General features: G+C 44.6%; 1 protein-coding gene across 4 annotated transcripts; it reads right to left on the bottom strand.

The window, feature by feature from the left end:
• Nucleotides 1–24,274: 24,274 nt before the first annotated feature.
• On the bottom strand, nucleotides 24,275–67,423 carry LOC142913371 (cordon-bleu protein-like 1). Of its 4 annotated transcripts, XM_076060903.1 has the most exons (14): nucleotides 67,025–67,423; nucleotides 64,714–64,754; nucleotides 58,828–59,002; nucleotides 53,512–53,728; nucleotides 48,197–48,428; nucleotides 43,703–43,791; nucleotides 42,880–42,945; nucleotides 36,802–37,137; nucleotides 34,112–34,162; nucleotides 30,650–30,800; nucleotides 30,355–30,476; nucleotides 27,257–29,790; nucleotides 26,642–26,755; nucleotides 24,275–25,774 (listed from the first exon to the last, which is right to left on the bottom strand). In XM_076060903.1, exons 3-9 carry the CDS (start codon nucleotides 58,989–58,991, stop codon nucleotides 34,130–34,132), a joined length of 1,137 nt encoding a protein of 378 aa, XP_075917018.1. In that variant the 5' UTR covers nucleotides 58,992–59,002; nucleotides 64,714–64,754; nucleotides 67,025–67,423; the 3' UTR covers nucleotides 24,275–25,774; nucleotides 26,642–26,755; nucleotides 27,257–29,790; nucleotides 30,355–30,476; nucleotides 30,650–30,800; nucleotides 34,112–34,129. The 4 variants fall into 4 exon arrangements, with proteins under 4 accessions (XP_075917018.1, XP_075917015.1, XP_075917016.1 ...); XM_076060901.1 differs by lacking the exons at nucleotides 24,275–25,774; nucleotides 26,642–26,755; nucleotides 27,257–29,790; ... (1 more) ...; nucleotides 30,650–30,800; nucleotides 34,112–34,162 and having other exon boundaries at nucleotides 36,315–37,137; XM_076060902.1 differs by lacking the exons at nucleotides 24,275–25,774; nucleotides 26,642–26,755; nucleotides 27,257–29,790; ... (2 more) ...; nucleotides 34,112–34,162; nucleotides 64,714–64,754 and having other exon boundaries at nucleotides 36,315–37,137.
• Nucleotides 67,424–72,089: the final 4,666 nt, after the last annotated feature.

Genomic DNA, 72,089 nt, shown 5'->3' with positions numbered 1-72,089 from the left:
GGAAGTAGTATGACGTCACTTCCCCCCCACGAGCGGCTCTCTAACTGAATAAATTATATGCTTAGTTTTTTCGGTAAAGTCACGTTGAAGAGAAACAACAAAATAATAATATATATATTTTATATTTATATTATAAGAATATGAATTACTGCAGTCACGCAAGCTTTAAATCAAAATTTGGTTAAATTATGTTAATGAAGCCGGCCCAAATGTCGATGGATGGGGGCGTGGGCGCTGAACCCGTCGCAATAAACTCGCGACGGCTTTAACGGACACATTATGTTAATGAGCTACCAGTCACTGGGCGTAGCTTTGCCCAAATAAGGATTGCAACTGGAACGATATCGGCAGTGACCCAAGCGGAGGTGACGTCACGCTCAAGAGCGCGGTGGACGGGGGTGGGGTGAATACCTTGGTGACGTGAATTCACTAGCGAGGCTCACATGAAATTGACTTTTCCAAGACAGAGGTTCTTTGTAAGCCATCTGGCTACCATGAGAGATTCGTTCATGAGGCTATCCACATATACAAGCACAGAGACAATTTCAACCGAGAAGATGGATTCTGGCTTAGCAATCATTGGAACGATTTGATAAACCATTTCAGGTCTTAATTGATTATTCACGCTTACAGTGGCTTTCAGACAGCATACATTAATTTTTCGTCTCCCCCCTTCTCTTTTCAGAACATAGATGGACTAGTCCTTCTAAATAAACTGCCAAATCGCTGCGCGTGGCGCTAACGTTTTAAAAATAAATAAATAAATACACCGTTTAAAAATAAATACATTTATGCAAACCGACACACCTGATGACGACCGTTTGTGTTATGGTCAAAACGTCATGAGAATTTTTATTGTTTTATATATATTTTATTATTTTATTGTTTCCCTTCAACGTGACTTTACCGAAAGAGCTAAGATTACGGAATATCATTTGGGTCGTTTTTTTTGTTACTCAAGATGAGATTTCTGATATTACTGCGTTTTTTAAATATTTACATAACCAATAAAAATTTGTGTTTTTTTTTATTCAGACCGCGCCAATGCCAACGCGAGTGTTTATTGTTGATGGTGAGTTTTGTAAATCCGTCGTACGGTTAAAAAGAATAAAGTTTTCCCGTAAAAAAAATAAAAATCTCTCCGCCTTGGAGCCAATCAGGTTTCAGTTTCTCCCCTCCCACGTGACGCGGAGTTTTCTGGCTCCTCCCCCTCCTCGCTCGCCGCCATTTTGAGAGTCGTGAGGGAGGTGAAGCCTGCGGCCTTGACAACGACGAAGATTCACCAGGGTCAGTGACAACCTCACACTCACACTGTGACAACCTCACACTCACACACTGTGACAACCTCACACTCACACACACTGTGACAACCTCACACTCACACACACTGTGACAACCTCACACACACACTGTGACAACCTCACACACACACACTGACAACCTCACACACACACTGACAACCTCACACTCACACACACACTGACAACCTCACACTCACACTGACAACCTCACACTCACACACACACTGACAACCTCACACTCACACACACACTGACAACCTCACACTCACACAAACACTGACAACCTCACACTCACACTGACAACCTCACACACACACACTGACAACCTCACACTCTCACACACACTGACAACCTCACACTCACACACACTGACAACCTCACACTTACACACTGACAACCTCACACTCACACACTGACAACCTCACACTCACACACTGACAACCTCACACTCACACACACTGACAACCTCACACACACACACACTGACAACCAACAACAACAACAACAACCGCCATTCGCCACTAAGTGGCGGTGACGTCACCACGACGCTTGTGCCAGGCTATGTGCACCCTGAGGCCACGTGAAGTGTCGAACGCCCGCTGGCAGGAGGTCACGGGGCAGACCCAGGTGCCACGGGTCGACTGACTGAGATGACTGGCTGATACACCACCTGTGCCCCCTACTGTGCCAACCTGCTGTGCTTTAGCCACCCGGCGCTCCGCTCGCTGTTGTGAGCGTCGCTCCTCCGCCCTCCGTTGTTGTTGGAGGGCGACTGCCTCCAACTGCCCACTAGCATCCTTCACGAGCCTCCTCCACAGAGGCCGATCTTGACACCGCTGGTACCAGTCATCGGCAAGTCCACTCAGCTCCACGTCCTCCTGTACCACATCACTCCATCTCTTCTCTAGCCCGTGCCGCGCCCGCTTAGCCCCATCAATCCGGCCAAACAAAAGCTGTTTCGGCATGCGGTGGCTGGGCATGCGGGCTACATGACCCAGCCATCGCAGCCTTGCCTGCCGGAGGAGCTCACCGATGGGACCCTGCCCAGATCTTTCAAGGATTTGTGAGCTCCTCACACAATCCAGTCTGGTTAAACCCAGGATGGATCGTAGGCAGGCCAGCCTAAATGTTTCTAACCGGCGAAGATGTTCCATTAGGGGGGTCCACATTTCGCAAGCGTAGAGAAGGGAGGGAATGACCGTGGCCGAGAAGACCTTAAGCTTAGTGCGGAGCGACAGACCAGGTAGCTTCCACACAGCGTTACGCAACCGATGAAAAGATATTGCCGCTCGACTGATTCGGAGTGAGACCTCTGCTGTTAAACTGGAGCCAGTCATAAGCACACTGCCCAGGTATGGGAAACTCTCCACTCTCTCCACAACTGCCCCATCACCGATTGGGAGTTGTGGGGGTGGAGTGTCCGATGGTACAAAATACCCAGGCAGGTGCTTAGTTTTGGTGGGGCTGATGGTAAGGCCCCACCTCTTAGTGGCACGCTCCAGTCTCAGCAGCAGCGTCTCCAACTCCTCCTCTGACTGAGCAGCTATTAGCAAATCATCAGCATACATAACGTGGTTGAGCAATAGGGAGCCATCCCTTGACCGCACCCGGGCATCGATTAGCCTCCCATTATATCTGTACCATATGGAGATTCCTCCGGTACAGCTATTGAAGGCTTCACGAACTACGTGGTCAAAATAGATGTTAAATAATGTGGGAGCCAGAGGACATCCCTGTCACACCCCAAGGTGTACAGGGAATGGCTCTGACTCCCGGCCACGTAGTTTTACCCGGGCCCGCTCACCATCATGAAGGTCCTTAATGATCGTGAGCAGAGGGTCAGGTACTCCAAAAGCACGAAGAACGACCCAGAGCCCAGGCCTACTGATGGTATCATAGGCCTTGACCAGGTCAATAAAGCAGAGATGTAGGTCTTGTTGGAATTCCCTACACCTCTGCTGTAGCAGACGGACAGAAAATATAGCATCCGTGCAGGACCGCCCTTTCCTGAAACCGCATTGTGGCTCCGCAAGTCTCTCCTCAGCGTGCCTGGCAAGACGATGCTGAATAATCCTTGCCAGGACCTTTCCCGGCACACTGAGGAGTGAGATGCCCCTGTAGTTGTTACAGTCTGTGCGGTCCCCCTTCTTAAAAAGGGGAACCACCAGGGCATCCTTCCAATCCTGCGAAACCCGTCCAGTGGTCCAGACTGTTGTTATGATGTCATATAGGGCAGTCTGTGCACAAACGCCACCCTCCCTCAGCATTTCGCTTGGGAGATCATCTCTGCCCGCTGCCTTTCCTGGTCTCAGACTCCGGATCGCCTTCAATACTTCCTCAGCAGATGGCACCTCAGCCAGCCACTCACAGGGGGTGATTTCATCCAATATTTGAGGCACCGCAGCCTCAGCAGGGTCATCCTCACTTTGTGCCACGATGTTTTCCTGGCTGAGGGATTTTCCCTCCCCCAGGACCTCACAGAAATGCTCAGCAAATCTGCGAACCTGTTCCTGGGGGTCGGAAATTGGATCACCGTTTTTTCCCCTAATGATGGTAATAGGTGTGGCGCTGCAGGTTATTTTTTTGATGGAGTTAAATAGAGATTTGTGATCACGGGCCACTGAGGCAGACTCCATCTCCTCAGCAACCCGCGACCACCACCCATCCTTGCAGCGCCTCACGGCTCTCCGAACCTCCGAGCGAAGGCTGCGGTAAGCCTCCTCATTCTCTGACGTGGGATTCTGTAGCCGATGACAGTGGGCCTGTCGCTTTTTCTCAACCATCCTGAACAACTCCTCTGTCATCCAGGGTGTCTGGGGAGGTCTGGACCGCGTACCCAAAGCAGCCATTGCAGCTGCATGAGTCACAGTCCTAAACCTCGCCCATTTACCCTCGACATCAGGAGGAGTCGGGGACGATGCCAATCCCAGCCGCAAGCGATGATGAAATTCTCGCTTGCAACTTTCATCAGATAACTGAGACCAGGCCACTTTAGGTTGGAATGGGGTCCTGGGTGTACACCCACCACCGGAGTGGAAGAATGGCAGGCGCATCTTACAGATGACTAGTCGATGGTCAGAGGGCAGATCAGCTCCACGGTAGGTCCTGGTGTCAAGGACATGGGCTCGCATTCGCTGGTCCGTCACTATGTAGTCCAGCAGATGTTCTTGCTTGGACCCGGCATGCATCCATGATGTTGTGTGGATGCGCCGATGCCGGAACAGCGTGTTGGTAATTACAAGCCCATGGGCGGCACAAAAATCTAGCAGCCTCCTACCGTTGTTATTGAGCTGATCTGGCCCATGCCCTCCAATCACTCTAGACCAGGTGCCAGTATCATGACCAACTCGGGCATTGAAGTCACCCAACATGATGACTCTATCCCGAGGGGCCACTTTAGCCAGCACCTGTGACAGGAGGTCATAGAAGGCATCTGACTCATCGGCTTTGCCTGCATCCCTCCACGGATGTTCGTCTTCGGTGGGGGCATAAGTAACCACGACCACCATTCCTCGCCTCCGGTTGATGGGAAGGCGAGCCCAAAGTAGCCTGGGGCTTACAGCTTCCCACACCTCACCGCCACGCTCCCACGCCCCCTTCATTCTTTTGTTCAAAAGAGCCACACCCTGTTGTTTGGCAGTCTGCTGCCCCGAGTAGAGGACTGTCCACCCCTCATGGTGGCAGGAGCCAGAGCCGGTCCACCGGACCTCCTGAATGCCGCATAGATCCAGGCGGTACCGGTCCAGCTCCCGACAGAGGAGTGGCAGCCTCTCCTCTGCAGTGAGCGTTCGAACATTCCACGTGGCCACCCGTATTAGCTTTTCGTTGTTTCTGGAGTAGCCCCGAGGGTAGGTATTCAATCTCCTGGCTCCGCCAATTGGGGTTTGGCCAGGAGACGTCATAGACGCCTGCCCCCCCGGGGCCTCCGGCACAAGCTTAGTTGTTACATATTTCAGTTTAATTCGTGGTTTCGTGGTAATTAATTGAAGGTGGAGGGGTTACCAGCCCCTCGCACCCGTCCAGAGCCCCCGTTTAGCCCCTGTGGTGGACACATATGCCATGAGGGGAGGAGCCAATCAAAATTGGATCTCCCCCCACAGCGCTGTCCACGACAGAGTTGCCCGTCCGGCACCGCGAGGAGGTAGGGGGTTGTTTTGCCGGACACTGACAACCTCACACTCACACACACACACTGACAACCTCACACTCACACACACTGACAACCTCACACTCACACACACTGACAACCTCACACTCACACACTGACAACCTCACACACACACTGACAACCTCACACACACACACACTGACAACCTCACACTCACACACACTGACAACCTCACACACACACACTGACAACCTCACACTCACACACACACACTGACAACCTCACACACACACACACACTGACAACCTCACACTCACACACTGACAACCTCACACACACTGACAACCTCACACTCACACACACTGACAACCTCACACACACTGTGACAACCTCACACACACACACTGACAACCTCACACACACACACACTGACAATCTCACACTCACACACACTGACAACCTCACACTCACACAGGCTGACAATCTCACACTCACACAGACTGACAATCTCACACTCACACAGGCTGACAATCTCACACTCACACAGGCTGACAATCTTACACACACACACTGACAATCTCACACTCACACAGGCTGACAATCTCACACACACACACTGACAATCTCACACTCACACAGGCTGACAATCTCACACACACACACTGACAATCTCACACACACAGGCTGACAATCTCACACTCACACAGGCTGACAATCTCACACTCACACAGGCTGACAATCTCACACTCACACACACAGGCTGACAACCTCACACTCACACACACACACTGAAAATCTCTCACACACACACACTGACAATCTCACACTCACACAGACTGACAATCTCACACACACACAGGCTGACAACCTCACACACACACTGACAACCTCACACTCACACACACTGACAACCTCACACTCACACACTGACAACCTCACACTCACACACACTGACAACCTCACACTCACACACTGACAACCTCACACTCACACACACTGACAACCTCACACTCACACACACTGACAACCTCACACTCACACACACTGTGACAACCTCACACACACACACTGACAACCTCACACACACACACACACTGACAATCTCACACTCACACACACTGACAACCTCACACTCACACAGGCTGACAATCTCACACTCACACACACAGGCTGACAACCTCACACTCACACACACTGAAAATCTCTCACACACACACTGACAATCTCACACTCACACAGACTGACAATCTCACACTCACACAGGCTGACAATCTTACACACACACACTGACAATCTCACACTCACACAGGCTGACAATCTCACACACACACACTGACAATCTCACACTCACACAGGCTGACAATCTCACACACACACACTGACAATCTCACACACACAGGCTGACAATCTCACACTCACACACACTGACATCTCTCAGGGACATGATCTAACCCACGCCCTCCTGTAGACCAGGCGAGGTAGTTAACATCTCTCAGGGACATGATCTAACCCACGACCTCCTGTATACCAGGCGAGGTAGTCGACATCTCTCAGGGACATGATCTAACCCACGACCTCCTGTAGACCAGGCGAGGTAGTCGACATCTCTCAGGGACATGATCTAACCCACGACCTCCTGTATACCAGGTGAGGTAGTTAACATCTCTCAGGGACATGATCTAACCCACGACCCCCTGTAGACCACGCGAGGTAGTTAACATCTCTCAGGGACATGATCTAACCCACGACTTCCTGTAGACCAGGCGAGGTAGTTAACATCTCTCAGGGACATGATCTAACCCACGACCTCCTGTACACCAGGCGAGGTAGTTAACATCTCTCAGGGACATGATCTAACCCACGACCTCCTGTACACCAGGCGAGGTAGTTAACATCTCTCAGGGACATGATCTAACCCATGGCCTCCTGTAGACCAGGCGAGGTAGTTAACATCTCTCAGGGACATGATCTAACCCATGACCTCCTGTAGACCAGGCGAGGTAGTTAACATCTCTCAGGGACATGATCTAACCCACGACCTCCTGTACACCAGGCGAGGTAGTTAACATCTCTCAGGGACATGATCTAACCCACGACCTCTTGTATACCAGGTGAGGTAGTTAACATCTCTCAGGGACATGATCTAACCCACGACCTCCTGTACACCAGGCGAAGTAGTTAACATCTCTCAGGGACATGATCTAACCCACGACCTCCTGTAGACCAGGCGAGGTAGTTAACATCTCTCAGGGACATGATCTAACCCACGACCTCCTGTACACCAGGCGAAGTAGTTAACATCTCTCAGGGACATGATCTAACCCACGACCTCCTGTAGACCAGGCGAGGTAGTTAACATCTCTCAGGGACATGATCTAACCCACGACCTCCTGTACACCAGGCGAGGTAGTTAACATCTCTCAGGGACATGATCTAACCCACGACCTCCTGAAGGCCACCGCGAGGTTGTTTTGTTAACAAAGTAAAACATTTCCTCATCGTGTAAATGTACACACGCGCGTGTGTGTAGAGAGTGAGTCACGAGTGATAGATAATTAATAATTAAGCTGAAGTTAGTCGTCCAAGTGGGAACGTGAAGAGTTTGCGGTGTTGGTTTTGGTGACGGTTTGTTTTTGGCGGGAAAAGTGGAAACGGCTGCGCTGAGGGCTCGCGTGAGGTAAACTTTTAATTAAACACAACTCTTAAATTACTCGCCTAATGTTTATTTTATCATCGTAATATACACGGCCTTTAATGTTTGCGCAGGTTGAGCACGTTTAGGGCGACGGGGGGAGCGGTGGCACAATGGTTAGCACGCATTGACCAGCGTGGTGAAGTATGGTCAGGTCACATTGACCAGAGTGGTGAAGTATGGTCAGTACACATTGACCAGGGTGGTGAAGTATGGTCAGGTCACATTGACCAGGGTGGTGAAGTATGGTCAGTACACATTGACCAGGGTGGTGAAGTATGGTCAGGTCACATTGACCAGGGTGATGAAGTATGGTCAGGTCACATTGACCAGAGTGGTGAAGTATGGTCAGGTCACATTGACCAGAGTGGTGCAGTATGGTCAGTCCACATTGACCAGCGTGGTGAAGTATGGTCAGTACACATTGACCAGGGTGGTGAAGTATGGTCAGGTCACATTGACCAGAGTGGTGAAGTATGGTCAGGTCACATTGACCAGAGTGGTGCAGTATGGTCAGTCCACATTGACCAGCGTGGTGAAGTATGGTCAGTACACATTGACCAGGGTGGTGAAGTATGGTCAGGTCACATTGACCAGCGTGGTGAAGTATGGTCAGTACACATTGACCAGGGTGGTGAAGTATGGTCAGGTCACATTGACCAGCGTGGTGAAGTATGGTCAGTACACATTGACCAGGGTGGTGAAGTATGGTCAGGTCACATTGACCAGCATGGTGAAGTATGGTCAGTCCACATTGACCAGAGTGGTGAAGTATGGTCAGTACACATTGACCAGGGTGGTGAAGTATGGTCAGGTCACATTGACCAGCGTGGTGAAGTATGGTCACTACACATTGACCAGCGTGGTGAAGTATGGTCAGTACACATTGACCAGGGTGGTGAAGTATGGTCAGGTCACATTGACCAGCGTGGTGAAGTATGGTCAGTACACATTGACCAGGGTGGTGAAGTATGGTCAGGTCACATTGACCAGCGTGGTGAAGTATGGTCAGTACACATTGACCAGGGTGGTGAAGTATGGTCAGTACACATTGACCAGGGTGGTGAAGTATGGTCAGGTCACATTGACCAGCGTGGTGAAGTATGGTCAGTACACATTGACCAGGGTGGTGAAGTATGGTCAGTACACATTGACCAGCGTGGTGAAGTATGGTCAGTACACATTGACCAGGGTGGTGAAGTATGGTCAGTACACATTGACCAGCGTGGTGAAGTATGGTCAGTACACATTGACCAGGGTGGTGAAGTATGGTCAGGTCACATTGACCAGCGTGGTGAAGTATGGTCAGTACACATTGACCAGGGTGGTGAAGTATGGTCAGTACACATTGACCAGAGTGGTGAAGTATGGTCAGTCCACATTGACCAGGGTGGTGAAGTATGGTCAGTACACATTGACCAGCGTGGTGAAGTATGGTCAGGTCACATTGACCAGGGTGGTGAAGTATGGTCAGTACACATTGACCAGCGTGGTGAAGTATGGTAAGGTCACATTGACCAGCGTGGTGAAGTATGGTCAGTACACATTGACCAGCGTGGTGAAGTATGGTCAGTCCACATTGACCAGCGTGGTGAAGTATGGTCAGTACACATTGACCAGGGTGGTGAAGTATGGTCAGTACACATTGACCAGCGTGGTGAAGTATGGTCAGTACACATTGACCAGCGTGGTGAAGTATGGTCAGCACACATTGACCAGCGTGGTGAAGTATGGTCAGTACACATTGACCAGCGTGGTGAAGTATGGTCAGTACACATTGACCAGGGTGGTGAAGTATGGTCAGGTCACATTGACCAGGGTGGTGAAGTATGGTCAGGTCACATTGACCAGCGTTGTGAAGTATGGTCAGTACACATTGACCAGCGTGGTGAAGTATGGTCAGTACACATTGACCAGGGTGGTGAAGTATGGTCAGGTCACATTGACCAGGGTGGTGAAGTATGGTCAGGTCACATTGACCAGAGTGGTGAAGTATGGTCAGTCCACATTGACCAGCGTGGTGAAGTATGGTCAGTACACATTGACCAGCGTGGTGAAGTATGGTCAGTACACATTGACCAGCGTGGTGAAGTATGGTCAGTACACATTGACCAGCGTGGTGAAGTATGGTCAGTACACATTGACCAGAGTGGTGAAGTATGGTCAGTACACATTGACCAGCGTGGTGAAGTATGGTCAGTTCACATTGACCAGTGTGGTGAAGTATGGTGAGTACACATTGACCAGGGTGGTGAAGTATGGTCAGGTCACATTGACCAGGGTGGTGAAGTATGGTCAGTACACATTGACCAGGGTGGTGAAGTATGGTCAGTACACATTGACCAGAGTGGTGAAGTATGGTCAGTACACATTGACCAGCGTGGTGAAGTATGGTCAGTACACATTGACCAGCGTGGTGAAGTATGGTCAGTACACATTGACCAGCGTGGTGAAGTATGGTCAGTACACATTGACCAGAGTGGTGAAGTATGGTCAGTACACATTGACCAGAGTGGTGAAGTATGGTCAGTACACATTGACCAGAGTGGTGAAGTATGGTCAAGCAAATCGCTCCTCAACCTCTCACCGGGAGACTAGCATGATGTTTTGTGTTTCTCACTCGTGATGGGACTTTGTAGTATCAACGCTGAGATGTATAAGGGGCACCGAGGGGTGATCAATAAGTTCTGAATTACTCATTGGTTTTGTCGGTAAAGTCACGTATGTAGAAATATAAAATTATATTAAAACAAAAAAACACAATCACGACGTTTCGATCACAACGCAAGCGATCTTCATCAGGTGTCAAGAACAAATCGCGGAGGTAAATACAGCAAAAAGATGAGAGACGAGAATTCAACAAACCTGAAAAACCATTATGTGAAGCACATCGAGTCAGGCCAACGACACAGTTAGACACTTCCTGGCGGACCACGAATTTCAGAAGAGTGTTACATTTCGTGTTCAACCTTTGGATTGCACATACCACCTGATGAAGATCGCTTGCGTTGTGATCGAAACGTCGTGATTGTTTTAATATATTTTTATTGTATTTCTACATACGTGACTTTACCGAAGAAACCAATGAGTAATTTCATGCAGTCACGAAAGCTTTAATACTTTATTAAGTTCTGAATTGGCCCGTAGTAAGGTAGGGGCAACTGATGAGCGGTTGACAGCTGCGCCATCGAGAGGGAATCTTGATGGTGACGGTGTTTGTCTTTGTGGGTGAAGGACGCCAGTGGGAGAGCCTCGCCATGGACACGTCAGGTGGCGAACTTGGCCGTGGTGGCAGCAGCAGCAGCAAGGCCGCTTCTGACAGCCGGTGATGGCTCTGTGGTGATCGTGATGGGGTTGGTGGTGGTGATTGTGAGGGTGGTAGTGATGGGTGGTGATCGTAATGATTGTGGTAATGGTGGTGATCGTGAGGGTGGTTATCGTGATGGGGTTGGTGGTGATCATGATGATGGTAGTGATGGTTGGGGATCGTTATGGTGAATGTGAGGATGGTAGTAATGTTCATAATAAAGGTTTTTGGGTTAGATCGCGTTTATTTATGAATGTGTCGTAACCCTCCACCACCCGACATGGCCAATCAGCAAAAAAAAAGTGTGACGTTGACAAAAGACAAATAGTTCACTACTTTAGCCCACCGGTGTGTTGAAGAGTGAATCCACATTTACAGTTTGAGTACGACGTTTCGCTGGTAAATACATCCAGCATCATCAGGCAATTCGCCAGAATGGTAAAGCCCTCGCTTGCTCACGGTTTTATATAGAGCAGCAGGATGACGTCATCACTTAACTCATATCAGGTGCAGTGATTAGAGGCGGGGGGGGGGGTATTGTAATTATATAATCGATTAGTAATCAGTCATTGGTTATGATTAGTAATGAGTTGTAGATTAGTAATTCTTTAAATCAAAATGTAATGTGTATTATTTAATAATACGCTTCCAGGCCGCACTAAGCCGGTAGCTGTCAGAGCGATTAAAGTTATTCTTGTTCCTCTCAATTTCAATGGATTCTCTAATTAGTCTTTGCCAGTAATAATTAGTTTTACACACCACTGCAACATTGTCAAAATCAATTGAGTGTCCTTGTTGACAAGCATGTTCTGCCACTGCCGACAGTTGTGTTTGAGATAATTTAATATTTCTCTGATGTTCTTTTAGTCTTACGCTATGTTACGTCCCGTCTGCCCAATGTAGCAGCTGCCACATGAACAATTAATCCGATATACACCTTCTGTTGATAGTTTAGGTAATGCGTCTTTAGTGCAAGATACTAGTTTTTGAATTTTGTGTACTGTACCAAATCTTACTGTAATGTTTTGCTTTTGCAAAACACGGGCTAATTTGTCAGTTACTCCTGAGATGTATGGAATTTTTATTGTTTTAACAATCAGGTCGCTTTCAGCAGTATTGCTTTGCGATCGTGATTTGGCATTCAGTGCTCTGTTAATTTGAGCATTATTGTAGCCATTCTGTCGTAGTGCGTCTTTAACGTGTTTAATCTCTCTCACTAGACTCTCACCATCTGACACTGTTTTAGCCCGATGTCAGATGGTGAGAGTCTAGTGAGAGAGATTAAACACGTTAAAGACGCACTACGACAGAATGGCTACAATAATGCTCAAATTAACAGAGCACTGAATGCCAAATCACGATCGCAAAGCAATACTGCTGAAAGCGACCAGATTGTTAAAACAATAAAAATTCCATACATCTCAGGAGTAACTGACAAATTAGCCCGTGTTTTGCAAAAGCAAAACATTACAGTAAGATTTGGTACAGTACACAAAATTCAAAAAACTAGTATCTTGCACTAAAGACGCATTACCTAAACTATCAACAGAAGGTGTATATCGGATTAATTGTTCATGTGGCAGCTGCTACATTGGGCAGACGGGACGTAACATCAGCGTAAGACTAAAAGAACATCAGAGAAATATTAAATTATCTCAAACACAACTGTCGGCAGTGGCAGAACATGCTTGTCAACAAGGACACTCAATTGATTTTGACAATGTTGCAGTGGTGTGTAAAACTAATTATTACTGGCAAAGACTAATTAGAGAATCCATTGAAATTGAGAGGAACAAGAATAACTTTAATCGCTCTGACAGCTACCGGCTTAGTGCGGCCTGGAAGCGTATTATTAAATAATACACATTACATTTTGATTTAAAGAATTACTAATCTACAACTCATTACTAATCATAACCAATGACTGATTACTAATCGATTATATAATTACAATACCCCCCCCCCCGCCTCTAATCACTGCACCTGATATGAGTTAAGTGATGACGTCACCCTGCTGCTATATATAAAACCGTGAGCAAGCGAGGGCTTTACCATTCTGGCGAATTGCCCGATGATGCTGGATGTATTTACCAGCGAAACGTCGTACTCAAACTGTAAATGTGGATTCACTCTTCAACACACCGGTGGGCTAAAGTAGTGAATTATTTGTCTTTTATATTCTTAGTTTTTTCGGTAAAGTCACGTTGAAGAGAAACAAAAAATATATATAAAACAATAAAAAATTCTCACGACGTTTCGACCATAACTCAAACGGTCGTCTTCAGGTGTGTTGGTTCGCATAAATTTATTTTTAAACGGCGCATTTATTTATTTATAAAAAAACGTTAGCGCCACACGCAACGATTTGGCAGTTTACCCAGGACTAGTCCATCTATATTCTGAAAAGAGGAGGGGGGAGACGAAAATTTTTATAATGTATGCTGTCTGAAAGCCACTGTAAGCATGAACAATCAATTATAAATAAATAAATGCGCCGTTTAAAAATACATTTATGCGAACCAACACACCTGAAGACGACCGTTTGAGTTATGGTCGAAACGTCGTGAGAATTTTTTATTGTTTTATATATATATTTTTTGTTTCTCTTCAACGTGACTTTACCGAAAAAACTAAGAATATGAATTACTGCAGTCACGAAAGCTTTAAATCAAAATTTATTTGTCTTTTGTCAACGTGACACTTTTTTTTTGCTGATTGGCCATGTCGGGTGGTGGAGGGTTACGACACATTTATAAATAAACGCGATCTAACCCAAAAACCTTTATTATGAATAATATTGGTCGCGAAAGCCTACGTGTTAAACTGATGGTAGTAATGGTGGTGATCGTGAGGGTGGTTATTGTGAGGGTGGTTATCGTGATGGGGTTGGTGGTGATCATGATGATGGTAGTGATGGTTGGAGGTCTTTATGGTGATTGTGAGGGTGGTAGTGATGGTGGTGATCGTGAGGGTGGTTATTCTGAGGGTGGTTATTGTGAGGGTGGTTATCGTGATGGGGTTGGTGGTGATCATGATGATGGTAGTGATGGTTGGAGATCTTTATGGTGATTGTGAGGGTGGTAGTGATGGTGGTGATCGTGAGGGTCGTGGTGATGGTGGTGATTGTGAGGGTGATGGTGGTGATCGTGATGATGGTGGTGATCGTGATGGCGATGATGTTCATGACGATGGTGCACGTGATGGGGATGGTTATGATCCCGATCGTGGTCATCAGGGCCATAGAAAGTCATAGACGACAGTTAGGCAATACAAAAAAAGATGTATTCCTGACCAGGGAGTATACATTTTGTGAAGTATAATTACCTTCTCAGGGAGTATAATTTCCAACAGTTTTGCACTATTGGACATTGTGCTCCCTAGTTGGATCGTATTCTCCCCGTACAGAAATTCACGATCACATTGTGTCTCGTACATTTTCTCTCCCACCTGTCACAATCCCAACACCAGGTACGATTCCAACACCAACTATGACCCTTCCACCCAATTATCTTCAGCCGCCGAGGAAGCCTCGACCCTGCTCTCAACCCCCTTGGGCAGGCCCACCTCTGACGATCTGACAAACGAGCTGGAAGCACTGGTGCAGGAGATTAACGATAAACGTGCCAGGGACTTGGAGATGTTGAACGAGTTCCAGAATTCACTATTATTCGAGGTGAGAGGATGTTACTACGACCCAGGGTCGCCTTAATCTGGCTCTCTTGAGCCTCTGGGGCTTAACACCTGGGTCCTTAGGCGCCCTCATTCTGGCTTTGAAACTGTGCGAAGGATTTATGAAACAAGCCTCAGAGTTGTAACACTGAACCTGACGGGGAGCCTTCAGACCAAATTGAACGAGGGCCATTTTCAGGAAACGGTTGGCAAAAATCATCAATGATGATTGCATGTGAAAGAAATGCTGTATCTTTTAAAAAAACGGACTCAAATCTGATGACTTGATCTCCCTTTTGTACATTTGGGTAAGCAACTTCCGTTGAGATCTTAGAAGTCACCGTTCTTGAGGTGCGCTCTTCAGATACCCAGTGGTCGCTCATGGAACCCAAGTAGCAACAAACTCGTTTTTTTTTACCAGCTAGACCAGGGGTGGGCAAATTTGTTGACTCGCGGGCCACAGTGGGTTCTAAAATTTGACAGAGAGGCCGGGCCAGGAACAGATGGAGTGTTTGTGTGAACTAAATATAAATGACGTTAAAAATCATTACGTGAAAGGATTTGGCCTTTAACAGGTAGCAAAGCATTCGTTTGCAAGGCAATTTAACAAGTTGCACGAATATAAACAATACAAAAACATAAATTTTGATTTAAAGCTTTCGTGACTGCAGTAATTCATATTCTTAGCTCTTTCGGTAAAGTCACGTTGAAGGGAAACAATAAAATAATAAAATATATATAAAACAATAAAAATTCTCACGACGTTTCGACCATAACACAAACGGTCGTCATCAGGTGTGTCGGTTTGCAGTAATTTACTTATTTTGAAATATATTTCATTATTTTATTGTTTCCCTTCAACGTGACTTTACCGAAAGAGCTAAGATTATGAAATACAAAAACGTGTCGTAACTCGCGGTCAAAGTGCGCCATCTAGTGGGAAAATGGGGGCATTACAGGAGAAGGAAAATTTAATATAATAATATTTGGACAAGTTCGGCGGGCCGGATTAAAACGCCTGTTGGGCTGTACACGGCCCACGTCTGAGCTAGACACAACTCTTTCACCATACGGCAGGATTCCTCACGTTGGCTATTAGGCCACGTGACATCACGCACGTTATCTCTGTCTTGGGGGAGCTTGGCTGCAATCTCGCTTTATCTCTTATCTCCAGCTATTTAACAACAACAAAAACACTCAGTGGGACACTCCAAGAGCATTTGACTTACAGCCCACCGGTTGCGCATTTACTTACCGTAACAATGTGTGTTTCCCTCAAGTTTAGTTCAAATAAATGTTTAACGAGGTGAGAACTCAAGGGACCAGGATAGTCTCATTATTCAAAATCGATCCCCCGAGTCCAAGGTTGACAAAAGAGTAAGCAACAAAGAAAGTACAGAAATTATCAAATAAAAAATCGGAAGAAAAAATACAACAGCCGCCATTCACCGCTCCGCCACTAACTGGTGGTAATGTCACCAAATAGCTTGCGCCTTTGAATCCATGGTGCCCGTTTCGAAGGCAAGAGGTCATTGGACAGGCCCAGATCATTGTGGGTTAACTGACAGAGGTAAATGGCAGATGCACGGCCTGTGAGCCCCACTGTGCCAACTTGTGTGTTTTAGCCACCCACTGCTCCACTCTTGAGCGTCGCTCCTCCACCCTATGTTGATGCTTGCAGAGCGACTGCCTCCAACTGCCCAGTAGCATCCTTCATGAGCCTCCTCCACAGAGGCCGATCTTGACAACGCTGGTACCAATCCTTGGCAAGTCCAATCAGCTTTATATTCTCCTGTACCACAGCAACCCCTGTGTTCTGTAGCTTGTACCATGACCATTCAGTCCCTTCTATCTGGCTAGACAGAAACTGATTGGGCATGCGGTGGCTGGGCATGTGGGCTATGTGACCCAGCTAACACACAGTCTAGCCTCATTGAGGAAGTCACTGGTGTGACTTTGTCCAGATCTTTCAAGAACATGTGAGTTCCTCACAACACAGCAGGGTGGATTGGAGGCAGGCCAGCCTGAATGTTTCAAACCGATGCAAAATGTTCCTTTAAATGTGTTCAGTTCCACGAAAACAAAACACGATCATATGAGGAATTGAAAACATTTCCCTCCATTATTGCTTGTAAAATTGCCCTTTCGCCCCCCCCTCCCCCCACTGTAGGTGTCTCAGGTGTGCGATGCTATCCGCTCCTCCATCATGTCACGTCACGAAGGCTACAATATCCGCTTGACCATGCAGTTTGGGGAAATGGTGACGGTGCTGCAACAAGCTCGACAACAAGAGGTAGCCCTCGCCACCTCGTGGCAAGCCCTGGACTCAATCATGCAGTTACAACAGAGGCCCTAGAGGGCATCAGTAATGGTCGTGTCAGACATGAGCCCTGGGGTGTTTATTTACAGAGAGAAAAAGCAACGTTGGAAGTTCACAACGCCCATGGCGGATTAACAACGGATTTGTTGGTTAAGTCACGTAAAATAGAAATAATAATAATAAAAGGAAATGAATAAAAATAAAACCTACGACGTTTCAATCGTAGCACAAGCGGCGATCGTCATCAGGGTTCATATTGGCCATGCCATGTTCTGACTGAGTTCGTACCAGATTGAGGCTTCACTTGAGCCTAATGAGGTGCAGAGTAATGGGAGAAAACTGGCAGAGGAAAAAAACCCTATAGAGGAATCGAGCCGGAGGACTCCACCATTTGTGGAGGTGCAGATGTGCGTGTTTGGCAGGGGGATTACACGAGGCCAGTACTTAAAAACATTCATATGCCAGGTTCCAAAACTTAAATACAAATTGTTGGCTAATCCTTCACGCACAACGCTCCTCCACACATGGAATTATATCACATTTGTATAACATCTAAACATGATCCTGGCCCACTTATTTTTTTAAATTATCAAGTCAAAGTTGATTTCCTGCTCAAATGTGCAATGGTGTTGTGTTTACAGCCCTTAGCCAGTGTTAGAAATGTCACATTTCAATGATGGGTGTGAGTCGACCCATAGGACAACCACTGTTTACTTCCGTACTTAGTGGTACTAATTGTATTGGCCCTTGAGGGCTCATAGGCTGAGTCAACCCCCAACCTTAGGATTTTATTGGTTTTTAATAAGCTATTAATTCCATAATTGGATGTTATAAATTTGAGCGCTTTTCAGATTTGTTGCATAGATAGTATGAGTTTTCAGATTTTAGTTAGACCTTTTCGGCAATGTTAATTGTAAAATGTTGTGAAATGTATTCTAATATATTCTTAGCTGTTACTGCAACCGCTTTTAAAATTGCTTTGTACTTGCTGTGCTTTCGTGATGTTTCATGAGTGTTGACCCAGGGCTCACTGAAATAAAATACATCGAGACTCTGGGCTTACACTTGGTTATAAAGTTAATACTGGTAGGAACCTCCTGGTTATTACACCACCAGCCCACAGGGGATTATTGTTGTGTCAGTCCGTCGTGCATCCAAAAATGGGAGGGGTGTGGCTGGGTGGAGATGGGAGGGTGGGGAGGGGCTGGGTGGGGAGGGGAGGGTGGGGAGGGGAGGGTGGGGCTGGGTGGGGTGGGTAGTGGAGGGGCTGAGTGGGGTGGGTGTGGCGGGGTGGGGAGGGGAGGGAGGGGAGGGTGGGGCTGAGTGGGGATGGGTGGGGCTGGGTGGGGAGGGGCTGGTCACCCCGTGGTGCCCTTATAAAACTCAACGTGTAACCTACTCACGCCGGCTCATGCCCGCCCTCACAGAATCAGGCCAGCAGCAGATGGGAAGAAACTGTTTTTATGGCGTGAGGTTTTGGTCCTGATGGACCGAAGCCTTCTGCCGGAGGGGAGTAGCTGAAACAGAGAGTGTCCAGGGTGGGAGGAATCGGCCATAATCTTCCTCGCTCGCCTCATGGTCCTTGTCGTGTGCAGGTCCTCGAGGGTTGGTAGATTGCAGGCAATTACCTTCTCAGCAGTGTGGATGATACGCTGCAGTCTGCTCTTGTCCTTGGCAGTGGCAGCAGCGTACCAGACGGTTATGGAGGAGGTGAGGATGGATTCAATGATCGCTGTATAGAATTGCACCATCATTGTCTTTGGCAGGTTGAATTTCTTCAGCTGCCGTAGAAAGTACATCCTCTGTTGAGCTCTCTTGGTGAGGGAGCTGATGTTCAGTTCCCACTTGAGGTCCCGGGAGAGAATAGTGCCCAGGAAGCGGAAGGACTCTACAATTTTGACTGGGGAGTCTAACTGGGTGATGGGGGGGGGGGCTGTATTCTTCCTGAAGTCCACAACCATCTCAACTGTCTTTAGAGCATTTAGCTCTAAGTTGTTCTGGCTACACCAGGTCACCAGGTTTTCAGCTTCCCACCTATATTCAGACTCATCCCCACCAGAGATCAGCCCAATGAGGGTGGTGTCGTCCGCAAACTTAAAGAGTTTGACGGACAGATGATTGGAGGTGCAGCTGTTGGTATACAGGGAGAAAAGCAGTGGGGAAAGGACGCAGCCCTGAGGAGTTCCGGTGCTGATGGACCTGGAGTCAGAGATTTGTGTTCCCAGCTTAACGCACTGCTTCCTGTCAGACAGGAAGTCTGTGATCCATTTACAGGTGGTGTAGGGCAAGTTCAGCTGGAAGAGCTTGTCCTGAAGCAGGGCAGGGATGATGGTGTTGAAGGCAGAGCTGAAGTCCACAAACAGGATCCTGGCGTAGGATGCTGGGGCGTCCAGATGCTGTAGGGTGAAGTGGAGGGCCATGTTAACTGCGTCGTCCACAGACCTGTTGGCTCTGTAGGCGAACTGAAGGGGGTCCAAGAGAGGCTCTGTGATGGCTTTGAGGTGTGCCAGGACCAGGCGCTCAAAAGACTTCATTACCACAGATGTAAGGGCGACCGGTCTGTAATCATTTAGTCCTGTTGGCCTTAGCTTTTTGGGCACAGGGATGATGGTGGAGGACTTGAGACAGGCTGGTACATGGCATGTCTCCAGGGAGGTGTTAAAGATGTTGGTGAACACCGGAGACAGCTGGTCAGCGCAGTGTCTAAGGGTCGCTGGAGAGACAGAGTCCGACCCGGCTGCTTTGCGTGGATTCTGCCTCTTGAAAAGTCTATTAACTTCTCCCTCCTGAAAGGAGAGAATCGTCTCTGTAGTATGGGTGGGGGGTGGGGCCTCTCGGGTGGGAAGGGGTGGTTCAGGATAGTCCAATTGTCTTTCAAATCTACAGTAGAACTCGTTCAGGTCGTTGGCTAGGCGGGAGTCGTTAGTGGTGTGGGGGGCTCTGGGTTTGTAGTTGGTGATCTGCCTGAGCCCTCTCCAGACAGAAGCAGCGTCGTTAGTAGAGAACTGGTGTTTTAGTCTGAGTACAGTCGTTTAGCCTCTCTCACCGCTTTGCTAAACCTGTTCTTCGACTCCTTGAATCTGTCTCTATCCCCACTCCTAAACGCTTCCTCCTTCTCCAACCTCAACCTTCTGAGCTTTGCTGAGAACCAGGGCTTATTGTTGTTAAAGTTCACCCTGGTACGTGTTGGGATACAGCAGTCCTCACAGAAGCTGATGTCGAGCATATTTACGGAATACACCACGTGGTGGTGCCGCCGTTGACCCTGGCCATTGACCGAGCAGCCCAACGTTCCTACTACCAGCTCCCTCCGCAGGAGAATGTGTTATGTTATCTTATCTCACACCACGGTTAATGGTATGGTTTACAAAATGGAGTATAATAGCGCCTCGCAGCTGTCTCTCACCCCTCCTCTGTTCCGACCATGGATGAACTCGTCCGTCTGAACGGGGCCCGTAGCTATCCGTGGTGCTAAAGTTGAGGGTAAGAATCCACCCATTTTTTCGCCATATAGCATTGTGATATATAACGACTTATTGTTGGTAGCTTAGCTGATTGGAGAATATAGAGTTTATTGATAACATTAAGGTAATTTATATTTTAGTTTTTTATTGGTTCACTATATAGTACTGTGAATAGCTCGGATGTGTAGGCCTTGACTTCAACATAGTCATTTCTGTGACCAGTCACTAGCTAATCACTCAGTTATTTCAATGCTAAATTCGCCTAGTTATTTCAATGCTAAATTCTCCTGTTTGATTTGTACTAAGTGCCTCGGTGAATGTGTATGCTCTGACTTTAACGTAGCTATTTCTGTGACCAGTTACAAGCTAATCACTCAGCTATTTCAATGCTAAATTCTATGCTAATTCCTTTGTCAAGAGGTGCCTCTGCGGATGTGTATGCTTTAACTTAGATATTTCAATGCTAAATTCTATGCTAATTCCTTTATCAAGGGGTGCCTCTGCGGATGTGTATGCTTTAACTTTTAACATAGCTATTTCTGTGACCAGTCACAAGCTAATCATTCAGCCATTTCAATGCTAAATTCTATGCTAATTCCTTTGTCAAGGCGCTTTGTTTCCTCTCACACAGCTTAAAGGTCGTGATCTGAACGTGGCTCTTTCACTCCAGCGCTGTCCTACCAGACAGTCTCGTCCCTTCACCTGATGAAGGCCGCTTGTGTTGTGGCCGAAACGTCGTGAGAATATTATTGTTATTTTATTTTATCAATTTATTATTTTATTCTCATTCTACGTGACTTTACCGAAAGAACCAAAGAAGAAGTATGTGTTAGCTAGAGTAGGTCGGTGGTCACCACCTTATGTGCAGTGTTATATTACTTACCGTTCTAATAAATCAGCGTTGCCTCCCAAGGAGTCGTGTGTGCACCTAATTCGCACCCACTACAAATGCAATACTACTGTAGAATTCAGTGGTAAATGCAATACTACTGTAGAATTCAGTGGTAAATGCAATACTACTGTAGAATTCAGTGGTAAATGCAATACTACTGTAGAATTCAGTGGTAAATGCAATGCAACTGTAGAATTCAGTGGTAAATGCAATAATACTGTAGAATTCAGTGGTAAATGTAATACTATTGTAGAATTAAGTGGTAAATGCAATAATACTGTAGAATTCAGTGGTAAATGCAATAAAACTGTAGAATTCAGTGGTAAATGCAATACTACTGTAGAATTCAGTGGTAAATGCAATACTACTGTAGAATTCAGTGGTAAATGCAATACTACTGTAGAATTCAGTGGTAAATGCAATACTACTGTAGAATTCAGTGGTAAATGCAATACTAATGTAGATTTCAGTGGTAAATGCAATACAACTGTAGAATTCAGTGGTAAATACAATAAAACTGTAGAATTCAGTGGTAAATACAATACTACTGTAGAATTCAGTGGTAAATACAATAAAACTGTAGAATTCAGCGGTAAATGTAATAAAACTGTAGAATTCAGTGGTAAATGTAATACTACTGTAGAATTCAGTGGTAAATACAATAAAACTGTAGAATTCAGTTGTAAATACAATACTACTGTAGAATTCAGTGGTAAATACAATAAAACTGTAGAATTCAGTGGTAAATGCAATAAAACTGTAGAATTCAGTGGTAAATGTAATACTACTGTAGAATTCAGTGGTAAATGCAATACCACTGTAGAATTCAGTGGTAAATGTAATACTACTGTAGAATTCAGTGGTAAATGCAATAAAACTGTAGAATTCAGTGGTAAATGCAATACTATTGTAGATTTCAGTGGTAAATGCAATACTACTGTAGAATTCAGTGGTAAATGCAATACTATTGTAGAATTCAGTGGTAAATGCAATAAAACTGTAGAATTCAGTGGTAAATGCAATACTACTGTAGAATTCAGTGGTAAATACAATACTAATGTAGAATTCAGTGGTAAATACAATACTATTGTAGAATTCAGTGGTAAATGCAATACTACTGTAGAATTCAGTGGTAAATGCAATACTGTAGAATTCAGTGGTAAATGCAATACTATAGAATTCAGTGGTAAATGCAATACTACTGTAGAATTCAGTGGTAAATGCAATAATACTGTAGACTTCAGTGGTAAATGCAATACTATTGTAGAATTCAGTGGTAAATGCAATACTATTGTAGAATTCAGTGGTAAATGCAATACTGTAGAATTCAGTGGTAAATGCAATACTACTGTAGAATTCAGTGGTAAATGCAACACTACTGTAGAATTCAGTGGTAAATGCAATACTGTAGAATTCAGTGGTAAATGCAATACTACTGTAGAATTCAGTGGTAAATGCAATACTATTGTAGAATTCAGTGGTAAATGCAATAATACTGTAGAATTCAGTGGTAAATGCAATACTACTGTAGAATTCAGTGGTAAATGCAATACTACTGTAGAATTCAGTGGTAAATGCAACACTACTGTAGAATTCAGTGGTAAATGCAATACTGTAGAATTCAGTGGTAAATGCAATACTACTGTAGAATTCAGTGGTAAATGTAATACTACTGTAGAATTCAGTGGTAAATGCAATACAACTGTAGAATTCAATGGTAAATACAATAAAACTGTAGAATTCAGTGGTAAATGCAATACTACTGTAGAATTCAGTGGTAAATGCAATGCTACTGTAGAATTCAGTGGTAAATGCAATAATACTGTATAATTCAGTGGTAAATGCAATAATACTGTATAATTCAGTGGTAAATGCAATAATACTGTAGAATTCAGTGGTAAATGCAATACTACTATAGAATTCAGTGGTAAATGCAATAATACTGTATCATTCAGTGGTAAATGCAATAATACTGTATAATTCAGTGGTAAATGCAATAATACTGTATAATTCAGTGGTAAATGCAATAATACTGTAGAATTCAGTGGTAAATGCAATACTACTGTAGAATTCAGTGGTAAATGCAATAATACTGTATAATTCAGTGGTAAATGCAATAATACTGTATAATTCAGTGGTAAATGCAATAATACTGTATAATTCAGTGGTAAATGCAATAATACTGTAGAATTCAGTGGTAAATGCAATACTACTGTAGAATTCAGTGGTAAATGCAATAAAACTGTATAATTCAGTGGTAAATACAATACTACTGTAGAATTCAGTGGTAAATACAATAAACCTGTAGAACTGCACACGCTCTTGTGTGCCGGTTACCTAACATTTACAAACGGAAGCACAGTTAAATAAACATCCCCAATATCTGCATTACCGTATATGTTCAACAGTATGAACATGCAACTCTTTGTCGCTTAATGCAGATACTCTGCAATGGGTATACGGCACAGCGCTCGTACGTGCTGGTTTCTGTATGCACCGACACACAGGGCATAAAACGAAACAGGCTGCATCAAGTGTTTATTCGTATATCAACACGAAACGCATCATTAAACCTCCAAAATGTAAAAAGGGACAAACGCTCCCAACATTTTCTATTGAACACATGAGTACAGTATAACGTAATGGACACATCTTCCATTTTCTTTGGTTCTTTCGGTAAAGTCACCACCACGTACAATGAGAATAATAAAATAATAAAATAACACGATAAAATTCTCACGACGTTTCAGCCACAACGCAAGCGGCCGTCTTCAGGTGAAAGGAACAGACCCGTCGGGACGACAGAGCTTCAATGAACGTTGTTAAGATTCGAAGCGACTTTTTAGCTGGTTGGGGGAAGTGAGGCACCTTGACAAAGGGGTTTACATATCAAACAGGAGAATTTAGCATTGATATGTAAACCCCTTTGTCAAGGTGCCTCTCTTCTCTAAACCAGCTTAAAAGACGCCTCGAATCTTAACAACGTTCGTTGAAGCTCTGTCGTCCCGACAGGTCTGTTCCTTTCACCTGAAGAAGGCCACTTGTGTTGTGGCCGAAACGTCGTGAGAATTTGTTATTTTATTTTGTTAATTTATTATTTTATTCTCATTCTACGTGGTGGTGACTTTACCGAAAGAACCAAAGAAGATGAATCCTTGCAGTCACGAAAGCTTTAAATAGAAACATCTTCCATTCTTTCTTAGCTTTCTTCTTTTATATACGCGAGGGATTTGCCTCTCGAACGGTGGGGTTCACGTCGAAAAATATTTGACGCCTGGCACGCCCTAAGCCCCGCGGTGGGAATAGGCTATTCCTTTTTCACGTCCGTCACATTAAACTTTGGTTTTTGCACCACAGGTTTTGACTTCAGCATCGGTCCAAACGGACAGCTGTCTTCACCTGATGGTTTCCTCTGCTCGTGAATGAGACTGGGACTTCCCGGTGCAGTTCCAGTGGTATTTGAAACTGTGGGAGGCTGATGGAAAGGACTTGCGACCGCGGATTTTGGAGAACTGAGAACGGACTGAATTTGAGACGAGTTAGACGCTGATTTTACATTAAAAGGGTTTCCACTACTTGGTTTAGGACTCCCCGGAGGTGGTGACTTGACAGGAAAAACGGCGTTCTTAGTCTCTGAATGACTCGACGCCACACTCACGCTAGATGGCTCGTCATCTTTGAACAAGACGCTTGGGAAACTGACTGGTCTGAATGGTTTCGGCTTCCACTGGTGAACTCGTGGTGGCTCAGTTACAATCACCTTCTTAGGCATGCCAGCACAACTGCCGGATCGGATGGCATCAAGCATGGCCAGACGTGCATCCTTGGGCCTACGCTCTGTACCTGTGGCCCCGTTACCCACGAGGATGACAGGAGGTGGTGGGGCTATGGGGACTGGAGGAGAATGCACAGGTGCAAGCCGTGGCCGCACTGTGGCTGAGTCGCCCGAGTCGGCTTCTCTCAACTGCTGAGACACCAGTTCTTCGTCTTCTGCTGCTGCCGCTGCTGCTGCAGATGGGGTCTATGGAAACCAGAAGACAGTAGAACACAGCAGTCAACGAGACACCAAGACTTGTGCTACCTGGGGTAACAACACTTCAAGTTCAGACAAATCACGCCATTGTTCGATGCCGTGCAAACGTACATCCTCAAGCTCAAAGAAAATTATGTTGAAGGACGTTTTTGTTAATGTATTAATGGGAGCAAGACAAATAGGCCCTAATATGCGTGATTCGTGTAATTTGCAACAGCTGTCAGGTTCACAAAAGTTCCATTATCCACGGCCCTATTCTTCCTATTATCCTCGATTATCCCCGACTTTCTCATTAGTCATTGCGGAATGGCTTCCTATGATCTGAGATTTTTGAAGGTAAGTGTCCCACGCGGGCACATACATCCCTATCGTACAGAAACTTTTAATTAAAAAAATCACTTTGGCCAAAGCAAATGAACGGATGGCACTTGCTTTGTTTATACACTGCATGGGAAATCAAAGACACAAAGACGAGACACACACACACACGAGACACAAATATCCCCACCCTCCCCCACCCTGTACAGCTGTCACTGACTCTTGGAGCAAGTGATGTTAGCACGTGCTAATGTTTACACACCGCACCGGGTACTCATTTGAGGCCGAGTCACGTAGAAGGGAAACAATAAAATAATAAAAAACAAAACAATAAAATTCTCACGACGTGAAAACCACACCTGATGATGATTGCTTGTGTTGCAGTCGAAACGTCGTGAGAATTTTATTGTTATTATTCATTGTTTCCCTTCTACGTGGTGGTGACTTTACCGAAAGAACCACGAATGTGAATCCCTGCAGTCACGAAAGCTTTAAATCAAAATTAAATACACAGCTGTCACTTGCATTCCCACTTACTTTTCTCAGTCGTTTCCCTCCTGCGCCTGATGGAACAGCGACAGAAATGCGAGCATCTCTCTCTGCCTCACTGTCTACAGCTGCCAGCATTGCCTGCAGATGTTCACCCGAAACCTAGAATATAACGGAACAGCGACCAGAACATTTACGGAAATGTTGTACAACGTTTCACGTTAGCAAGGTAAATGTTTAATATAATATTGTTAGCTCTTTCGGTAAAGTCACGTTGAAGGGAAACAATAAAATAATTAAAAAAATATATATAAAACAATAAAAATTCTCACGACGTTTCGACCATAACACGACCGTTTGTGTTATGGTCGAAACGTCGTGAGAATTTTTATTGTTTTATATATATTTTATTATTTTATTGTTTCCCTTCAACGTGACTTTACCGAAAGAGCTAAGAATATGAATTACTGCAGTCACGAAAGCTTTAAATCAAAATGTTTAAGATAACTTTAATTATACATGTGCAATCATGGTTAACAATGCAGGTTCTACAAATACTTTTTTTTTTAAATAAACGAATCACATTTAATTTAGGCTATACACAACATTTTCCATATTTATTACAATATTTTAAATGTGACGATGTAGACAAAGCAGGCTGACCTTTCTCAATGTGCCCACGTTGTCTGTAGACTGAAGCGCTTCCATTAGGGAACCATGTGCATTGTTATCCTTCACAATTGGTGTTTGCACCACAGGTTTTAACTTCAGCATCGGTCCAAACGGACCGCTGTCTTCACCTGATGGTTTCCTCTGCCCGTGAATAAGACTGAAACTTTCCAGTGCAGTTCCAGTGGTATTTAAAACTGTGGGAGGCTGATGGAAAGGACTTGCGTCGGTGGATTTTGGAGAACTGAGAACGGACTGAATTTGAGATGAGTTAGTGGCTGATTTTACATTAAAAGGGTTTCCACTACTTGGTTTAGGACTCACCGGAGGTGGTGACTTGACAGGAAAAACGGCGTTCTTAGACTCTGAATGACTCGACGCTACACTCACGCTAGATGGTTTGTCATTTTTGAACATGACGCTTGGGAAACTGACTGGTCTGAATAGTTTTGGCTTCCATTGATGGACTCGTGGTGCCTCGGTTATAATAATCACCTTCCCCGGGTCACCTGGAGCATTTGGAATGTTGGCATTTTCTTCCGTAGAAAACTGTGGTGGTGGTGGAATCGTGAGCTCATCCTGTTCCCAATTTACCTGAATTGGTGGCAAAGCATGTACAGGTGTTGTATTTGTTGTGGTTGTGCCACTGTAAGTTTCATTCGGAGCATCAATGGCCTTGTAGGCTGTTCTCTTGGCAATGGCAGATGCCACGTAGATGCTGGAGGCCCTCCTGCCGGGACGGAAAAATGCATCTTGCTTTGAGCTCGATGGTGGTGGTGGTAGTGGTGGTGGAGATGTGGCAGTGCTGGCAAGTGGCTCGGTGGCAGAGTGTTGCTGAGATATTGCCTCCGTAGTACACTGGAGGGAATGGGACCTCTGGAATGGGCGAGCCACAATTGAGAGCCCTGATAAATGAGGAATCATTGGTGGAGGAATCACTGGTGGGGGAATTAATGGTGGAGGAATCACTGGTGGAGGACTTAATTGTGGAGGAATCACTGGTGGGGGAATCAATGGTGGAGGAATCACTGGTGGGGGAATTAATGGTGGAGGAATCACTGGTGGGGCAATTAATGGTGGAGGAATCACTGGTGGGGGAATCAATGGTGGAGGAATCACTGGTGGGGGAATTAATGGTAGAGGAATCACCGGTGACTGATGTGCTGTATGCTGTTGTGGATTGGTTGTAATGTCACCGATCTTCGCTGTTGAGTAGTATTTCAACGTTTCTTTGATTTCTTTTGTAGCATTGGTTGCAGTAGCATTTTCAGTCTTGCCGGGTTCTGTTTTATAAGCTGGTAGAAGGAATGGGACATCAGCTGTTCCAGGTTTTGGTCTTATGACTGGCTTGGAAGGAACAATTCTGTAAGTGGTCAATCCCACTTTAGGAAGGTAATCTCTGGTGATTTCATTTGTGGACCTCCACCGATCTGAAGGCTGCTTACAGACAGGAAAAACTGGAGAAGATGTTTCAGCAGAATGATTTTGACATTCAACTTCAGGTGCACGTCGCTCTTTTGAAATTGATCGAGTCTTGTGAAAAATTCTGTTTTGCATCGAAGCCCCAGGCTCATTTGACTGGTCCATTACTGGCTGTGAAGTTTCATTTATTTCGGATACTTTTTCACTTTTAGTTAGCCTTGCTTCTGCAATAACCTTGCAAACTTTGTCTGGCTCAACTATTTCTTCTCTAGCGCCGGCAATTTCTTGACGGATTTCCACTGGCTGGATCAATACAGACTCTTCCACGTGCGTCTTGTGTTGGCGTGTTACCAGTTGTTCCGTATGCTGTTCGGATGATGCATCCTGTCGCTCCACAGGTATACTCTTTACTTGCTTGTCCACAGATTTGGCATGCACTACGGGGATTTTCTCCACGTGCGCATTTAGACAGGTTTCGTTTTTAACGGGCATTTTATCCAGGCACTTTAGACTTCCTCCACCACGCCTTCCTGCCCTGCTTAACTCACTATTGGGTTTGGTGGACGTGTCAGGGAAAGCCACGGGTAACCTTTTACGTCCGGGGTCTTGTTCACCCACGACACAACCAGACGCTTCTGCGGTGGCCCCAGTAAAAGACCCACAAAGGGCAGGTTTGGATTTACGGTCAAGTTGCTGGGCCAAGGCAGATTCCCGAACCTTGGCAAGGAAGTCGACTTTCGCTTCATTACCATTCTTTGTCTGAGTAACGGGTGGCTCGGCAGAAACCTGCGGCGCGTTTCCAGCCTCGTTTCCATCGGCTGCTTCCATTCTTTGCACATCATCGCGAGCTTTGAGAAACTGCAAAGGTTTTTCTGAAGGTCCTCTGTTGACATCTGTTGCCACATTGGCATTTGTCTCATCGTTCACGTCGACTTTATCAGTTTTATCGGAGCTGCTGTCCGCAGTGGCTTTCATCACTGTTGAATCTGGAAGGGCTGGTTCTGGCTTTTAAACCGGCTCTACAGTAGAATCAACGTCAGCCTCTGTTTTATTTATTTTTACAGTTTCCACGTTGCGGGGACCACTCTTAGACCTCGAGTCATCATCTGCAAACAAGACAAAAGCATATTTTTTACATAATGTTTAAATCACAAATGCCACACCCCAATTATTCCACGTATTTTTTTTTTAATGGTGATATTATCACTCATTTGCTTTTCGCTCATTGCACGCTTTATGAAACAACACTGAATTTTATCACACGTTAAGTAGTCTTCTTTGGCTCTTTCGGTAAAGTCACCATGTAGAATGAGAATAAAATAATAAAATAAAATAACACAAAAAATTCTCACGACGTTTCGGCCACAACACAAGTGGCCTTCTTCAGGTGAAAGGAACAGGTTTGTTTTGTTCCTTTCACCTGAACAGGTCTGTTCCTTTCACCTGAAGAAGGCCACTTGTGTTGTGGCCGAAACGTCGTGAGATATTTTATTGTGTTATTTTATTTTATCATTTTATTATTTTATTCTCATTCTACGTGGTGACTTTACCGAAAGACCCAAAGAAGATGAATCCTTGCAGTCACGAAAGCTTTAAATCGAAATTGTTAAGTATTGTGCTACGTTATTCTTATTTCCGCGACTAACCGTTTTGTGTGTGAAAGCGCTCACCCGTCGTCAGCCCCATTTCAAGTTCATCAATTAACTCGTCCAATTCAGCCGTTGCTGCGGCACCGGCGTCAGCCTGCGCCAGGTCTGACGGGCCTCCTTGCACCGCGTTATCAGCTACGGCCCTGCGCCGACATTAACAGACGGCACAGACCGACGTGGGGAACGTGTTCTTTTAGCGTGACAGGACGCGTGACGTGGCAGCGTTTTCAACGCATCTAAATTAAAATGAAAGGAGTGTGTCGCGTGTAAAAAAAGAGCAAATCTGCCCGAAGAGGAATGGGTTGCGACGCCTTACCCAGCTTGTTGAGATGTGACGCAGAAAGTCTTCTGCGTCTCAGACTTGGCGGTGGGTCCTTGTTCGAGCGTACGGGGCGACGACGCTTCGGGCTGTTGCCTTGTGACATCGGGATCGCCGCCCATTCCAGCACCCTCGTTCAAAGATGTTTCTGCGGCGGTAATCAACGTCCAACGACGTAGATGAACGAGGTCCGTTAAACATTGCGGATATGAACACCGTGACGTACTTCAGAACGTTGAGCAATGTTTTTTATATTCTTGGTTCTTTCGGTAAAGTCACGTTGAAGGGAAACAATAAAATAATAATATATATATAAAAAATAAAAAATGTTTTTATAAATACACCGTTTAAAAATAAATACATTTATGCAAACCGACACACCTGATGACGACCGTTTGTGTTATGGTCGAAACGTCGTGAGAATTGTTTTTATTGTTTTATATATATTTTATTATTTTATTGTTTCACTTCAACGTGACTTTACCAAAAGAACTAAGAATATGAATTACTGCAGTCACGAAAGCTTTAAATCAAAATTTAATGTTTTTTTTATTTTTTTCAACGAGTGACGTGAATCCATTTTCTCTGACAAAATCGTTAAAGTTCGCGCAAACTATCACGCTGTGTAAGAGCACTTGGGGGGTGAAAAAAAAATCGGGTTCTTTTCATTTACATCTTCAACACCACAAAGATGTCTTATTAAAATCCACAAAACGCAAAGCGTAGAGTAATTTTTGAACGCGGACGAATGGCACTCTTTCGCCGTGCTGTTCGGCATCTCCACGAGCAAGCAATTTGCAAACCAACGGATTTTCTCCGACGTGAACGTGTCATCAGTGCGCGGGTTGCTTCGAATAAAGGCAAACAGCGGGGCAGCGTTTACACTATGAGACCTCCTTTGCCAGGAACAAGATATAGCAATAGGTTTTACCCTTTTAACTGGCACAAAAAACTGACACCTGTATTCAAGGCATCGTGTCTGCAATAACCACAACACAAGCAGTCAAAATGCAAACAAAAAAGACAACTCTGAAAATAATATTGGCACTGTCCTTGAAGTTGATTGGTCCACACCCGAGACGGCTTTCTTTAGAGCCTAGTCTCCACTGGTATTGTACGCCTTTTGGCGTCTTCTGGTCCAACACCAGTGGAGACTAGGCTCTAAGAAAAGCCGTCTCAGGTGTGGACCAATCAAATTCAAGGACAGTGCCAATATTATTATCAGAGTTGTCTTTTTGTTTGCATTTTGACTGCTTGTGTTGTGGTTATTGTAAACATGATGCCTTGAATAAAGGTGTCAGTTTTTTGTGCCCGTTAAAAGGGTAAAACCTATTTCTATAGCGAGGCAGTATTTATACTGCGAGGCCGTGGGGCTCCATGAATGAGGAGGCATAAAAGGCGTTCCCATCGTGATCTCAGGGCATCTGCTCTGGGGGTTTCGTGTGAAGTTTTTGTTCAACAAAAAGAGCTTTTGGCCAAGTGTGCTGTACAACAACCAGAATAAACACCGTGGCCAATGATGACATCTGGTCACCGTTACATTGCATTTATGGCTTTTATTTTGGTGATTTCGAAAAGTTTTTTTTTGTTTTGGCCATGTTTTTGTTTATTGTAGTACGGAGTTAGACTGATGGCCTTAATCTAAGTTGTCTTGTGGTTGTTGTTGTTGTTTGACTTGCATCCCACTGGGATTTTTGCACACAGCGTTGGTGGTGTACGGTGCTATTTCAGGAATATTTTGATGTTTTTTTCCTGGATTTTCTGTTTGCAAAGTCACACACAAAGTCACTTTAAGATGTTTTCTTGTTCATGTTTTTGTTTGTTGCGGTTGCACCCGATTCAAGAGCCGGATGGCTCACAGGGCTATACCACATAAATGAAACTATGGAACTAAATGAACTATGGAGAACAGACTTGCTGAAATGTACAAATTGTGCATGAAAAGAGTCAACTTATACGAACGGTAAGCAAAAGTACGAGTCCAACATTGGCAGAAGAAATTGCTTGTGAGTTTTTTTGACGTAATAAACATCAACTTGTATGCGCATTTGAAATTTTAATTTGTGCAAGCTTTCAGAATTTACGTGTATTTTAAATCAATAATGCTTCCATCAAAAGCGCAATTGATTAGCACCTCACATTATCACGTCTGGCTACGTACGGTGCGAAATAATTGCAACATACATACATTAAATATTGTTTGGATTCAAACAGAACGTCACGTTAATGTCAATCACGTATGGCTACGTACGGGGTGAAATAATTTCAACATACATAGATTAAATATTGTTTGGATTCAAACAGAACGTCACGTTAATGTCAATCACGTCTGGCTACGTACGGTGTGAAATAATTGCAACATACATACATTAAATATTGTTTGGATTCAAACAGAACGTCACGTTAATGTCAATCACGTCTGGCTACGTACGGTGTGAAATAATTTCTACATACATACGTTAAATATTGTTTGGATTCAAACAGAACGTCACGTTAATGTCAAACATACAATGCTTGACCTGTTTGTCCATTGGAAATCCAAATTCCAGTTTTACAAAACATCATCAACAACCAAACAATAAGGTAATGGTGTCGTTTAGAACATAGGTAGCCAATGAAATAAAAAATAGAGCACTTGGTGGAGTATCCAAGAGCTTTCATTCCGAAATCTATAACGTACACTCACACTACCACTTTAAACGAGTTGAATATGTTACGTTACAAGCACCACAACTGCCCTTTAAACAAAGATTCACAGCTCAAACACAGGTTGAAAACATAACATACGTACGTGTTCAACATATGTATGAGCAGTTGTGTAAGATGATATATCTTATGAGATTCCACAAGAGATGTTTGACAGCCAGTTATATGTGCCAGCCAAATAAAAGATTTTAAAAAAATCCAATTGGTTGTCCTTGTTAAAGAGCCGCTGAGCTCAATTGGCTTTGCCAGCTGGAATAAAGTTAGTCTGAAATTGCATGGAACATATGTAAATTAACAATATGTAAATCACTAATTCGAATGTTTTTTTTGTTGGTATTTTGGCAGGCTGTTTGCTCCACAGCCTGTCAACATTTTCGTGGAAAAATGAGGACCGGGAAGGTTAAAGGACTTTCAAAAGATCCTTCAATTAATCCACACACTTTCAAAGGAAATGGTGCCCCTGCTGCAAGGTTATGCAGTTGTTTTACCTTGTAAGCATTATTCTGCAGTATGAAAGTCAATTTTATATCTGAATTAACATGCCCTAAAAAAACTCTTAATAAATTACATATTTTATCAAAGTAGCGTAATAATTAGCCAATTGTCGGAACACGATTACAATTTTGATCACAAGATATCTAAATGAACAACCATTTAAAGAAACAGTTTATTGGATTAAAATTACTTCTGGCCTCCATACTGCTTATACAGAGCCATCTATTCCAATGAAGCCGTGCATTTTACAATATTTACCTTCTTCATTTTCATCCTTTAACGGTAAGCGCCCAGAACTTTGAGCGGAGGCTGAGAAACACAAAACAACATTTCCATACATGTGAATGCCATTCATTAGCATCAGCACATTTGACTTACCCATAACCGGTCAAGTGAATTCTTTAAGGTTCAAACAGCAGCTGGCTGTTAATATAAAACATGTTCGTCACATGCATGCACGCACACACACATACACATAAGTACTCACATACACTCACTCACAATCAAATATATACATATACACACTATGTACATGCTCACTGGACCAACTTGCTCACTGATTGGATGACTGTTGGATTGTGATGCCACCTGACTAACAAGAACACAACTGACAGCATGCAACTCCCATCACAACACATTGCACGGTACGATGCCATAGTGCGGCACATTTCTGTGTAATCTATCACAAGACAAGATTTAATCCATATAGTAATAGGTTTTACCCTTTTAACTGGCACAAAAAACTGACACCTTTATTCAAGGCATCATGTTTGCAATAACCACAACACAAGCAGTCAAAATGCAAACAAAAAGACAACTCTGATAATAATATCAGAGTTGTCTTTTTGTTTGTTGTGGTTATTGCAAACAAGATGCCTTGAATAAAGGTTTCAGTTTTTTGTGCCAGTTAAAAGGGTAAAACCTATTACTATATCTTGTTACTGGCAAAGGAGGTCTCATAATGTAAAATATTTCATCCCTTTTACTGGTCATCTGTGAAAATGAGCTTCACAGTTCATCAGATTTCTCCAGTCTAAATAAAGATTCTGATGGCACCCCAAAATTGCAAAATGTCTCTCTTCACAATAATAAAAAAAATAATTTTGTTTGGTCGATGAACAATTCATCCCGGCCAAATCTCTTAAACATAATTCACTATTGCTTCGCGAGGACATTAAACCCCGGAAACATTACTGGGTTAGGCACTTTAACATTCCACGACTTCAACCCTTCATTAAGCGTAACAATGATGATACATTCTGTGTTGATGTCCTCAAAAATAAGTCGCCAATTAAATATTTCACCTTGTCATCATATTACAAACGGTGCTTTGACTGACGACAGACATCGTGGGGCTCATAGACTCTTTGTGTTTCTTCGGTAAAGTCACGACGTAGGTAAAATAAAATAAATAAAACAACTACATTAAATCACGACGTTTCGGGGGCAACACCAAGCTTCCGTCTTCATGGGGAAACCGTCACGGCAAAATTGCTGCATCAACTCGATACATAAATTCAGGTGGAAACCGTCACGGCAACATTGCCGCATCAACTTGATACAGAAATTCAGGTGGAAACTATCACGGTAATATTGCTGCATCAACTTGATACAGAAATTCAGGTGGAAATCGTCACGGCAACATTGCTGCATCAACTTGATACAGAAATTCAGGTGGACACAGGTCACGGCAAAATTGCTGCATCAACTCGATACAGAAATTCAGGTGGAAATCGTCACGGCAACATTGCTGCATCAACTCGATACAGAAATTTAGGTGGAAACCGTCACGGTAAAATTGCTGCATCAACTTGATACAGAAATTCAGGTGGAAACCATCACGGTAAAATTTCTGCCTCAACTTCATACAGAAATTCAGGTGGAAATCGTCACGGTAAAATTGCTTGATACAGCTGTGACGGTTTCCACCTGAAGAAGGGAGCTTGGTGTTGCCTCCGAAACGTCGTGATTTAATTTAGTTGTTTTATCATTTATTTGTTTTTTAACTACGTCGTTACTTTGCTGAAAAAAAACACAGAGTGTGGTGAATCCTTGCAGTCACGAAAGCTTCAAATCTGGAAATAGTGGGGCTCACAAGGTAAATGTGTAGCAGCAGAGGTCTTGTTGAAAGAAGACAGTTGAAGCCAAACAAAACCGCATGCACGATTGGAACGTGTTCGCTTACCGTCTCCCCTGTGTAAACATGATGTTGACAAATCGGCTAGGTGATGATACTGTGTAGGAACCTCCTGGTTACTACACCACCAGCCCACAGGAGATTATTATTGTGTCAGTCTGTCGTGCATCCAAACATGGGAGGGGTGGGGCTGGGTGGGGAGGGGAGGGTGGGGAGGGGCTGGTGGGGAGGGGCTGGGTGGGGAGGGGAGGGTGGGGAGGGGCTGGGTGGGGAGGGGCTGCGTGGGGGGGTGGGGCTGGCTGGGGAGGGGCTGGTCACCCCGTGGTGCCCTTATAAAACTCAACGTTTAACCTACTCACGCTGGCTTGTGCCTGCCCTCACAGTCGGGCATATTTACGGAACACACCACGTGGTGGTGCCGCCGTTGACCCTGGCCATTGACCGAGCAACCCAACAACGTTCCTACCAGCTCCTCCCTCCGCAGGAGAATGTGTTTAAGTTTAGGTATTGTGCCTAAGCAGTTCACTGCACTAAAAGCAATGGAATTTCACTTTTTGCTCCCCGAGATGCTTGCAGGTTGTTACCAAGACGAAACGAACAGAAGCTTTTTTTAGACATACTTTTTCGCTTAAATCAAAACGTTTGCCCGATGGCACAGCTTAAATTCCCGCATTTTGAACAGGGCCAAAAAGCGCCGCTCCGTCGTAAAAAAAAAAAAATCGGCCTTGAATCGATAGAACTATAAAGGGCACTTGATAAAAATAAAAAAAATGGAAAATGTGAGCACGTGAGAGCCCTCTCTCTCTCTCACGTGCGGAGCTGCTCCGCCTTCGACGCTCGTTCTCCACGCCGGGCTGCACAGGAGGAGTGGATCCAGGCTGCGACAACAACAACAACGCCGCGCCTGTTCTGGGGCAGATCTCGGAAGCGGAGGCGGCGGCTCGGGGCCGGCAGCCTGCGTATCCCAGGCGGTGGTGCATGGGGGGGGAGGAGGAGGAGGAGGCGCACGGGGCTTGGTGCGACGCCGCAGCGTGCCGAGCGGCGACGTGGCTCCAGCGGCCCGGGTCGAAGGCGAGGCCAACGGTGCGGGAGGGGGTGACCGGCTTCTTCCGGTCTCCTGTGCGAGGCGCGGCTGGCCTGGAGGGCTCTGAGCAGGAGACACAAGGTTTACATCGTTAGACCTCCTTTGCCAGTAGCCAAAATGTAATAATAATAGGGGGTTTTTCAACCTTTTTTCTGGCAACAAAACTGAAACCTTTTACATTATGAGACCTCCTTTGCCAGAAACAAGATATAGGAATAGGTTTTACCCTTTTAGTACGCCTTTTGGCGTCTTCTGGTCCAACACCAGTGGAGACTAGGCTCTAAGAAAAGCCGTCTCGCGTGTGGACCAATCAAATTCAAGGACAGTGCATATTATTATCAGAGTTGTCTCTTTTGTTTGCATTTTGACTGCTTGTGTTGTGGTTATTGCAAACATGATGCCTTGAATAAAGGTGTCAGTTTTTGTGCCAGTCAAAAGGGTAAAACCTATTCCTAAAACTGAAACCTTTTTACGAGGATTCATGTCGCTGCATTAACCACAATGCACGCCTTTTGGCGTCATCTGGTCGAGCACCAATTTGGGTCGAGGCTCAAAAGAAAGCCGTCCCTTGGCGTGGACCAATCAGTTTCAAGGACAATGCTACATATTATCATAGTATTTTTTTCGTTTGCATTTTGACTGCAAGTATTGTGGTTAATGCAGTAGACATGAATCCTTGTTAAAAGGTTTCAGTTTTGTTGCCAGAAAAAAGGGGAAAAACCCCTATTAAAACACAAAGTTGTTAAGAGATATCCACCAAAGCCAAACCTATCTCCGGCACAATACTGTACAACTATTTAATACATTTTGATTTAAAGCTTTCGTGACTGCAGTAATTCATATTCTTAGCTTTCGGTAAAGTCACGTTGAAGGGAAACAATAAAATAATAATATATACAAAACAACGTGACTTTACCGAAAGAGCTAAGAATATAACTATTTACTAATGGTGGTGTGTTATGTAACAAAGAACTTTATTGAAATCCAAAAACTAATTCGTTGAATTTTTTTTTTTTACAGCTATTGGCCAAACATCCCTGTGCAGGACCCTCTTGAATAGGAGTCTTCAGACTCAGTGCAACTTTCCTGAACATGTAATTATTCTTACGGGTGTAACACATTGCCATGCTGGTCAGTGGGAGATTGTTGAAGTATGATTAACTTAAGTGCAATTTTAATTTTTGAATGACGTGAAATATTAGGTAAAGAGGTATATAAGAAATAATCGATTTCAAGGAGCATCTTCATGATACTCAGCTCGAGTATCATGCCAATAATGGAAACTATTTATATTCCAGATGCTACGTCATTGGTTGGCTATGCACGATGTGAAAGACGTTCAACATACTGCCAATGCATTAAACATATGCAGTATCACAATAAAACAGCATGTAAATGCCACAAAAACTTTGAAGGAGCCTGAAAAGGCTTCATAATTTTGTTTTTGAAGTGTGGTTGCTATAACAATTTTGTTAACAAAGAGATTAAGTAACCAAAGCCTTAGGTTTATTTTATCTCCATATATATGTAAAAGACAAAAAGGTGTGAGTATGTGTCTGTTCAAAATGTTTAGCGAACTTCCCGACATGCAACAAACTTTAAATTTGCCATGTGGGTACTTTACAGACTGTACACCGTGCAAACCTTATACAAATACACTTTTGTTTTAGTTTTTTGGTGGGGGGGGGGGGGAGCTCAATAATGTATTTGTTTTTGCACGGCAAAACATAAATGCTGTGACGTCAAATCTGTCACGTGACCCGCGCATGTGGAAGCCTAACGCATTGTAGTGTAGCATAGCCTGGCACAAGCGTCGTGGTGACGTCACCGCCACTTAGTGGCGAATGGCGGTTGTTGTTGTTGTGTATGTGTGTGTATGTGTCTGTGTCTATGTGGAAGCGTAAAGCATTGTTGTGTAGTGGTTAGCGCGCTGTGTATGTGTCTGTGTGTATCTGTGTATGTGTGTGTGTCTGTGTGTATGTATGTTTGTGTGTGTGACTGTGTGTCTGTGTGTGTATGTGTGTGTGTCTGTGTGTCTGTGTATGTGTGTGTGTATCTGTGTGTATGTGTGTGTATCTGTGTGTGTCTATGTGTGTGTGTGTGTAAGCCTAACGCATTGTAGTGTAGTGGTTAGCGCTACGCCGCGCTACGAACCCGGCGACCCCCAGTTCGATTCCCGCTCACTGCCACCGCCGGCGACGATTATTTCAACCGCTCCTGGGCCTCCCCTAGGTCGACTCAGCCTCAAACGAGTAACTGCCGTGTTGTGTGTGTGAACATCGCCACCGGGGAGACAAAGGCGGCCGGGCGTGGTGGACCCAAGTCCCGGGCGAAGCCGGCTAGTGACAGCTCAGCCCGTGACGTGTATATCCATGCCGTGACCGTACAGCTCATGCAGGCCAACGATGCCATTACCCTCTCATATCCCGACCTGCATCGCGTTGGCACAACGGTGCACAGTAAAGTTCACGCCAAAGGCCCCTCGTGACGCGGTGCTGCCCAACGGGCGTTTGCCGATGTGCTGCTCCACCCATTCAGTCGCCTGCACGTGTTCACCTACACGTGTTCACCTACACGTGTTCGCCTACACGTGTTCGCCTACACGTGTTCGCCTACACGTGTCCGCCTACACGTGTTCACCTACACGTGTTCTCCTACACGTGTTCACCTACACGTGTTCACCTACACGTGTCCGCCTACACGTGTTCACCTACACGTGTCCGCCTACACGTGTCCGCGCAGCGTCAGTAGGCTCCGAACGTTACTGAGCACGACATAGGTTGCAGTATTGAGAGGGGGGATATTGTTGAAACAGCACAATAAGTTGTGTCACGCTTTCTACAGGGTTGGGTGTGGGTGGGGTTGCACGTTCCTCCAGGGATTCAAGCGCTGTTCGTTCGGCCAATGCACACGGTGAAAGCAGACAAAGATACTGCTGCGCACTGCACTTCCATTTACTTCCTTTAGGTCACCATCGAAAAAGTCTTGCTGGAGGGCAAATAAATAAAGAGGTTTCGATTTTAACCGAACATTAAACTAATTTTCAATGGTACAGTATCTTTTTTCCAAGTAGTGGTATCCCAAACTTTTCGCGGCTGCTTAAATTCCCTTTTCACACCATCGATATGTAAACTCCCCCTCGCCCCCTCGCCGGTCTGCACATGTTCACCCTCTCTACACCGTTCATCGTGCTAAGTCTGCCAATTAAATGCTAAATTCTATGCTAATTCCTTTGTCAAGGCGCTCTGTTTCTTCTCACACAGCTTAAAGGTCGCGGTCTGAGCTTGGCTTTTTCACTCCAGCGCTGTCCTCCAGACAGTCTTGTCCCTTCACCTGATGAAGGCCGCTTGCGTCGTGGCCGAAACGTCGTGAGAATTTTATCGTGTTATTTTAATTTATCAATTTATTATTTTATTCTCATTCTACGTGGTGGTGACTTTACCGAAAGAACCAAAGAAAATAAATGAGAGGCGTTTTTATTAACGGCTCGCAGCATTTAACAAAAGTCAGCTCACAACTCATCTATGGGATGTAGGGAAATAAAGATTCCTTTTCTGCTGGTGGACCCGTGCACGTTTTTTGTTTACAACCTTACTTTTAAGAGCAGCGCAACTGTAGCGTAAGGTTATTAATAATTTCTGGAAAAAAAAAACAGCAAAGGGCTATCACTTAAAACGGTTCACCACAATGGATGGTACAAAAAAAACCTTGATTGAAAGCTTTCGTGACTGCAGTAATTCATATTCTTAGCTCTTTCGGTAAAGTCACGTTGAAGGGAAACAATAAAAAAATAAAATATATATAAAACAATAAAAATTCTCACGACGTTTCGACCATAACACAAACGGTCGTCATCAGGTGTGAAAAAACCGTTTGTGTTATGGTCGAAACGTCGTGAGAATTTTTATTGTTTTATATATATTTTATTATTTTATTGTTTCCCTTCAACGTGACTTTACCGAAAGAGCTAAGAATATGAATAAAGAAAACCCTCATTAAACAAACACTTAACGTCATATAAATCGACAACAAAAAGCTTTAAGAACAGGATTTGCCAGTGGTCAGCGATAACATCGACAAAAATATTACTCACCAGCTCACTTTATTTTCCGATGGGTGTGGAGGGCAAGCGGCACCTGGCCACGTGGTCCCTACCCTACAACTCAAGTGCCAAGGCCTACGTGCTATGGTGTAGCGCGCAGGGAGACGTGCCGCTAACAAGTCTCCTGCTTTTGAACTAAATACGAGAGAGTAAGTTCTAAGAGGGGCAGAGTAACGGCAAATTCAAACGTGTGCTGAAATTTGGACCTAAAACCGCACCGGTCTCAGTCTGTGTCACGTCCTGTAAATCACAAACTGGAGAAGCCACGTTGATCTTGGCATTAAGCCTGCACACGCTTCGAATTGAAATGTACATTGCACTGTATGCACACAACATTACACCTGATGATGACCGTTTGTGTTATGGTCGAAACGTCGTGAGAATTTTTATTGTTTTATATATACATTATTATTTTATTGTTTCCCTTCAACGTGACTTTACCGAAAGAGCCAAGAATATGAATTACTGCAGTCACAAAAGCTTTAAATCAAAATTATTGGTGTTTTGTTGCTGCAAATATGGCGATGGGGTTCCTCCCCTTGCACATGATAAATGTATCACGCACGGTATTCATGCCACAGCCTGCACCCCGCTTGAAAGTTGTTTGTGCTTCCCATAGAGGGGCATACTTCCCACCCCCCGGGTTGAGAACCACTGTATTAACTTTTTAAATAGTACATTGTAATAACTGTTAACATATATACGCAAAAAACATGTCGCACCAACAATTTAAATGTGTATTGAGTGACACCTACAGCAACCACGATACATCTGCATTAAAATAAACTGATACATTTGAATTTAAATATTTCAAAAGTAAATCAAGGTATGTGATAAATATAAACTTAAAATCGGCTGTAATTTAATCATTCAACAATCCAGTTGTACAGTGATCACTGAATTAACAGTACTTACCCTGAATTTGATGATTCTCAACATCAATGGAATCAGCATGAATCATACTATACAGCTAAATAAATCGCTAATGCTTCCAAAAGGGTGCACTGTCAGCTAAATTGGTCTAAAACATGTTTTACCAGTGAATAATTTCTGGAAAGTTGTTGTTTTGCAGTTTACACCTACACCTGTACAACTTATTCCACCAAGATAACTTACACAAATTCTCAAAATGGCATTAACTGATTTAGTTGATAGCTAAAATTATTTTCCAATACGATTCTAACAATAAAGTGAACCAGAAAACAAAGATAACGAACTATAGGACTACACTGCATAACACATTGATATTTTTGTGGGGACCTTATAAGCTCCCCACAAAATATCAATGCCACATTTTAAAATGTAAAAAGGGTAATTACGAGTGTTGTATTATATTTAAAAAAATGTCTTTCACGTTGAATTATAAGGTCGGCATGACGGAAAATTATCTTTTTCAACAGTTTGATGTGCAAAAAAATGCGTAACATTTTAATGACACAGTCTGCTTTAGCTTTGAAGCTATGAATCATGTTGACAGGTTTCAAGGTTTTTTTGCCAAAGGCAAGCTTTAATTTGAATCATAGCACCATAATTCAAGACAGTTCTTCAAGGGCAACTGAGTATTAAAAGGGAACGGGGTTAGCGCTAAAAAGTGATGGGCCTGTGCGACATTTACCGCTGTGAGCACAAGCATGAGGAATTATTTTCTGTTTAGCACTGCCGTTAGTATCGTTAGCGGGGCTGTAAACAGAGTTAGTACTTACGTCTCTGCTACTGTCACCATGCATTGAGCTGTTGGAACCACGCTCGGAAACATCATCATCATCACTCTGGGAAAGCCACAGCAGCAGAATGAGGACATGACACGCGGGTAAGCAAAGACAGCAAATACTCAACAATGCGCACGGGGGGAAGTTGTTAGAATAACCAAAACAGCTAGAAGTAGCTGGTTGCGTGTGTTAGTATCAACAGCAAGAACATGTCCCAACAGCGTTCAAAGCAAGCTTCTGCACGCAACGTGTTAGTATATTCAAATATAAGCGGAAATATAAAAATAAAAAGCAAATGCCTCCAGAATACATTTGAACTATAAACACACCGACTTGTTACAAATATATATTTTGTTACTGGCAAAGGAGATCTCATAATGTAAATGCTCACCCCGAGCCCTCAATACTCTGATGGTGCGCTGTTTTTGAGTTGTACGCCTTTTGGCGTCTTCTGGTCCAACACCAGTGGAGACTAGGCTCTAAGAAAAGCCGTCTCGGGTGTGGACCAATCAAATTCAAGGACAGTGCCAATATTATTATTATCAGAGTTGTCTTTTTTTGTTTGCATTTTGACTGCTTGTGTTGTGGTTATTGCAAACATGATGCCTTGAATAAAGGTGGCAGTTTTTGTGCCAGTCAAAAGGGTAAAACCTATTACTATATCTTGTTACAAACATGTCTCCGTGTATCTACACATGACACTCCTCTCGACAAGAGAATAACACACCGTTTAATGAAGTCACAAGAGAACACCACGGCAAGAAAAAACACCGCTCAATTTCAAATACGCAGGGGTGCAAGTGTGTCACGTACTGACCTTCTTTATCTTTGGCCGCAAAAAGCTCCAAAGCCCTTTGTGTTTTTTCTCCGGGAGGTCTGCGTTGTCGTTCAGGCCATGGCCCAGCTCTGTAACGCAAAGAGAGCCACTCAATACATCCACAGGGTACTCTTTGGTTCTATTCGCTAAAGTCACGTAACAAGCAAAAAAATTAAAAATTCTCACAACGTTTCGGCCACAACGCAAGCGGCCTTCATCAGGTGAAGGGACCGTGCTGTCATGAGGACAGCGTTGGAGTGAAAACAGCCAAGCCCAGGTCGCGTACTTTAAGCTGTGTGGGAGGCTGTTTTCACTCCAACGCTGTCCTCATGACAGCACGTTCCCTTCACCTGATGAAGGCCACTTGTGTTGTGGCCGAAACGTCGTGAGAATTTTTAAATTTTTATTTTGTTGTTGTTTGTGACGTGACTTTACCGAATAGAACCAAAGAGTACGGATCCTTGCAGTCGCGAAAGCTTCAAATCTAGAACATCCACAGGTGAAGGTTTACATTACCTGAGCGTTAATGTGCATATAGCAACAGGGATGACACGCAGCGAATTCGCTTCACAGTGAACGGTCCGTAGTTTTTGCAGATGCAACACAAAGTTAAATTATCATTAGACCTCCTTTGCCAGTTCCAAAATGTAATAATAATAGGGTTTTTCCCCTTTTTGATGGCAACAAAACTGAAACCTTTTTACAAGGATTCATGTCTTCTGCATTAACCACAATACCTGTGCACCAATCAGTTTCAAGCACAATGCACCATATATTATCATAGTATGTTTTTTGTTTGCATTTTGACTGCAGGTATTGTGGTTAATGCAGTAGGCATGAATCCTTGTTAAAAAGGTTTCAGTTTTGTTGCCAGAAAAAAGGGGAAAACCCAACTATTATTAAAGTTAAATTAATTAAGCCTTTCAATACGTGGTCTATTTTTTTATTAATTGTACGACGCTTGAAACCCAAGAAACTTCAAATTGCAAAAGGTGTACTATTTTCACGCACGTACCAAAATTATCAAGGTGTTTATTAAATGTTGATATAAACATGCATATTACACCATACTTGTGTATATATATTTTTTTAGGTACACCTCTACGGAGCGTTCACATTGTTCATTGTAACAATACTTCTCCACTAGATGGCAGGATTGTAAAAAAATTAAAATATTTTACACTTAAATTTCGATTTAAAGCTTTCGTGACTGCAGTGATTCATATTCTTGGCTCTTTCGGTAAAGTCACGTTGAAGGGAAACAATAAAGTAATAAAAAAGATATATCAAACAATAAAAATTCTCACGTTTTCACAACTGATGATGACCGTTTGTGTTATGGTCGAAACGTTGTGAGAATTTTTATTGTTTTATATATTTTATTATTTTATTGTTTCCCTTCAACGTGACTTTACCGAAAGAGCTAAGCTTATATATTTTACACTTCTTCAATTTCCCACCGGGTGGCGCTGGTGGCACACAAAATGCAGCAAAGCGCGCAGCAGAGAACGGCGCTGGTTGTGCCAAGGGGTTGAAACTTGCAGCCCGTCACGGTAACCATGGAGCTGTCCAAGCACGGACATTCTAAGCCTCCCAAGCCATTATTAATGCGGCCAAGAAGTCAGTTCACCCACATGGTGGCCGCACACGGGACGTGTGAACATTCCGTGCTCGATTCCAGCAGCCAGCAAGCCCAAACATGCAGCTCATAAACTCGCACGCACGCACGCACAAACAAATAACACGAACAATCCTCTGCATTAGTAATAGGTTTTACCCTTTTGACTGGCACAAAAACTGACACCTTTATTCAAGGCATCGTGTTTGCAATAACCACAACACAAGCAGTCAAAATGCAAACAAAAAAGACAACTCTGATAATAATATTGGCACTGTCCTTGAATTTGATTGGTCCACACCCGAGACGGCTTTTCTTAGAGCCTAATCTCCACTGGCGTTGGACCAGAAGACGCCAAAAGGCGTACAACTCAAAAACAGCGCACCATCAGAGTATTGAGGGCTCGGGGTGAGCATTTATATTATGAGACCTCCTTTGCCAGTAACAAGATATAGTAATAGGTTTTACCTTTTTAACTGGCACAAAAACTGACACCTTTATTCAAGGCATCGTGTTTGCAATAACCACAACACAAGCAGTCAAAATGCAAACAAAAAGACAACTCTGATAATAATATTGGCACTGTCCTTGAATTTGATTGGTCCACACGCGAGATGGCTTTTCTTAGAGACTAGTCTCCATTGGTGTTGGACCAGAAGACGCCAAAAGGCGTGCAACTCAAAAACAGCGCACCATCAGAGTATCGAGGGCTCGGGGTGAGCATTTACATTATGAGACCTCCTTTGCTATGCATGGGTAGCCAAAGGAACGACAGAGAAATCCAATCACGGCGGCTTTAGGTTCGAAGCCAATTCATGCGCTTTGCCTACTGACACAAATTAGCACGAGGCAGAGGCGACTAAATTTCGATTTGAAGCCTTCGTGACTGCAAGGATTCATCTTCTTTGGTTCTTTCGGTAAAGTCACCATCAATAAAATTCTCACGACGTTTCGGCCATTCTACGTGGTGGTGGTGACTTTACCGAAGGAACCAAAGAAGATGAATCCTTGCAGTCACGAAAGCTTTAAATCGAAATTTAACCTCTACGGGGAGGGATTTCACACAACCTTAAGCACCTGAAGACGGCCTCTTGCGTTGTGGCCGAAACGTCGTGAGAATTTTATCGTGTTATTTTATTATCTTATTATTCTCATTCTACATGGTGGTGACTTTACCGAAAGAACCAGAGGCGACTAGACCGAGAGTGAGCAGACTGAGAGAGTTTGCCGGGCGGACTGATTTCAAGCAATGCTCACATCAGCATCTAACTAGAGATATTTGAGCAGGTGCCACGTGCACTATTTACTTTAAAAATGCTAGCAGTTATGAACACTGTCACAAAAGTAGGCACAGCAACTAGAATATACTTGTAAGAGACCTCTACGTGGATAGCAAGGCTATTTATTATAGTGGAGGGGGGGGGGTATCAAAACTGAAAGTCAGATGACCAGGGCATATTTCCAGGACGCTGACAAGTAAAATACCTTGAAACCCAAAAGATATACCGATGTCTGAAAACTTTAGAGGTGAAAAAATGAGTAGAATATCAAAAAATTAAAACTTCAGAAGGTGCACACGGTTTGAACCATCACCACATGGGGGTCCGCGATTCCAAATGAACTGTAATAATGATAAAAGTACGTGAAAGGAAGACAAGTGTCATTGCATTTGGAATCTCAGAAAAAAACCATAAACAGACCATAGACTATTCTTAGCTCTTTCGGTAAAGTCACGTTGAAGGGAAACAATAAGATAATAAAATATATTTTGTTTAAAATATATTTTATTGTTTCCCTTCAACGTGACTTTACCGAAAGAGCTAAGAATATGAATTACTGCAGTCACGAAAGCTTTAAATCAAAATTTAGACAATAGACTGTACATCATTGACTGTACAACGATTGAAATGAGAACAGAATTATTTCCAGGTATATCAGGGTAGTGTGGAAGGCATCAAAATGAAATGTAAAAAAAAATGTATTGCATGATGATATAAGAAACATTTTACGCGTTATATATAGGCCTGTAATGTACAAAATATAGTCGCACATGAACACATACACACATATATACAGACGTCTAAAACAAATTGTTATCTTAAAAGTCATACCGATAAAATAAACAATTCTAGGTCAAATTTCGATTTAAAGCTTTCGTGACTGCAAGGATGCATCTTCTTTGGTTCTTTCGGTAAAGCCACCACGTAGAATGAGAATAAAATAATCAATTAATAAAACACAATAAAATTCTTACGACGTTTCGGCCACAACACAAGTGGCCCTCTTCAGGTGAAAGGAACAGACCTGTCGTCTGACCTTTATTGTGTTATTTTATTTTATTAATTTATTATTTTATTCTCATTCTACGTGGTGACTTTACCGAAAGAACCAAAGAAGATGAATTCTAGTCAATAACCAGGAGGTTCTATTGACAAGTCTAAAAGAAACTGCAGGGAAGGTAGGCTTTAAGCCAGCCTTATAAAGGACCGCCATGATAAAACGAATTTTTTATTCTTTGGTTCTTTCGGTAAAGTCACCACCACGTAGAATGAGAATAAAATAATAAATTGATCAAATAAAATAACAAAATAAAATTCTCACGACGTTTCGGCCACAACACAAGCGGCTCCAGCGCTGTCCTCCAGACAGTCTCGTCCCTTCACCTGATGAAGGCCGCTTGTGTTGTGGCCGAAACGTCGTGAGAATTTTATTGTGTTATTTAATTTTATTAATTTATTATTTTATTCTCATTCTACGTGGCGGTGACTTTACCAAAAGAACCAAAGAAGGATGAATCCTTGCAGTCACGAAAGCTTCAAATCGAAACGAATTTTTTGTTCTTTTCCATCAGCTCAAAAGTAACGTTAAAACAAAACCTCTGCTCCTGTCGACGGCGTACACCTCCTTGACGCCGAGCTCGGACAGCGAGCACGACGTATCGAGCAGCTCCGTCTCGCTGGCGTCCCCGAACAGCGCCGTGTGGTGGACGTCAAGCTCGCACTTGTTGCAGATGTCGGGCAGCAGCGCTTGCAGGGCCACGCGCGGGCTCGCCAGAACTACGGTCTTCTTACGTGCTCGCGAGTAGTTCACCGTCAGCCGCACCGTTTGCTGAAAAACAAATTAAGTGATGTAATACTCTTTGCTTCTATTCGGTAAAGTCACGTAGGTAAAAAAAATCACGACGTTTCAGCCACAACAACACAAGTGGCCTTCATCAGATGAAGGGACCGTGCTGTCACGAGGACAGCGTTGGAGTGAAAACAGCCAAGCCCAGGTCGCGTCCTTTAAGCTGTGTGGGAGGAAGCAAAACGCTTTGACAAAGGAATTAGTATAAACATGAGCACGATGTACGTAGGAGGTGCATGGGCCATGACCTGAGCTTGGCTGTTTTCACTCCAACGCTGTCCTCATGACAGCACGGTCCCTTCACCTGATGAAGGCCGCTTGTGTTGTGGCCGAAACGTCGTGATTTTTGTTATTTTATTTTTTACCTACGTGACTTTACCCAATAGAACCAAAGAGTATGGATCCTTGCAGTCACGAAAGCTTCAAATCTAGAATTAAGAGATTTAAGTAGAGGATCGACGAATTGAACGCTGTCGTTAACAAATCCCCTCTTCGTTTACCCTCTTAGGATCCAGCTGTCAACGTTCATCAAATTTCTCAATTTAAAAATGAAATACTGGGCTAGGCTGTGGATTAAGGGGGACTAAAACTGGGTTACACTTGGTCTGAATTACAGTATAAAACCTCACGATGTGCTGTAGTGGAGGTTCAATGGGACAGGAAGCCCACCTCTTCACACAAATAGCAATGTTATTGTATTTGTCTCTCAGCCAATGGGGCCTCTGCCTTTGCAGGAAAACTCTGCACCAGTTTCGACCTTGTGGATTGCCCTTTTAAACAAATGCTGTTTCCAGCTGTTGAGAACAGCAGCACCATTAAAGCTATGGTGGATTTAGCAGCAGAAAACAGAAAAACTATACACAAACTCAAGTTTGTGGTGGAGGATCATGGGTAATGAATACATAATACACAGACTGTAAAATTATGTTTTGTCTTTCTGTTCCCCCCCTTGTACTGTGACTCTGTACTGGGCTCATGCTCAGTCCCAACAAAAACCTTTTTGTAATGATGTTTCATCCATTCTGCCTATGGACCTTCCAGACCAATATTTTCCAGCAGTGCAGACAAAGCATGATTTCAGAAAGTAAGCTGGTTTCGAATTTCTGGATCACATCACCAGTATATAACCTGCTTAACAAATGATGCTGTGTAATATTCCATATATCCTGGATGACAGGATGCATGCATTTGTACCCCTGGGGAGAGCCTCTAACTAAGCAAATTCATCGTGTAACTTGTATGATTCACGATAAAGGTTTTTGGGTGAGATCGCGTTATTTATAAATGTGTCGTAAAACCCTCCACCACCCAACATGGCCAAAGCAGTAAACATGTGTCACGTTCACAAAAGACAAAATATTCTAGATTTGAAGCTTTCGTGACTGCAAGGATCCATACTCTTTGGTTCTATTCGGTAAAGTCACGTAGTAGGTAAAAAAAATAAAACAAGAAAAATCACGACGTTTCGGCCACAACACAAGCAGCCTTCATCAGGTGAAGGGACCAGCCTGTCTAGAGGACAGCGCTGGAGTGAAACACAGCCAAACTTAAAGGTCGTAGTCTGAGCGTGGCTGTGTTTCACTCCAGCGCTGTCCTCGAGACAGGCTGGTCCCTTCACCTGATGAAGGCCGCTTGTGTTGTGGCCGAAACGTCGTGAGAATTTTATTGTTTTATTTTTTTACCTACGTGGTGACTTTACCGAATAGAACCAAAGAGTAAAAGACAATTAGTTCACTACTTTAGCCCATTTGCGCGTAGAAGAGTGAATCCACAACATAATTTACAACATTGTGAATACGACGTTTCGCTGGTGATTAGATCCAGCATCATCGGGCAATTCGCCAGAATGGTGAAGCCCTCTCCGCTTGCTCCCGGTCTTAAATAGAGCAGCAGTAGGGTGACGTCATCATTTAACTCATATCAGGCGCAGCGATTAGAGGTGGATAGGGGGAGGGTATTGTAATTATATAATAGATTGGTAATTATTCAATTGTTATTAATTACTAGTAGTTTCCCCTATAAGGAATTGTAGTTGCAATATATTTAATTTAACAATAAGGGTTACGACACGTTTATAAATAACGCGATCCAACCCAAAAGCCTTTATTATGAATGATATTGGTCGCGAAAGCCTACGTGTTAAACTTGTAAGATGAAAATAAATGCACCAAAGGTTATCGGTCTGTATCCAGCTATATGCCTCTGTGTCTAGTATACAATAAACAACCATCACAAGATAAAATCTAAGACGTTTTGTCATTTGGTAGAATATCAACTAATGTACCATGGCCTCTGGTACAATTGGGCTTTCACAACATTTACATACTCGCTAAACATTCTAAACTAGCCCCTGATCCTGGTGTACAATGCAAAGCCACCACAGGAGAGAAGATCAAGGCCTTGTTCACTGATCCCCAGGATTAAAGCACCTGCAGTTGCTAAGCATGCTTAAATTACATTTCAGACTAAACAATGCAGAGTAGAATTGGAAATACGTAATAGATTTGGATATCATGGAAAACACATGTCTCTAATTACCAATATCTATCCATATCTCTGTTTAAGAGCATTTCATTATTGTAATTTAATTGTACTTGTGTTGGTGTCAATAAAGTAGGAAATATGGAAACAGTTGCATAAAACTATGACAGTATAGGCTGACCTGGCTATAAATCAAAAGTAAACGCATCTATGCCTCTATGTAAGGAACGAGACAGGAAGACTTCTCCACAAATCTGGATGTCGCCTGATGAAGCTGGTTGTAATTACTGGCAAAACGTCGTACTCAGATTGTAAATGTTGTGGCTTGGCTCCCCAACACACCGGTGTGCTGTACTAGTACACTACACTATACACTACACTATACACTACACTACTATACACTACACTATACACTACTAGACACTACACTATACACTACTATACACTACACTATACACTACACACTACACTACACTATACACTACACTATACACTGCTATACACTACACTATACACTACTATACACTACACTATACACTACTATACACTACACTATACACTACACACGAGTGCTGTACTAGTGACGAATCGTCCACGTTCTGTTTACGCGACAGCCCTTACTAGTTGGCTGTGTCGGGTGGTGGCGGGTTTTCACGACACAACATTTATATATTTATACGCGGTCTAACCCAAAAACCTCTATGATGGATATTGATCGCGAAAGCCTGCTACGTGTTAAACTGACCAACTCCAACTCTGCCTGACCACCACAGTCCTACTCAAATAGTCACACAAAGTGGCTGCATCTTAGCCCTTCGTATTATTCATAAGACTGCCGGTCTCCTTTTACCAATTGAAATCTTACTCCAACCATTCACATATTTCCAAGAGGAAATTTGACTTCCTCATTACTACCAAGTAACGAGGCAGTCAAATTTAAAAGATTTAACAACAAAAAGCATCGTACGCTTTTCGAAGCAGACTTCAACTTTGCACAGAAGAACGGAACGGTCCAACTCTATCTTCTCAATAAAGCCAAGTATGGCGCGTAAATACTTTGATCTAAAAGCAATCCATCCTTTTCACTGAATGCAAGTGATAAATATAATCACAGCCGGTGAAGTGACGAGAGGGAAATATTTTCCTTTAAAATTAATTAGGTTGCAATGTTTATACAAGATGCTTAAAAGTAAACATTTTTAAAATAAGAATGTTTGCATAGCATATTCCACCCATGGATAAGTATTATCATCATCATCCGCATCATCATTCAGTATAAATTTTCTACTGGATGAATGCTAAGTATAGCCTGGTAAAAACATGATCTGCAGGCGAACTGAGCCAAAGCAAAATGTAGTTACTCTTTGTTTTTTTATCAGTAAAGTCACGTATAAATAATAAATAATAAAATAACATAATAGCGTACGACGTTTCGGTTGCAACACAAGCAGCCATCATCAGGTACAGAAGAGCTAAGTTTACGAGAGAGAGGGGAGACACAACCTCAGATGTATACACAGATACCCAAGTAGGGGGGAACTAACACAGATACAACAGGGGACACAGAGAGAGAAGCATACCAGACAAACAGGGTTTAGCAACATTTGGAAACCATATAAAGCAACACAGTCGGTCGGTCAAAACACAATCAACGCGTAGTCCGGTTGATCACGCTATTTCAAAGATTGATAAATTGCAAGTTGTAAACTGGCGGGTAACACCAACCGGTGCATCCAGTGAGGCATGATGTGATAATGGCATTTCATCATGTTTCATTAGTCAAGATACCAAAATCCAACCAAATCCAGTCTCACAAATATTTCCATTCATAAGTAGATTTGACCCGAAGGGGTCAAGGTTTCCCGATGATAACTCATCGCGTGACGGTGTAGTCGGCAGCATGCGTGCAAGGTTCAGAAATGAATCCGGCACATTATCACAAAGGTCAAATCGGAGAGCCATGTATATAACATGGTAATCCACAGATGGACCCTAATACAAAACTGTACAAAATCCTTTTACCTGTAACAACACGTGAGACTTTCTACAAAGTGTCAACAAGCACGACACGGCCGAGGAAATGTGTGAAAGACGCCTAATGCAGAAGCTAACCAATTGAGGCAATGACGTCTAAAATGTACTTAAGGAGAATTTAACTAAAATTGTGTACTGACAATGTACACACATGCTGTGTTAACACACACCCATAGCCACACCTAGCTCAAAGTGTAGTTTCAAACTCTTATAATTCATCTAATAATAGTTATTTGCATGTACGCATGAACCGGGCCACTTTGCTTACACGTCCATTTTTCTAATCAGCTTTGTCACTCCGAGATCTCTACGCAGGTTTCAGCGTGTTTCGACTGTACAAAGTCTTGTCTACGACGAGGCCGCGTCAGCGAATCAACGCTTTACCTCCGGGACAACGGGCTGCATCGGCTTCCTGAGTCGGTCATCAGTGGCGGGCCGAGGCTTTTTAGGAGGAAGGCCGTCACTCCAAGATCTCTACGCAGGTTCCAGCGTGTTTCGACTGTCAAAGTCTTACCTACGACGAGGCCGCGTCAGCGAATCAACGCTTTACCTCCGGGACAACGGGCTGCATCGGCTTCTCCAGTCGGTCATCGCCGGCGGGCCGAGGTTTGAGGAGGGCCGTCCCAGCACCGAGGGCCCCCAGCGGTGTGCTGGGCCCGTACTGTAGAGGCGATGCATCGTCCCTCGATAGCAGCTCCAGGGTGTGGCCGTCAGGGCTCAACCGGTAGGGACCGCAGAGTTCAACCAGGAGGTCCGTCACCGTCCTGCTGCTCACACAGCAACACGTGGGCAGCAGCAGCAGCTCCAAGTCAACGTCAAAGTGTGAGTCGTGCGTAAGGACATTTGTTGTTCCCGACTGAGGCCCGACTCGTAATTTAGAAACCAGAAAATTGTTCAAAAGATGCAGCGTGATATTCTTACAGCATGGCTATGAACGCTCGCGGATGCGTTTGTGTCATGTTTACATTCGATGTGTGGAGTGTAATTTAAATTACTGTTTACGGGGCCGTAGCAATGAGTATGGAATGTAAGTAAAAAATTGTACACAATGCATCTTCAAAACACTCACCATCCTAACGTATTACAAGGAGGGGGATCAATCATACGTCTTGTTCACACTCATGGATTTCAAACACGGCTTAACAAGTTAAAACGTGTTGCATGGATACAAAATATACTTTTAATGTTGTATTCAAAATGACCGTAAATGTTTTCCAAGAAATAAAATGGCGTGTTTATTATATCCATAGCGATTATTTGCGCATTTAACAAATCCCAAAAAAAATAACACACCGGCAGATGCAATCACCCAAAAGATGACCACATTACAGACAACTGGAAATAGCTCATTATAAAATTGCTTGCAAAGAGGGCAATTTGACCTCGCGGCCATGAAGATTTATGCTTCGTGAAAATAACACATTTATTTTAATGCATTTAAAACCACTCTCATTAAACTCCACTCACCACTCTTATTAAACTCCACTCACCACTCTTATTAAACTCCACTCACCACTCTTATTAAGCTCCACTCACCACTCTTATTAAACTCCACTCACCACTCTTATTAAACTACACTCACCACTCTTATTAAACTCCACTCACCACTCTTATTAAACTCCACTCACCACTCTTATTAAACTCCACTCACCACTCTTATTAAACTCCACTCACCACTCTCATTAAACTCCACTCACCACTCTTATTAAACTCCACTCACCACTCTTATTAAACTCCACTCACCACTCTTATTAAACTCCACTCACCACTCTTATTAAACTCCACTCACCACTCTCATTAAACTCCACTCACCACTCTCATTAAACTCCACTCACCACTCTTATTAAACTCCACTCACCACTCTTATTAAACTACACTCACCACTCTTATTAAACTCCACTCACCACTCTTATTAAACTCCACTCACCACTCTTATTAAACTCCACTCACCACTCTTATTAAACTCCACTCACCACTCTCATTAAACTCCACACACCACTCTCATTAAACTCCACTCACCACTCTTATTAAACTCCACTCACCACTCTTATTAAACTCCACTCACCACTCTTATTAAACTCCACTCACCACTCTTATTAAACTCCACTCACCACTCTTATTAAACTCCACTCACCACTCTTATTAAACTCCACTCACCACTCTTATTAAACTCCACTCACCACTCTCATTAAACTCCACTCACCACTCTCATTAAACTCCACTCACCACTCTTATTAAACTCCACTCACCACTCTTATTAAACTACACTCACCACTCTTATTAAACTCCACTCACCACTCTTATTAAACTCCACTCACCACTCTTATTAAACTCCACTCACCACTCTTATTAAACTCCACTCACCACTCTCATTAAACTCCACACACCAATCTCATTAAACTCCACTCACCACTCTTATTAAACTCCACTCACCACTCTTATTAAACTCCACTCACCACTCTTATTAAACTCCACTCACCACTCTTATTAAACTCCACTCACCACTCTTATTAAACTCCACTCACCACTCTTATTAAACTCCACTCACCACTCTTATTAAACTCCACTCACCACTCTCATTAAACTCCACTCACCACTCTTATTAAACTCCACTCACCACTCTTATTAAACTCCACTCACCACTCTTATTAAACTCCACTCACCACTCTCATTAAACTCCACTCACCACTCTTATTAAACTCCACTCACCACTCTTATTAAACTCCACTCACCACTCTTATTAAACTCCACTCACCACTCTTATTAAACTCCACTCACTACTCTTATTAAACTCCACTCACCACTCTTATTAAACTCCACTCACCACTCTTATTAAACTCCACTCACCACTCTTATTAAACTCCACTCACCACTCTTATTAAACTCCACTCACCACTCTTATTAAACTCCACTCACTACTCTTATTAAACTCCACTCACCACTCTTATTAAACTCCACTCACCACTCTCATTAAACTCCACTCACCACTCTCATTAAACTCCACTCACCACTCTCATTAAACTCCACTCACTACTCTCATTAAACTCCACTCTCACGCCTTTCCAAATTGACATTTCAATGCTTGTGTAGCACCACAGATGGTACTACGGTACCACGTAGTGTAACACCACAGATGGTACTACGTAGTGTAACACCACATATGGTACTACGTAGTGTAACACCACAGATGGTACTACGTAGTGTAACACCACAGATGGTACTACTAGTGTAACACCACAGATAGTACTACTAGTGTAACACCACAGATGGTACTACGTAGTGTAACACCACAGATGGTACTACGTAGTGTAACACCACAGGTGGTACTACTAGTGTAACACCACAGATGGTACTACGTAGTGTAACACCACAGATAGTACTACTAGTGTAACACCACAGATAGTACTACTAGTGTAACACCACAGATAGTACTACTAGTGTAACACCACAGATAGTACTACTAGTGTAACACCACAGATGGTACTACGTAGTGTAATACCACAGATGGTACTACGTAGTGTAACACCACAGATGGTACTACGTAGTGTAACACCACAGATGGTACTACGTGGTGTAACACCACAGATGGTAATACGGTACCACGTAGTGTAACACCACAGATGGTACCTCGTAGTGTAACACCACAGATGGTACTACGGTACCTCGTAGTGTAACACCACAGATGGTACTACGGTACCACATAGTGTAACACCACAGATGGTACTAGGGTACCTCGTAGTGTAACATCACAGATGGTACTACGTAGTGTAACACCACAGATGGTACCTCGTAGTGTAACACCACAGATAGTACTACGGTACCACGTAGTGTAACACCACAGATGGTACTACGGTACCAAGTAGTGTAACACCACAGATGGTACTACGGTCCCACGCAGTGTAACACCACAGATGGTACTACGGTACCACGTAGTGTAACACCACAGATGGTACTACGGTACCACGTAGTGTAACACCACAGATGGTACTACGGTACCTCGTACCGTCGGGGTGAAGGGCTACGGGGCTTCTAGGATCCCAGACAGCTGAGCCCCTCACTGGGCAAGGGGCATCAAAGGGGACCTCCCCCAGCCGATCTGGGACCAGTTGAAGACCGAAGCCGAAGACCGGTAGCAGCCAGACAGGACCCTGGGGCCCCTTGCAAGGGCCCCGGGGACGCCGTGCGGGCCGGTGGTGAGACTCTGGGCCGGTGGTGGGACTCTGGGCCGGTGGTGGACTCTGGGCCGGTGGTGGGACTCTGGGCCGGTGGTGGGACTCTGGGCCGCTGGTGGGACTCTGGGGCCAGTGGTGGGACTCTGGGCCGGTGGTGGGACTCTGGGGCCAGTGGTGGGACTCTGGGCCAGTGGTGGGACTCTGGGCCAGTGGTGGGACTCTGGGCCAGTGGTGGGACTCTGGGCCGGTGGTGGGACTCTGGGGCCGGTGGTGGGACTTTGGGCCGGTGGTGGGACTCTGGGCCAGTGGTGGGACTTTGGGCCGGTGGTGGGACTCTGGGGCCGGTGGTGGGACTCTGGGCCAGTGGTGGTGGGACTCTGGGCCAGTGGTGGGACTCTGGGCCGGTGGTGGTGGGACTCTGGGGCACTGGTAGTGGGACTCTGGGCCAGTGGTGGGACTCTGGGGCCAGTGGTGGGACTCTGGGCCAGTGGTGGGACTCTGGGCCGGTGGTGGGACTCTGGGGCTAGTGGTGGGACTCTGGGCCAGTGGTGGACTCTGAGGCCAGTGGTGGGACTCTGGGCCAGTGGTGGGACTCTGGGGCCGCTGGTGGGACTCTGGGGCCAGTGGTTGGACTCTGGGGCCAGTGGTGGGACTCTGGGCCAGTGGTGGGACTCTGAGGTCAGTGGTGGGACTCTGGGGCCGCTGGTGGGACTCTGGGCCTGTGGTAGGACTCTGGGGCCAGTGGTGGGACTCTGGGACTCCCCGGCCCTACGCCCTTATAAGGGCGAGGTCAGAGGAAGCCAGAGTGTAGACTCTGGGTCGGGGTCAGGGGTCAGCCCCCCCTTAGGGTGATCACAGCGGAGGAGCCGAGAGCGTTGCCAGCGTCACGGCACGCCGGGAGTAGGCCGTGTCCCTAGGGCTGTAGCAGCCCATCAGGACTGTCGGGGAGCGCTGTGTTGTAATAAAGGAGTTGTCTATACGAAGGTGTGTCTACGGAACCCATTACGCCTGTGCCAAACTTGGGCGGCCATAAAATGCTTACCCATCCATCGCTTGATCCCCGCAGGAATGGAATGAGTGTGCGTGTGTGTGTAGCGGTTAGCGCTACGCTGCGCTATGAACCTGGCGACCCGGGTTTGATTCCCGCTCACGGCCAACACCGGTGACAATTATCTGAACGGGTCCCGGGCCTCCCCTAGGTCGACTCAGCCTCAAATGAGTACCTGGTGCGGTGGATAAAAACATTGCCACTGGGGAGACAAAGGCGGTCGGGCGTGGTGCTGGCCACCCACCCCCTCGTGTACCGTTCCGGCCTTCATAAGTGCTCACTAACAGCACTTGCCCAACAGTCTGTTAAGGCTACACGGGGGATCTTTGTCTTTGTGTGCTGCTCGCTAACAGCACTTGCCCCTACAGTCTGTTACAGGCTACACGGGGGATCTTTGTCTTTGTGTGCTGCTCGCTAACAGCACTTGCCCCTAAAGCCTGTCACAGGCTACACGGGGGATCTTTGTCTTTGTGTGTGCTCGCTAACAGCACTTGCCCCTACAGTCTGTTACAGGCTACACGGTGGGGGATCTTTGTCTTTGTGTGTGCTCGCTAACAGCACTTGCCCCTACAACTCTGTTACAGGCTACACGGGGGATCTTTGTCTGTTTATCTTTGTGTAAATAATCCAAGTGCACGACAGGCACCTCCCGTCGACTCGGGCCACGTGGTGCACCCCGCCCGGCAGGATGACGTTGAGCTCCACATTGTCCACTGGGGGGCCGTCGCCACCGTCCGGTGGGTCTAAGCTGGGGGTCCCAGTCTGGGACTGGGACCGCATCAGCGGTGGTACCGGCGCACGGGGCTTCATCTTCCGGGCTGCTGCGGAACGACAACAAAATAAAGAGCAGTGGGACGTTGCGCTGCTAGGCCGTTTTAAGGATTTATATTGTTACATCAACAAGGGGGGTTGGGTGTGCAGTCAGCGTTGATGCAGGTACATTCGTTAGGTCAAGGCGAAGCCACTCATTCTCCAACGTCGGTGGACTGGCGTTTTGTTAGGAACAACGAATGATCGGCCACTTAAGAGATCACAAGGCAATGGGGATCAATGCGTCAACATTCAACCCTGACTTAAAACTGCAATTAATCAAGTGATAGGCGTGTGACCGCCCTTACACACATCACTTTCAGATCTCGCATGGCCACGTGCACCTATATTCACAAATTGAAAGGAAATTAATGTATTCATTTAGTGGTTAGCAGCAGTAATGGATGATCATGATGCTTTAAATAAATAAAACATTTCATAAAAACGAAGCAGATGGAACCATTATATTACAAACACAGTAGCTCCATGTGATGCTTATGTAAAACGCAATATCTACGTAAATGCAATTGCCAGTTCAACGTAACACGTTTGCTACTTTGTTGCATGCAATTTCACGTTCACTTAAAATTGGGCAGTGCTCTTTGAATACATCTTGCACTGACTGTGCAAGCCCTGTACCGCCATGAAATTACTACACAGAGAAGTGATATTAAATCACTCTTGACAACAGGATGTTGATGAGTGATTAGCACGTGATGAGTCATTCATTGATCCGTTCATTTTTTTTTAAATCATCTATCAGTATGGTGGGGGGGGGGGGGTGTGGTCACTCCGTCAAGTAACCAGTTAACATTATCAAGACACACCTTAGTACATGACTTAAGTGAGTTTAGGGGTGTGATCAGTACGTACGATATAATTTTTGTTTGGGTGAATAATTATCCCGAATGTTTACGATCTGACCACTTACTGCATTCTTGGCGTAATGCAGTAAGAGTGTGAGTGTGTGTATGTGTGTGTATGTATGTGTGTGTCCGGCAAAACAACCCCCTACCTCCTCGCGGTGCCGGACGGGCAACTCTGTCGTGGACAGCGCTGTGGGGGGAGATCCAATTTTGATTGGCTCCTCCCCTCATGGCATATGTGTCCACCACAGGGGCTAAACGGGGGCTCTGGACGGGTGCGAGGGGCTGGTAACCCCTCCACCTTCAATTAATTACCACGAAACCACGAATTAAACTGAAATATGTAACAACTAAGCTTGTGCCGGAGGCCCCGGGGGGCCAGGCGTCTATGACGTCTCCTGGCCAAACCCCAATTGGCGGAGCCAGGAGATTGAATACCTACCCTCGGGGCTACTCCAGAAACAACGAAAAGCCACTACGGGTGGCCACGTGGAATGTTCGAACGCTCACTGCAGAGGAGAGGCTGCCACTCCTCTGTCGGGAGCTGGACCGGTACCGCCTGGATCTATGCGGCATTCAGGAGGTCCGGTGGACCGGCTCTGGCTCCTGCCACCATGAGGGGTGGACAGTCCTCTACTCGGGGCAGCAGACTGCCAAACAACAGGGTGTGGGTCTTCTTTTGAACAAAAGAATGAAGGGGGCGTGGGAGCGTGGCGGTGAGGTGTGGGAAGCTGTAAGCCCCAGGCTACTTTGCGCTCGCCTTCCCATCAACCGGAGGCGAGGAATGGTGGTCGTGGTTACTTATGCCCCCAACGAAGATGAACATCCGTGGAGGGATGCAGGCAAAGCCGATGAGCCAGATGCCTTCTATGACCTCCTGTCACAGGTGCTGGCTAAAGTGGCCCCTCGGGATAGAGTCATCATGTTGGGTGACTTCAATGCCCGAGTTGGTCATGATACTGGCACCTGGTCTGGAGTGATTGGAGGGCATGGGCCAGATCAGCTCAATAACAACGGTAGGAGGCTGCTAGATTTTTGTGCAGCCCATGGGCTTGTAATTACCAACACGCTGTTCCGGCATCGGCGCATCCACACAACATCATGGATGCATGCCGGGTCCAAGCAAGAACATCTGCTGGACTACATAGTGACGGACCAGCGAATGCGAGCCCATGTTCTTGACACCAGGACCTACCGTGGAGCTGATCTGCCCTCTGACCATCGACTAGTCATCTGTAAGATGCGCCTGCCATTCTTCCACTCCGGTGGTGGGTGTACACCCAGGACCCCATTCCAACCTAAAGTGGCCTGGTCTCAGTTATCTGATGAAAGTTGCAAGCGAGAATTTCATCATCGCTTGCGGCTGGGATTGGCATCGTCCCCGACTCCTCCTGATGTCGAGGGTAAATGGGCGAGGTTTAGGACTGTGACTCATGCAGCTGCAATGGCTGCTCTGGGTACGTGGTCCAGACCTCCCCAGACACCCTGGATGACAGAGGAGTTGTTCAGGATGGTTGAGAAAAAGCGACAGGCCCACTGTCATCGGCTACAGAATCCCACGTCAGAGAATGAGGAGGCTTACCGCAGCCTTCGCTCGGAGGTTCGGAGAGCCGTGAGGCGCTGCAAGGATGGGTGGTGGTCGCGGGTTGCTGAGGAGATGGAGTCTGCCTCAGTGGCCCGTGATCACAAATCTCTATTTAACTCCATCAAAAAAGTAACCTGCAGCGCCACACCTATTACCATCATTAGGGGAAAAAACGGTGATCCAATTTCCGACCCCCAGGAACAGGTTCGCAGATTTGCTGAGAATTTCTGTGAGGTCCTGGGGGAGGGAAAATCCCTCAGCCAGGAAAACATCGTGGCACAAAGTGAGGATGACCCTGCTGAGGCTGCGGTGCCTCAAATATTGGATGAAGTCACCCCCTGTGAGTGGCTGGCTGAGGTGCCATCTGCTGAGGAAGTATTGAAGGCGATCCAGAGTCTGAGACCAGGAAAGGCAGCGGGCAGAGATGATCTCCCAAGCGAAATGCTGAGGGAGGGTGGCGTTTGTGCACAGACTGCCCTATATGACATCATAACAACAGTCTGGACCACTGGACGGGTTCCGCAGGATTGGAAGGATGCCCTGGTGGTCCCCCTTTTTAAGAAGAAGGGGGACCGCACAGACTGTAACAACTACAGGGGCATCTCACTCCTCAGTGTGCCGGGAAAGGTCCTGGCAAGGATTATTCAGCATCGCCTTGCCAGGCACGCTGAGGAGAGGCTTGCGGAGCCCCAATGCGGTTTCAGGAAAGGGCGGTCCTGCACAGATGCCATATTTTCTGTCTGTCTGCTACAGCAGAGGTGTAGGGAATTCCAACAAGACCTACATCTCTGCTTTATTGACCTGGTCAAGGCCTATGATACCATCAGTAGGCCTGGGCTCTGGGTCGTTCTTCGTGCTTTTGGAGTACCTGACCCTCTGCTCACGATCATTAAGGACCTTCATGATGGTGAGCGGGCCCGGGTAAAACTACGTGGCCGGGAGTCAGAGCCATTCCCTGTACATCTTGGGGTGCGACAGGGATGTCCTCTGGCTCCCACATTATTTAACATCTATTTTGACCACGTAGTTCGTGAAGCCTTCAATAGCTGTACCGGGGGAATCTCCATATGGTACAGATATAATGGGAGGCTAATCGATGCCCGGGTGCGGTCAAGGGATGGCTCCCTATTGCTCAACCACGTTATGTATGCTGATGATTTGGTAATAGCTGCTCAGTCAGAGGAGGAGTTGGAGACGCTGCTGCTGAGACTGGAGCGTGCCACTAAGAGGTGGGGCCTTACCATCAGCCCCACCAAAACTAAGCACCTGCCTGGGTATTTTGTACCATCGGACACTCCACCCCCACAACTCCCAATCGGTGATGGGGCAGTTGTGGAGAGAGTGGAGAGTTTCCCATACCTGGGCAGTGTGCTTATGACTGGCTCCAGTTTAACAGCAGAGGTCTCACTCCGAATCAGTCGAGCGGCAATATCTTTTCATCGGTTGCGTAACGCTGTGTGGAAGCTACCTGGTCTGTCGCTCCGCACTAAGCTTCAGGTCTTCTCGGCCACGGTCATTCCCTCCCTTCTCTACGCTTGCGAGACGTGGACCCCCCTGGTGTAACATCTTCGCCGGTTAGAAACATTTAGGCTGGCCTGCCTACGATCCATCCTGGGTTTAACCAGACTGGATTGTGTGAGGAGCTCACAAATCCTTGAAAGATCTGGGCAGGGTCCCATCGGTGAGCTCCTCCGGCAGGCAAGGCTGCGATGGCTGGGTCATGTAGCCCGCATGCCCAGCCACCGCATGCCGAAACAGCTTTTGTTTGGCCGGATTGAGGGGGCTGGGCGGGCGCGGCACGGGCTAGAGAAGAGATGGAGTGATGTGGTACAGGAGGACGTGGAGCTGAGTGGACTTGCCGATGACTGGTACCAGCGGTGTCAAGATCGGCCTCTGTGGAGGAGGCTCGTGAAGGATGCTACTGGGCAGTTGGAGGCAGTCGCCCTCCAACAACAACGGAGGGCGGAGGAGCGACGCTCACAACAGCGAGCGGAGCGCCGGGTGGCTAAAGCACAGCAGGTTGGCACAGTAGGGGGCACAGGTGGTGCATCAGCCAATCATCTCAGTCAGTCGACCCGTGGCACCTGGGTCTGCCCCGTGACCTCCTGCCAGCAGGCGTTCGACACTTCACGTGGCCTCAGGGTGCACATAGCCTGGCACAAGCGTCGTGGTGACGTCACCGCCACTTAGTGGCGAATGGCGGTTGTCGTTGTATGTGTGTATGTGAGTGTGTATGTGTGTATGTGAGTGTGTATATGAGTGTGTATGTGAGTGTGTATGTGAGCGTGTATGTGTATATGAGTGTGTATATGAGTGTGTATGTGAGTGTGTATGTGAGTGTGTATGTGAGTGTGTATGTGAGTGTGTGTATGTGTGTGAGTATGTATATGAGTGTGTATGTGAGTGTGTGTGTATGTGAGTGTGTATGTGAGTGTGTATGTGTGTATACAGTCTGTTAAGGTAATATGGGGGATCTTTGTCGTTGTTGTGTATATGAGTGTGTATGTGTATGTATGTGAGTGTGTATGTGAGTGTGTGTGTATGTATATGAGTGTGTATATGAGTGTGTATGTGAGTGTGTATGTGTGTATGTATGTGAGTGTGTATGTGAGCGTGTATGTGTATATGAGTGTGTATATGAGTGTGTATGTGAGTGTGTATGTGAGTGTGTATGTGAGTGTGTATGTGTGTATATGAGTGTGTATATTAGTGTGTATATGAGTGTGTATGTGTGTATGTATGTGAGTGTGTATGTGTGTATGTATATGTGTGTATGTGAGTGTGTATGTGAGTGTGTATATGAGTGTGTATATGAGTGTGAATGTGAGTGTGTATGTGAGTGTGTATGTGAGTGTGTGTGTATATGAGTGTGAATGTGAGTGTGTATGTAAGTGTGTATGTGAGTGTGTATGTGTGTGTGTATATGAGTGTGTATATGAGTGTGAATGTGAGTGTGTATGTGAGTGTGTATGTGAGTGTGTATGTGTGTGTATGAGTGTGAATGTGAGTGTGTATGTGAGTGTGTATGTGTGTGTGTATGTGAGTATGTATGTGAGTGTGTATGTGTATGTGAGTGTGTACATGAGTGTGTATGTGTGTGTGTATGTCAGTGTGTATGTGAGTGTGTATATGAGTGTATATGAGTGTGTATATGAGTGTGTATGAGTGTATGTGAGTGTGTATATAAGTGTGTGAGTGTGTGTGTGTTTGTACAAGGATGTTGCAACCTGCTGTGTACGGTGTACACTGAAGTTATTCTATGTGTAAGCACCTTGGCAGGAGTTTCAAAGGGGGAGGAACAACAACAACAACCTGCTTGCACACACACGGACACACACGGACACACACACGGATACACACACAGACATACACACACAGACACACACACACGGACACACACACACGGACACACACACGGACACACACACACAGACACAATACAACAATGAGTACACACGTGTCAGCCAGAGTGAGCGGACACTGCTCAGATGGATCAACGTTTTCCATCATTAGACCTCCTTTGCCAGTACCAAAATATAATAATAGTGTTTTTTCCCCTTTTTTCTGGCAACAAAACTGAAACCTTTTAACAAGGATTCATGTTACTGCATTAACCACAATACCTGCAGTCAAAATGCAAACAAAACACATACTATGATCATATATGATGCATTGTCCTTGAAACTGATTGGTCCACACCAAGAAAGCCATCCCTTGGTGTGGACCAATCAGTTTCAAGGACAATGCATCATATATTATCATAGTATGTTTTTTTTATTATCATAGTATGTGGTTAATGCAGTAACATGAATCCTTGTTAAAAGGTTTCAGTTTTGTTTTGCCGAATCGATTGTTAAAAAGCCACTCGCCATAACAATTACGTCATCCATTGTGATTCACAGCATCTCAATACTACATTGTTCAAGCGTTATGTAACATGCCCGTATTTGTATTCAGCAAGTTATTTAAACATGCGCTTGAGTGTCATAGATTTTACACGTATGTAGAAAATGCAAAGAAATGTGTCAGGCATATTATCACACGTCCTATTAAACCGCTCCCACCGTCTGTACACACACACGGTGGTGGTGGTACTTTATACTGTAAAACACAGCACTTATAATACACCTTTATAAATGACCGCAGTCGTAAATCGGCCACGTGTATTAACCACGTGGAGCTCATTAACACAGCCACGTTAGCCACGAAAAATCAGACACAGTCGTTCACTCGTAACTTAGAACTTGTAAAATCTATACACGTTACTTTTAAACTACGAATAAGAGTACTGTAATTACGGCAAAAATACATTAGAGGTGCTGTATATCAGAACAATAAATCAAACAATAACACAGCCACGTAAACCACAAACGCCAAAGGCCCCGTTCACCACCACAACTTGTGCTAAAATATTCTTGGTTCGTTCGGTAAAGTCACCACGTAGAAGGGAAACAATAAAACAATAAAAATATAAAACAATAAAATAATAAAAATATAAAACAATAAAATTATTATTCTTGGTTCTTTCGGTAAAGTCACATAGAAGGGAAACAATAAAATAATACAAATATAAAATAATACAATTCTCACGACATATCGACTGCAACACAAGCAATCATCATCAGGTGTGAAAACCACAACAAAATATTCTTGCTGTGGTTTTCACACCTGATGATGATTGCTTGTGTTGCAGTCGAAACGTCGTGAGAATTTTGTGTTATATTTTTATTATTTTATAGTTTCCCTTCTACGTGGTGACTTTACCAAAAAGAACCAAGAATAAGAATCCCTGCAGTCACGAAAGCATAAAAATCAAAATGTAACTTGTGCCAAGTTATCAGAGTTACTCATCAATCCGACTTGTTCAACGTATAGCTGCTACGGCTTCAAAGATTATCACAAACAACAATCATTAAACATAAATAAGGGAGCCCAGAACACCCCACCACCAACAACCACAACAACCACGCCATCATCAACGTATAGCTGCTACGGCTTCAAAGATTATCACCAACAACAATCATTAAACATAAATAAGGGAGCCCAGAACACCCCACCACCACCAACAACCACACCACCATCAACGTATAGCTGCTACGGCTTCAAAGATCGTCACAAACAACAATCATTAAACATAAATAAGGGAGCCCAGAACACCCCACCACCAACAACAACCACACCATCATCAACGTATAGCTGCTACGGCTTCAAAGATTGTCACAAACAACAATCATTAAACATAAATAAGGGAGCCCAGAACACCCCACCACCAACAACCACAACAACCACACCATCATCACGGACGACATAAACTTGTTTACTTCACACCACGCAACAACTTTACAAACTGTTATTGTTGTTTACGAATGCGACCTCGCAGAACCGCAAGAGTTTGTGACGCTGTGCAAGCAAGCAGCAGCATCACCATCTATTTATAATTAATATCGTGAACAAAACAAGTACAAACTTCTCCGTCTCTCTCCACTTCCACACTTGCAACCAACCCCACTTCCTCCACGTGCTGCTGCTGCTCACACAGACAGCGACAACAGCAGCAGCGTGCGACAAAAGGTAGCCATTACCACGTGCTGGTGATCACGTGCTGGTGGTGGTGGTGCTGGTCACGTGGTTGTTTGTAGTCGTGGATTTTGTCTTAACGGGGTCTCCAGACAAAACCTTGTAACTCCACAGGCTGCTGGCTGCTGCTGCTGCTGGCTGCTTGCCGTCTCTCACTCCTCCCTGGAAGCCGGGAGGCGGGCGGGCGGGGCGGGCGGGAGCGTGAACAGAACTCGACGGCAGTGTGGCCGGGACCTCGGTTACGGTCGGTCTCAGACGGGCCCCGTCACCGCTGCGTAGTCCCGTCGTCGTGTGCGCGAAGGGGCCCACGGAGCGGATGAGCGAGAGAAGGGGAGAGAGAAGGAGAGAGAGATTATGGGAGCTGTGAGAGAGAGAGCGAAGTGGAGTTGATGAGAGCGGCAGGAGGAGGGGGAGGGGAGGGACGAGGAGGGGGCGGTGCCGTAGTGGGCGGGGTCACACTACGGCACCGCCCCCTCCTCGTCCCTAGTGTGACCCCGCCCACTACGGCACCGCCCCCTCCTCGTCCCTAGTGTGACCCCGCCCACTACGGCACCGCCCCCTCCTCGTCCCTAGTGTGACCCCGCCCACTACGGCACCGCCCCCTCCTCGTCCCTAGTGTGACCCCGCCCACTACGGCACCGCCCCCTCCTCGTCCCTAGTGTGACCCTGCCCACTACGGCTGAGACTTGAAGCCAACTCGGTGTGTGGGGGTGGGTGGTTACTAAAACAAACATTCAGATTTATTAGTGCAGCAAAGCGCTTCATAAACTCAAGCCGTGTTTAATTTTACCAGGGTAAGGCTCACTGGGCTCTGTTAGATCTGCTTTAATTTATTTATCTTTCCAGAAGAGATCTGCATATCGTCGCAAATGATGGGTCAACCAAATTGGCTTATCGTGGGTAAATTTGTAAGACGCTAATGCAGGGTGGTTTAAAAAAATGTGGACCCAATTTCAAAGCGGTATATTTCACGATGGCAACAACACGTTACAATTACACAACAAGTTACAAACGTAACAGTAGGGGTCTTCCCCCTTTTTTCTGACAACAAAACTGAAACCTTTTTAACAAGGATTCATGTCTACTGCATTAACCACAATACCTGCGGTCAAAATGCAAACAAAAAACATACTATGATCATATATGATGCATTGTCATTGGTGTGGACCAATCAGTTTCAAGGACAATGCCACATATATTATCATAGTATGTTTTTTGTTTGCATTTTGACTGCAGGTATTGTGGTTATGCAGTAGACATGAATCCTTGTTAAAAAGGTTTCAGTTTTGTTGCCAGAAAAAAGGGGAAAACCCCTATTGTTACATTTTGGTACTGGCAAAGGAGGTCTAATGAAGTTACAAACGCTTTAATGAGTTATCAAGATTTACTAACCATTTTATAAATTCTCTATGTGCCCTCCACCAACATCGAGACGATAGTTGAATTCGTCCCAAACGCCTCTCAAAGCGAAGTCTTCTCTCTAGCGGTTATCATTTTAAACTCTATGCCCCGCCGTTTCAAGTGGTATTGCCCGATGACGCTGGATGTAATTACCAGCGTAATGTCACAGTACTAATCAAACTGTAAATGTTGTGGATTCACTCTTCAACCACCACCGGTGTGGGGCTAAAGTAGTGAACTAATTGTCTTTTTTCAACGTGACGCTTTTTTTTTGCTGATTGGCCGTGTCGGGTGGTGGAGGGTTACAACACAGTTATAAATAACACCATCTAACCCAGAAAACCTTTATTGTGGATTATTATGAAGAGTTCGTGGTTTGCAGAGATGTAGCGATTTCAAATCGGGTCAATGTATTTGAAACACCCTGCTCTAAAATCCTGACCCGAACCTTAATAACAATACGATTGTATTAAAACATTATAGCAATGCATTGATTAAAATTACATATTTACAGTGGTGGTAAATATTCAACATGCAAAAATAATGTGCGGTGCTTCGAAAAGTATTGCATTTATATCTTCCGGCATAATTATGAAGACAACCTAGACTGGATCAGCCCATCATCTGTTGGGGGTAGATACAATAGGTAACACACTGTGGAGGAGAAGTCAACAGTGGTTGCCTTTATGTGTTTACTTGCCCCCGCCATAGTAACGTCGAATTTCCACCACGTGGCTCAGAGCTCTTAAACGGGAGATGAGCACCGCCTAAATGCTCACTTTGTAAAAAAAATATTTTTGAGATCAGAACGCATCAGTACAAATACAATATTACAGTAGAGTTCACATTACAGCAGTACACAGACAAGTCACAATCATTCATTGTTATTATTTTATCCAGGCGAGATTGCAGGATTTAATCCATGCAACCTATCTTGGCCACGGATCAGTAACGAAGGGATGGGGAACCTTACGACTTCGGCTGATTGTTGATCCTTCAACAACAGCCTTGTGCCATTGTAATGTGTTTTATTTAACGTAAAGGCATTTATAATGTTTTTTAACTTTATATCTTGAAAAGTAATGTCCGTTTGTGTTGACCCTGCAACCACAGCCTTCCGATTAATTATTAGACGGTTGGATATTTTATCATTCGTTATTTTACGATAATTAACTTTACTTCTGAACAATCACTTCGCTGTCTCCTGTAAATCGTTCATTGAATGTTTTTGATCTTTTTATTCTGAATCTGCTCGTATAAAATCGATGTTTTCATTTTATTAAAAAATTTGAGCGATGCATCAATGCGTTTGTTTTTGTCAATTTCCCCGTGTCTAATCGGCACCAGTAATTCTGTCAAATTCGCTTCAGAACGATGGACCCACAAATCAACTTTGGTTACAGCCTGCTTTGTCGAGTCTTAGAAGATGTGCAGTTTGTGGATTAACGCTCCACGATTAATTGGTGATGTACAGTGGGATGATGTATGAAGAAATATTTCATACTGTGGGAATTGCAGGTTAAACTTCAGAGACTGTACCCAGTCTTTGGGGGGTAGGGGAGGGAAAATGTCCTTCCTTGTTATAGTAATAGGTTTTACCCTTTTAATTGGCACAAAAACTGACACCTTTATTCAAGGCATCATGTTTGCAATAACCACAACACAAGCAGTCAAAATGCAAACAAAAGCGACAACTCTGATAATAATATGCACTGTCCTTGAATTTGATTGGGTAAAACCTATTACTATATCTTGTTACTGGCAAAGGAGGTCTCATAATGTAAATCTTTCCTTGTTGTTAAACTCCAACCCTCGCTGCGACCCTGTTGAAGCAACGCTGGATGGCGCCCTATTCCCATTGTAGATCCTGAACTCGCGCTGTGCAGAGTGGTCCTGATGTCTTGTGACTCCCAAAATTAATTGACCCCTAACATATTTGTCATTTGCATGTTAAATGTTGGGTTTTAAATAAAGCCTCCCATTATAATATTAAGCTTTAGAGAATTCAATTGAGAACGCGAGACATTTGGACCACCCTGTATCTGTAGCCTGGAATTCCACGTTGCTGATGGTGGCCAGTTTACATTGGTTGGCTTCTCACAAAGTGATGCTCAATATACACAATAAATATGAAAATAATGGAAGATGAAAACATCTCGCATTCTGAAGGATTTCAGCTCAAAGTTCAGCTTTAAATGTGACCTGTTTTGCTGCCAGAAAAAAATGGGAAAACCTATTCTCATATAAATCAGCTAATGAACTGTCATTCCACTGAATTTGTATCTGAGATATAGACAGGGTTTTCATAATAAATTGATGGTGGATAAAACCAGCAAGTGGCAAATTCCGCAACAGGTTACTTTATAAATTTCTATAAATCTCGGAATGAAATGTGTGTGTGTTGCGTTTTTTTCTGTTTAATTTTTGTTTTAAAAAAATTGTTACTTATTAACTTTGTACCCAGTGGTGTTGACAAGAATCAATGATCAAAGTTAATGACACACCCACAAATGAAAAAAACGGCTGATAAGTTAAAGAGCCAAGCTCCATACTCTTTGGTTCTATTGGGTAAAGTCACGTAGGTAAAAAAATAAAATAACAAGCCAAGCTCCATTGGAAGTCGACAGTGACCAGTCATTTTATTGTCGAGATACGTTACGCAAGTGCGCTACTTGGCGGGCTGCAGGCCAACAGTAGCCGTTCAAGATGAGATCAGATTGCTTCATTGATGTTTTGTTTCATCATTAGACCTCCTTTGCCAGTACCAAAATATAATAATAGGGTTTTTCCTCTTTTTTTTCTGGCAACAAAACTGAAACCTTTTTAGCAAGGATTCATGTCTGCATTAACCACAATACCTGCAGTTAAAATGCAAAAAAAACATACTATGATCATATATGATGCATTGTCATTGGTGTGGACCAATCAATGTCTATGGGAACCTTTAACATTGAAGTCTATGGGAGCCTTTAACATTGAAGTCTGTGGGAGCCTTTAACATTGAAGTCTGTGGGAGCCTTTAACATTGAAGTCTATGGAAGCCTGTAACATTGAAGTCTATGGGAACCTTTAACATTGAAGTCTATGGGAGCCTTTAATATTGAAGTCTGTGGGAGCCTGTAACATTGAAGTCTGTGGGAGCCTTTAACATTGAAGTCTATGGGAGCCTTTAACATTGAAGTCTGTGGGAGCCTTTAACATTGAAGTCTATGGGAGCCTTTAACATTGAAGTCTATGGGAGCCTTTAACATTTAAGTCTATGGGAGCCTTTAACACTGAAGTCTATGGGAGCCTTTAACATTGAAGTCTATGGGAGCCTTTAGCATTGAAGTCTATGGGAGCCTTTAACATTGAAGTCTATGGGAGCCTTTAACATTGAATTCTATGGGAGCCTTTAACATTGAAGTCTATTGGAGTCTTTAACATTGAAGTCTATGGGAGCCTTTAACATTAATGTCTATGGGAACCTTGAACATTGAAGTCTATGGGAGCCTTTAACATTGAAGTCTATGGGAGTCTTTAACATTAATGTCTATGGGAACCTTTAACATTGAAGTCTATGGGAGTCTTTAACATTGACGTCTATGGGAGTCTTTAACATTGAAGTCTATGGGAGTCTTTAACATTGAAGTCTATGGGAGCCTTTAACATTGAAGTCTATGGGAGCCT

This window comes from Petromyzon marinus, unplaced genomic scaffold, assembly GCF_048934315.1.
Source record: "Petromyzon marinus isolate PM22_M1 ecotype Great Lakes invasive population unplaced genomic scaffold, UKy_Petmar_22M1.pri1.0 PM_G_Scaffold_25, whole genome shotgun sequence".
NCBI classification, from domain to species: Eukaryota; Metazoa; Chordata; class Hyperoartia; order Petromyzontiformes; family Petromyzontidae; genus Petromyzon; species Petromyzon marinus.
This window is presented reverse-complemented; position numbering and strand designations above follow the sequence as displayed.

Bases quoted from the DNA above. Each gene is read 5' to 3' on its own strand.
- LOC142913371 (XM_076060900.1), bottom strand. From the start codon at position 29,659: ATGAAAGCCACTGCGGACAGCAGCTCCGATAAAACTGATAAAGTCGAC. The intron at 26,756-27,256 runs GTCAGCCTGCTT...GTTATATTCTAG, and splicing joins ACGTGGGCACATTGAGAAAG to GTTTCGGGTGAACATCTGCA. The intron at 25,775-26,641 runs GTAAGTGGGAAT...TGGTTTCCATAG, and splicing joins GAGGGAAACGACTGAGAAAA to ACCCCATCTGCAGCAGCAGC.